The sequence below is a fragment of the Pezoporus flaviventris genome, unplaced genomic scaffold (assembly GCF_033815535.1).
Source record: "Pezoporus flaviventris isolate CSIRO_AGI_PZ_B2104156 unplaced genomic scaffold, CSIRO_AGI_Pfla_v1 ptg000131l, whole genome shotgun sequence".
In the NCBI taxonomy this organism is placed as follows: domain Eukaryota; kingdom Metazoa; phylum Chordata; class Aves; order Psittaciformes; family Psittacidae; genus Pezoporus; species Pezoporus flaviventris.
This window is the reverse complement of record NW_026892679.1, coordinates 1460547-1521494: the sequence shown is the minus strand read 5'-3', so window position 1 is coordinate 1521494 and position 60948 is coordinate 1460547. Positions and strand designations below refer to the sequence as shown.

At 44.3% G+C, this 60948-nt stretch overlaps 2 protein-coding genes across 4 annotated transcripts; one reads left to right on the top strand and one right to left on the bottom strand.

Annotated features, from left to right (window-relative positions):
- Positions 1–4744: 4744 nt before the first annotated feature.
- Positions 4745–6267, bottom strand: RPS23 (ribosomal protein S23; the record flags this gene model as incomplete). The annotated part of the gene is made up of 3 exons (XM_061478752.1): positions 4745–4940; positions 5286–5406; positions 6071–6267. Coding segments are annotated over 3 exons (465 nt in total), but the record flags the coding sequence as incomplete, so codon positions are not given.
- A 504-nt stretch (positions 6268–6771) lies between these two features.
- On the top strand, positions 6772–25348 carry LOC133282636 (V-type proton ATPase subunit S1-like protein). Of its 3 annotated transcripts, none has more exons than XM_061478743.1 (7): positions 6772–6841; positions 18902–18942; positions 19753–19814; positions 21515–21744; positions 23157–23207; positions 23562–23805; positions 25001–25348. In XM_061478743.1, exons 3-7 carry the CDS (start codon positions 19800–19802, stop codon positions 25301–25303), a joined length of 843 nt encoding a protein of 280 aa, XP_061334727.1. In that variant the 5' UTR covers positions 6772–6841; positions 18902–18942; positions 19753–19799; the 3' UTR covers positions 25304–25348. The 3 variants fall into 3 exon arrangements, with proteins under 3 accessions (XP_061334727.1, XP_061334728.1, XP_061334726.1); XM_061478744.1 differs by lacking the exon at positions 6772–6841 and adding an exon at positions 6897–7091; XM_061478742.1 differs by lacking the exon at positions 6772–6841 and adding an exon at positions 12747–13059.
- The last annotated feature ends 35600 nt before the right edge of the window (positions 25349–60948 follow it).

Sequence of the window (60948 nt, the reverse complement as noted above, 5' to 3'; positions counted from 1 at the left end):
GGTTGTACCACACATAGTTCCAATGCTTCTTAATTAGGCTTAAAACCCCTCTAACCAGTGACTTGGCGATGAGGTTTGTCTTGGCTCATCTTCCTTTATTTCCTCCTACCATGTCCAGATAACACCAACTATTCTTGGGCACTGACAGAATCTAGGACATGTTTGCTGGAACAATTCTGGTGCCCAGTTGTTGACTGGATGTGCTAAATGTGCTGCTAAAAAAGAATGGTAATAAAATGCAACTCAAAAGGTGCAACCAGCTTCAATAACTTGGGGCTTAACTTGTCCTGCTCCCAGTTCTGTGTGTTTTCTTACTCCTGTGCCTTCACTTTGATAGTCTCACTTCTGCTACATTGCAAGCAGTTAAAAACAAAACAAAAAACCCCAAAACCACAAACAAAACCCCTCCCCCAAAACAAAAAGCCCCAAGCCCCTAATTCAACCAAGTTAGACATGCTTGATGGAGATATAAGCACCTGTGTACTTCCATGTTTTTGATCTAACAGTATTTCAGGTGAATTTACTCCATAAAGCTCTTATCCTTATATGTCCTTCTGTTTAGGTTCACAAAGGCAGCAAGGCAGTAGGTGCCCCATTTTCTTAACAGAAACTCATTGAATCAGTTAAAAGCTGAATTTCCCTTTTCGAATATTTCCTTTGTTAAGTCCACGCGAGCAACTTTTCGCTTTCATGTTTCAGCTTTTCTTCTCGTTGTACTGATAGCAACATCTAGTGGCAAGATTTCCTCATTACAATGCCCTAGTTTTTTATCTGGTTCAGCTCCATTTACCTCCCTGTAAGTCTTCCATCTCAGAATCACAGATTCATTTGGTTTGGAAGGGATCTTAAAGCTCATCCAGTCCCAACCGCCTGCCACGGGCAGGGACACCTTCCAATAGACCAGGTTGCTCCAAGCAAAATCAAATCTTTACTACCAGGCTGACTTTGGAATTTGAAAAGAATTGAACCGCAAGTACTTTGATACTTCTTTTAAAAAAAAAAAAAAAAAAAAATTACTGGCAGCGCTACTAATATATTTCACTACACAAGAAAAGCAAATTAAAATAACAATACCAAACAGACTCAGTTTGCTGAAATAACAAAACCGAATCTGCTAGTTTTCTTAGTTGAAGGAAGCATCTCCTGTAGAAAGCAAGCTGGAATCCTAGCACCAGCAGTTGTGTAAGACAACATTTGCATATGTGAGACCATTTCTAGATTAAACTGGCTGACTGGGAACTTTCTCCTCTCCTAGGAACTGGTGTCAGATCTGCAAGCTGTGAGTCACAGTTCAGTGCTTGGATTTGCTCTTCCAGTAGCTTCTAGTCTTAGAATCACAGAATCACAGCCTAGTTTGGGTTTTAAAGCTCATCCAGTTCAACACCCTGCCATGGGCAGGGACACTTTTCCACTAGACCAGGTTGCTTCAAGCCCCGTACAACCTGGCCTTGAGCACTGCCAGGGATGGGGCAGCCACAGCTTCTCTGGGCGACCTGTGCCAGGGCCTCACCACCCTCACAGGGAAGAACTTCTACCTAAGAGCTCATCTCAGTCTCCCCTCTGTCAGGTTAAAGCCATTCCCCTTGTCCTGTCCCTACAGGCCCTTGTCAAAAGCCCCTCTCCAGCTTTCTTGGAGCCCCTTCAGGCACTGGCAGCTGCTCTAAGGTCTCCCCTTAAGGATCCTTCTCTTCTCCAGGCTGAACCAGCCCAGCTCTCTCAGCCTGTCTCCAGAGCAGAGCTGCTCCAGCCCTAGCAGCATCTCTGTGGCCTCCTCTGGACTCACTCCAACAGCTCCACGTCCCTCTTGTGTTGTTGCCCCAGAGCTGGACACAGGACTGCAGGGGGAGGGGTCTCAAGAGTAAACTGTAATCTCTCTCTTGCTATAATCAAGAATCTCCCACCAAAAATAGTCATGTTCTTGCTGTTTTGCATGTGATTATCTGATTTATCTTGCACATTTACCTGCCGTTGGTTTGATACTTATTATTAGTAAATAACAGCTGTACCGGTGGCAGCCAATGCTTTCAAACCTGGCTGTCTGCTTAACATTTTTCTGCTCCTAAGTGAAGGCTGGATTTCAGGAGATTTCATTGTAGCATATGCATGTATCTCTACTGCGTGCTGCCTCTGGTTACTGCATTATCTATTCCAAGTTTCACAGAAACATTAGGCAGAGCCACAGTGGACATGGCAATGACATACCTGGGATTTCTGGGCATACCATAAACATGGTTGAAGTGATTGTGCATAAACAGTAGGTTTGATTCAGTGAAGGTGTTAAGAAATATTGCGCAGATGCAGAAGATCCTTCAAAACCCATCCACGTAACATTTTGGGGTGAAGAGAATATATCCAGAACACACACATGGTTGCATGAGAGAAAAAAATTACCAGCAGTTAACCCTGCACTTACCAAGAAAACAGAAGGGGTGTGAAACAAAAAGCATAGTAAAAACAGAAATGACAGGGGGTACCCCTAGCTGATGGCATGATCTCCCCAACCTCTTCACTTATCCTTTCATGAGCTAGTTGGTTGTTACACTGTGTCCAACAACAGCTGAGGAGTTAAGGCCTCACTATGAAAATCTTGAAGGGTATTCAGGTTCTTAATTCTGGAAGCAACTTTTCTAGAGTTACCCCATCACTGCATTGACATGGGTAAGGGAAATCAAAGTTCAACATTGCTACTGTGCCTGAACAAGGATTTGAATCCAAATCTTGCACATTAGTAAATGACTAAGTTACAAAATACCCCAGTAGTAGTGATTCTCAGTCTTCTTTTACACCATTTTCATACAAATTAAGAAATACTAATTGAAACAGAGCCTTTTGGATCAACACACAGATGAATTGTGATTATAATGGAATTGTTTACACCCTAACTTCAGCCAAATAAATATTTTGAGGTTTTCTTGCATAAGCCAGCTCTAACATGAAGCAAAGCAACACTGCTATAAGCTTTGTGCAAACTATACTTTAAAGGGAACAAATTCAAGGTAAAATATGTAAGTGCAAGTGGTGTTAACCGAGTGAGAGATCTGGCAATGATTTAAAGGCTGACAGAGGGACATGTTGGCTTCTTGGCTGATGTTCTTCTCTGTAATGCTGTATCAGTTCTGACCACATTTTAAACGCATGTTGAAAAAGTGGACAGTACGGAGAAAATGACAGAAGATACAAATTTATGAAACACAACTTGATTATGGTACAGACATCTTCAAAAAGTTAAATCCACCTATTCAGAAATATTTTTAATCTAGCATAGAAAGCCAAAAAACCATACTCAAAAACATGTTCAAGTCAGTACATAGCCATTAAATGGTAACAGCTGGAACACACTAAGTCTTCAAATCAGGCAGGCTTGCTGAAGTCCAACTTGTAGGAATTTGAATTGCAAGTAACATGAAGGCACCTGGGTCAAGTTTTGTGGACCAAGCAGGACACATTAGATAAATGGTTTAATAATCCCTTCAGGACCTAAACCCCATCAATTGTGTGTCAGGTGCCATTGCTTATCTTCACACCAGAAACCAGAACTGCTGTTGTTTCAGTAAACACAATTTTCAGCATTTGCAGCTATTTTAGATACAAGGAAGGCCGACTTATTTTGATTCCTGATAAATAGTCCCAAAGAAACATTAGGGCTTCTGACAGACCTAGCAGTGAGAAATTTCATTTTAGTTTCCATGGGAAGAGTCTTGAGACTGAAGGTAAAATTCCAGCTACCTTAGACAGCAGTCTGTGTCTTCTAAAGATGGGGAGTCTGTAATTCAGGTCTGGACTGTATTTATTACAGTTAACACAGACATCTCACAAGCAGTATCTGTACTAAGCCACTGAACAGATGCTAATGATACACTGATCTTTAATGATGCATAGATTGTTATGGCTGTTAGAACACTTTCATTTTTGGTGCACATAGCACATGCCATGCTTGGACCCAACCTTCAAAATTTCTATAGCTCTGCACACTGACAGCATTAACAGTTCAGATTTTTTTTTCATGGGGCCCCTCTTCACAACAGCTTTAGGGAAGAAGGGTTTATGTTTTCAGAACAGGTTTAGGGCAGAGACTTCAGAGGGATTCATACAATGGTTTGTGTTGTGGAAGGGACCTTAAAGCTCATCCAGTTCCAACCCTGTCCATGGGCAGGGACACCTTCCACTAGACCAGGTTGCTCCAAGCCCTGTCCAGCCTGGCCTTGAGCACTGCCAGGGATGGGGCAGCCACAGCTTCTCTGGCCAGCCTGTGCCAGGGCCTCGCCATCCTCACAGGGAAGAACTTCTGCCTAAGAGCTCATCTCAATCTCCCCTCTGTCAGGTTAAAGCCATTCCCCCTTGTCCTGTTCCTACAGGCCCTTGTCCAAAGCCCCTCTCCACATTTCTTTTAGGCATCTTGTCATCAAGACAGTTTTGACTCCAGTTACTAAGCTGAAGAAGCCTTCATGAAGGCACTGGTATTCAGAGACAGTCCACAAGCCACTACACCACCTCTTCATTCTAAGAGGTAACTCTCTTTGTAGAAGCAGCTCCCCTGCACACAGCGTTGGCTCCACACAACACAAAGCTAAATTTGGAAACACAAGGCTCACCTGCTGGTTGAAAAGATTCACTCAGCAGCAAAGCATTCCTTACATAAGGAAAAGCCAGCCAGCAACAAAAAAGACAGTACATGCTAATGCTTGAGGTATGCCACTTGCAGATAAACATTAAAAAATACTGTAACTCTTAAATAAGCTACAAGTTTTTCCAATCAAAAGCTTTATTGACCTTCTTGGCAAATTAACTGCAATTTATGATCTTGGTCTCTCCTTCTTGCCCTTGTATAAGGCCAAGAGAGAAACATTGGCTACTTTGACAACCTTGAAGCGAACTCCAGGAATGTCACCAACAGCATGACCCTTCCGGCCGAAACCAGCAACCAGAACTTCATCGTTCTCCTGCAATCAAAAACGCATCGTTACAGAGCCATGAACATCAAACCAGTGCCTCCTTCTAAAATTGGTAACATTGAACTTGAGTGACTTTCTAAGAAAAGGGTGGAAATACTGAAGGCTGTCAACAGATTTACATAAATTAAGGACGATTATCCCCTTCAGTGTTTTGGAAACACAAGCCAAGACAACTTCTCTGGTGTTTTCATCTGTCTCTGCAGTTACAGCTTTTAAGATGCACAAATGCAGCATGGCACTACCCACCCACTATATCTTGTCAATTACGCGTTTTTACTGTGTGTTCACTGTGACATGCGCCTTCTTATAGAAGACTTCTGGAAAATAACTCACCTCAATGAAGTTCAGGCACCCATCGTTAGGAACAAAAGCAGTTATTTTTTTGCCGTTCTTGATCAGCTGGACTCTAACACACTTCCTGATGGCAGAGTTGGGCTGTTTAGCTTCTACACCACTAAAATGGAAGCACATGGAAATATATTAACAAAGCATCCATATGACAAACCAGCAAACATTCATTACAGAAGCTACTGCATTAATCTGTACTAAATGCAAGTTGCATATGTACTTAAAAAAATATTATTTAGATTTGTAAGTATGTATTAAATACATTTATATACTCTATAAACCCCAATTCCTAAGCTAAGTAAAAATTTAAAATTAATCACCTACAGACACACACTAATTCAGTAATTAAAAATCTGGAGGGGGAAACAGAAAAAGACAAGCATCGTCGAGCCCTGGCAATGTCGCAGTGAAGCTTATAAATTCTGAAAAAAAAAAAAAAAAGCCAGAAGACAAGTGGATGGGATCTTTGAGATCAGGAGCACACACACAAAATTCCCCCCCTCCCCCCCAATCCTAAACTGAGGCAAAATAAGGGGTTGGAACTGGATGAGCTTTACGCTCCTTTCCAACCCAAACTAGTGGGTGATTCTACAGTAAAAAATAAACACAGCCACGTGGAACAAATAAACCACGTTACAATCTAGGGCACAAGCTAATAGAAACGTGTCACTACACAGGAAACGTTAAAGTTTAGCGGCCGTTCTCGAAGATCCTCCCCAAAAGGCCTCGCTATCCGGGCACATCGGGAGATGCTGCATCGCTCTACTTACACTTTCTCCAGGACAATGCCCTTGGCGTGGGAGGCGCCGCCGAAGGGGTTGGCCTTAAGCGCCGTGCCCAAGTGCGCCTTCTTGTACTGCTTGTCGTGCCACTTCTGGTCGCGGCGGTGGCTGCGGAGCTTCCGGGCGGTGCGGAGACCTCGGCACTTTCCTGCAGAACAACAACGGATAGGGCTGAGTAGCGCGCACCTCGCTTAACCCTAGCCAGGGCCGGCCACCCAGCGTTGCCTATGTGGGGACAGCCCTCCACTAGGCCCTGCCGCGCTGTGCAGAGTAATGGCGGCGGCGGCGCGGCGGCACAGCCTCGCGTTAGAGGGCGCGGGGCCCGGAGCCAGCAGCAGCTCGAGGGGCAGGGAGGCAGAGCGCTGCGAGGCCCTCCGCGGTGCCGCCACCGCGGACCCCTCGCCCGACCGGTCCCATCCCTGCCTGGCCTGGGCCAGGGCGGCTGCCTCACTTACCCATCCTTCCCCCTTGGCTGCCGAGCGCGAAAGAGACTTCGGCTCCCACGCGGCGGTGACTAGTGCGGCCGCGAGGCCCCAACGCGGACTGCCCGTGCTGCGCCTGACGAAAATTCCCGCAGGCAGCGGGAGGGGCGACCCGGCCCGAACCAGCATTACCACGGAGCGATGGCGTGCTCGATTTTGGCGGCGGCTGCGGGTGAGGCTCGTCCCGGTTTTACCGCGGCTGCTCTGGGCGTTACCGACCTTGCTGTGGAGCGGGGCCGGAGCGAAGCAGCGCCGCAGCGCCCTGAGGAACCGCGAGGTCCGGAGGATGCTGAGCTTGCGGTTGGCTTCACCAAACAGTTGCCTAACCAACCCAGTGGCCTCCTGTGATGGAGTTACTGTGTCAGTGGACAAAGTAAGGACGATAGATGTCTGTCTGGACTGGTGTAAAGCCTTTGACAGAGCCCCTACCCAGCATACTTCTGTCTGATCTGAATAGATACGGATTTGGTGGATGGACTGTTCGGTGGATGAGGAATTGGCTGGATGGTCGCATCCAGAGGGTAGTGGTCAGTGTCTGGATGGACCAGTGATAAGTGAAGTCCTTCAGGTGTTGTTACTGAGACTAACACTGTTTAATATCTTCACCAGTGACACAGATAGTAGGATTGAGTGCATCATCAGCATGTTTGCAGGTGACACGCAAGACCAAGTGGGTCCATTTGCAGTGAAAGAGATTAGTGACATGACCAGGAACCAGCCCTCCAGAGGGCTATAGGCTGGTGCATGGGAACAGGTTGTTTCATTTCGTTACATCAGTGCTTCCAAAATTAAACATTTTGGTTTGCCAAGCAGATAAATCCACCCAAATCCCACAATTTATTTTAAAACTCCTGGTATAATCTGATCTCTGGCACTCCCTGTGGAACCTGGTTTCTCTTGTCCTGCAGAGCTGTGAAACAAAAGCTTCAACTTGGAGAGTGAGCTACAGCAACTCACACAGTGTCCCGAGCAGCTGTTGGCCACCACAATCCCTATGCAGCCCTGTCTGCTGGTGTGTGAGGTGCCTTTAGTGTTCCCTTGTGGGACGCTGGCAGCAGGGAGAACAACAAAGAGTAGTTTGCATTCAAAACAGAGAACTAGGGCTTTGACTGTCTTGTCTGGTACCTCAGAACCTGTGGCTTTCTCTCACTTGAAAGGCAAGTGCTGTGTAAAACACCGAACCCCTGGCTGCCACATTCTCCAGGGGAATGAACACACACCAGTGTTGGGACCTCCTCCACAGTGGTAGATCTACTGTGTAATGGAGGCTGCGGGTTTTGTTTGGTTTGTTTTGTTTTGGTGGGGTTTTTTGTCCCTAAAGGTAGACCAGGAATCAGAATCATAGAATCAGTTAGGGTGGAAAGGACCTTTAAATCGTTAAGTTCAGCCATTTCCCCAGGATTGCCAAGTCCACCACTAATCCATGTCCCTGAGAGCGTCTGCATGGTTTATGAGCACGTACAGGGAAAGAAACTTCATTCTTGGTCCAGTCTCCATCCAGAACATTTGAAGTAGTGCCTGGAGTCTGTATGAAGATTTCTCAGGGTAGGATGGCATCCTTTGGGCTTGTTATGAAGGGTGCAAGGAGTATAAGGGAATCACAGAATCTCAGACTTGTTTGGGTTGAAAGGGATCCTAAAGCTCATCCAGTTCCAACCCCCTGCCACAGACAGGGACACCTTCCACTAGACCAGGTTGCTCCAAGCCCTGTGCAACCTGGCCTTGAGCACTGCCAGGGAGGGGGCAGCCATAACTTCTCTGAGCAGACTGTGCCAGGGCCTCACCACCCTCCACAGGGAAGAACTTCTGCCAAAGAGCTCATCTCAGTCTCTCCTCTGTCAGGTTAAAGCCATTCCCCTTGTCCTGTCCCTACAGGCCCTTGTCCAAAGCCCCTCTCCAGGTTTCTTGTAGCCTCTTCAGGTGCTGGCAACTGCTCTAAGGTCTCCCCTTAAGGATCCTTCTCTTCCCCAGGCTGAACCAGCCCAGCTCTCTCAGCCTGTCTCCAGAGCAGAGCTGCTCCAGCCTTGCAGCATCTCCATGGCCTCCTCTGGACTCCCTCCAGCCGCTCCACTTCCCCCTTGTGTTGTTGCCTCAGAGATGGATCAGGACTGCAGGAGGGATTTCCCTAGAGCATAGCAGATGGGAGAATCCACCTCCACACACCCCCCCCCCCCACCCTTGACCTGCTGGAACTTCTTGGTTTGGTGCAGCCCAGCACACACATTAAAATGGCAAATATTTACTGTATTCTTATTCGAATGAATTTCCCAGGCCACTTGCCTTGTCTTAGAGGCTGTGCTCCATCTGACATGACTTGTGGATTGGCAAGTACTCTAAAATGAAGGCATGTCTAAATCCATGCATCTCCAGTCATGTATCACCAGTGGCTGAGGTCTCCTAATGCTCAAATCTCCTCTTTAGGGAATTACAAGAGCACTGGTTTGGCTGAAGGAACACCTGTATCAGAGGGGCAGCAAGGAGTCCTGGAGTATATACAAGGAGTATAACAGGTGTTCCATTACAGGGACCTATCCTGGGTTCAGCAGTAGCAGTCATTTTTCTCCTTCTTAGTAGCTGGTGCTGTGCTGTGTTTTTGACTTTCAGCCTGGGAACAGCGCTGATAACACCGATGTTTTTAGTTGTTGCTCAGTAATGTTTAGTCTGACCAAGGACTGTTCATCCTCATGGTCTGCCAGTGAGGAGGGGCACAAGAAGCTGTGAGGGAGCAGAGACAGGACACCTAACCCAAACTATCCAAGGGGTATTCCATACCACAGTACATCATGCCCAGTGTATAAACTGGGGGGCAGTTACCCGGAAGGCTCAGATCACTGCTCAGGTCTGGCTGGGTATTGGTCAGCGGGTGGTAAGCGGTTGTATTCTTTTCCCTTGTTATTTCCCTTATCATTATCATTATTGGTGGCAGCAGCAGTGGTTTTGCGTTATACCTTAGTTACTGGACTGTTCTTATCTCAACCCATGGGAGTTACATTCTTCCAATTCTCTTTCCCATCCCTCTGGGAGCAGGGGAAGGGAGAAGGGAGGAAGTGAGTGAGAGGCTGTGTAGTTCTGAGTTACTGGCTGGGCTTGAACCATGACAGTTCTTTGTGACACAGAACGTGGGGCACGAAGGGTTGAGATAATGACAGATCTGACCAGAGTGTGTCTAGTCGTATCTGTGATAAGCAGATCTGAATATCCTTTGAATGCTCTTGAAAGCACCCTGCTCCTTTTGCTGGAAACCAGCTTGTTGCTGAATATGATCTCTGTATTTTGCTTGCAGTGCGACCACCCTTAGAAAGCCTGATCTTGTCGGATCTGGAAAGTTAAGCAGGGTCCGACTGAGGTCTTGTCTAGGGTTAAACAACTGTTTAAGAATACTACCAAGAGATCTTCCCTGAGGCTGGACAGTCATGAGGGTGTGTGGGGCAGTATGGGCAAAGACTTAAGCCAGTTTGGAATTTCACTTCTGAACAAATGTGTAATCCGGAAAAATTAGCACACTTAGATGAGGTATGCTGTCATCCTGGCAATACCAGAGAGGGGCAACTCACTGCAATGTGCTGGGGCTTGTCCTACACCTATAGGGCCCTGTTCTGTAAGGAGCAGGAAAAAGATGTCCCTCGATCTGCTGGCAAAGCATCAGACAACGCAGCTACTCAAACCCAAAGCACAGCAGCTACATCAGCCCCAGTGACAAGCACAGCAGCTGGTCAAACCCGACCATAACAGACAACGCAGCTACTCCAATTCTTAGCACAGCAGCTACACCAGCCCCAGTGACAAGCACAGCAACAGCTCAAACCCTGACCACAACAGACAATGCAGCACTCCAACTCCAAGCACAGCAGCTACACCAAACCTGACAACAGGCACTGCAGCCACTCCACCTGCGGGGAGTTAGCTGGAAGGCCCAGACTGCTACTCAGGTCGAACTGGGTATCAGTGGGCTTGGAGTCAGTCGGCGGGTGGTGAGCGGTTGTATTCTCTTCCCTTGTTATTTCCCTTATCATTATTATTATTGGTGGTAGCAGTAGTGGTTTGTGTCATACCTTAGTTACTGGACTGTTCTCCTCCCCATCCCTCTGGGAGCAAGGGGATCACGGGGGAGTGAGCAAGCAGCTGCGTGGTTCTGAGTTACCGTCTGGGTAACCATGACAGGATCCTTCACCAAACCATCCTGCTGGATTGGAGAGCAATGTGACTGACTTGTTCAGGTAAAGACACCAGCAGCATAAGCAGGACCCCTCAGCAGGTCTTCCCACTTTATCTGAATGTGTTATCCACTGCCAGCCGCTGCTGGTGTCCATGAAGGACTGACACTGACAGTTTATGGAATAACACTTTTTATTAATATCAAATTAATGTTTTTTTTAATCAATTTATTAATAATTTTATTTGTCAATATAAATTTATTTAATAACCTATATATTTTATTATATATTATATATAGATAATTTCTATTATTTATTAATAATAAAAACTAATTTTTATTTTTTAATATAAAATTGTAAGAAAATAAGGTTTGTGATTGCCAGTGATAGGGACTGTCTGCAAAAACAAGCTTGAAGTGATTTACAATATGATCTGGCATGAGTTACTAGATAGTGCGCATAAGATGAAATTCTTACCCAATAGGCCTCCCTATGGGGGAGAAGACAGGTTCAGACCATCGAGTGATCCCAGAAGTTAGGATGGAGTCTTCTCTATCTGCCCTTCTCTCTCATTCACTTTTATACTTTTCTAAGCTCTCAGGTGGAGCTTGGGTGACTCCAGTCATACATTCTTTTATTATTGATTGGTGTAAAAATCTCTCGCTTCTCATTTAAAGGTACAGCCAATAAAAAATACAAAGCGCATGCTCAGCCAGGGATGGTCGTACCTTGGAGGCGGTAACTCTGGGTTGGAGGTGTGAGTTAGTATTGTAACGAGATTATAATGAGCAAGGCTCCCCCAAGAGAAGTGATTTAGCCACAGTTGTTGGCTCAGCAATGGACATCTTCTCCTGTATTTCTCATTTGACAGCTGCTATGTGGCTTGTCACCTGCACGGTACCATCAGGTTCCCAGTCCTGCAGGGAGTACAACAGAGCCTGGCCGCGGTGTCTCCACTCCGCTCCACCCTCCATTGCTCCGCTGGGATAGCAGGTTGCATGGCCCGGGGAACCGTGGTGGAGCAGATTCCATGCATTCCAGCTGTCCTGAAAGTGGCAACCTTATTTTACCTGAAAAAGGTTTCTCTAATACTGCAACCTCTGTTAGACCCCAGCTTTCTCTAATTCCGCCCCCACAAGAGTGATTTTCCCACACTTGGTTGTCTCTACATTTCCTTATCTCATTTTTCAAGCTGGAATTCTCATGTAAGTATCTGGATTCCTCCTTAAATTGGATAGGATCAGTACTACTAAGGACAAGCTGTTTGGAGATTATTGAGATTAGTGAATACTCTCTGTATCACTGAAGGAGAAATGAATTAAGATTGTAAATCCCTTTTAATAGTTATGATGCTAAAGCCCCTGTCTTTATCTTATGTCTGGAATGCAACACACAGGAGCTCTAAGTCAGTGAAGCAGGGCTTACTGTGTGATCACATCATCAGAGACCTGACGTTAGCTGCTGAGCAGGAAAGCCATGGGAGCAGGAAAGGCGTGAGAGTATTTGTGTACATAGATAGGTATATACATATATGAGCACACCTGAATACTGGTGCCTGTGACCCACCTCTCTTGAGAATGACCCATCCCACACAAAACCTGCCATATTCACAGTGGTGTGAATGCACCTCGGTGTCTTGTTCTGACAGTCCGAACCAGGGCACTGTAATTCTGTGGGCTTTTCACAACTGTGGTCTGCTTAGAGTTATCTGTAGGTATAAAACATTAGAGCTTGAAAGCAGGTCACATGCAAACTGAGTTAGTGATGAAGAAAGGAATGCTTCCAAATCTTTGACTTCTGTAAAATGAAGGTAATACTGTTACTCTGAAAGCATTACAAGACTTCAAAATGCATGTAATTCTTTGTCTGGTTATATATGGAAGGAGAAATTTCAGAGTGGTTTGGAAGCCTTCACCTTTTGTTAAGGTTAGGTTTGAGTACAGATAAGAAGTGCTCTTCAGTGTGATTTTATAACCTGGAGAGACCATCTGATTTTATTTCTTTTTCCCTTAGCAAGCAGCTCAGAACATGTAAAGTGGAATTCACAAGGAAGCTGGAAGGAGCCGTCAGTAGGTGTCTGCATCAGGACAAATACGAGCACATGAACGATTTCTCTGGTGGGTACCGGTGCAGTGATGGAGTGATGAATCGCTCCCTGGATTGGCTGTATCTGCTGCCCGTCATGCTGCCAGACAGAGCGTGGGTGCTGGACCAGAAGAGCAGATGTGCTGGGTCTGGTGGTTCTGGGTCTCTTCTCCATGGAAAGAAACGCTGCCCTTAGGATCCTCCTGCTTGTTTTGTACATGGGATTTGCGGTGTCTGAGGATGAAATGAATGGCAGGTCAGTAATTGAGTCTGTATCAAACTGTTGGTGGAGTGGAACACATGATTTAAATGTTGTAATTTGTGCTGTGTGTGAGCAGATTTGATCACAGTTTAGGATGTCAGGACATGGTTTTAACTTTATTTTCAGGTTTGAAAACACCTGGGGCTAATACAGAAATTAATTATTTTGAAGCATACAGTACATTGGAAGTGTAACTATAAAATAATTTTATAAAAAATACTATAAATGGTTTGAAAATTAGTGTTTTATGGGCGTCTGTCTTATATATAATTTCATTTTAATGACTCTCACACTGACTTGCAGTGGACTGTGTAAAAAAGGAGTTATAAATAGAATAATAACAAGGGTGTGAAAACTTTCCAAGAAAGATAGGTGCTAAAATCTTATTCTTGTGTAGAATGAATACTTGAGGCATGAGTTCAATATTTCACAAAAGTATTTAACTTATAAAATTACTAGAGATTTGGATTTAACATTGTTTATAATGCTATTTCATTCTGTAATGATACATAGATAGGAAGGCCAAATTACAGCAGGGGAAAGAGGATTTTCTAGAGCCTAGCATTACAAAAGTGAAAACAGCCTAAACTGTATTAGTTGAATTGTGCCCCAGAGTCTCTAATAACACACAGATTAAATATGCCGATGAAAATCACAGCTGGCAGTAAAATCTGTGCATTTAAGGCAAGATGGATATGTGGTGATTTGCTTAAGCTTGTATTAAGAGATCTGGTAGTCAGTTACTGATAAATACTACAATATGTTTTCATTTAAATAGCTTACTTGCTGTTCTCCTCTGCTAGTTTTCAGATTTGTTAGTGTCTTGGTATAATCGCACTTTTTTGCAATCAGATCAGAATCCAAGAGAGTGCAAGCGGTAGAGCATTCATCACCTTTCATCAGAACTTTGTTTATAGTGCCTTTGAAGATTCGCATGTTATTTTCCAATTAAATGGTTCATAAATCAAGTGAAACTAGTTCAGCAGCCAGTGAGGTAGTCTGCAGCTGGACAATGACAGTATTAAAGTGATAATTCTGTAGTAAGTGAAATACTGCAGTAGAGTACACTCTGCCATCTGATGTAGTGTGTCAGGGCAGCAATATAAAGAGTAAAAGACAGTGTGAATGTGGCATGTGAATGTGATAGTGAATATGGCTTCGTTTAACCTGCTGGCATGGAAACTCTTTGTGGCCTCTGCACCCAGCATTGATCTAGTGCACTTGATCACTATTTAGTGCCAGGATTATTCATGCTACTCATCTGAGTGGACTAAAGACTGCTCACGTGCAAGTCTTCAAGGGCTGGAGCCCACATGAACTTTTACAGGCAAACAAGGCAGACTTGTTTGTGTTATGTAGATGGATAATGTCATCTGATAAGAGGGAATTTGCACTTATTTATACTTATAATCTTATTTAATTGGGGTTTATGTAGTGATTAGTCATCCAACTGCTTTGTATTAGGGCTAATCCAATTTCATGGTGGGTTCCTGACATTCTTGGAAGGTTAAATTCAACATACAACATACATATCTGAGTGTATTTGGGCTGGTTATTTATGGATTGGTGTCCTGGGTTCAGCTGTAACTGTTATTTTTCTCCTTCCTAGTACCTGGTGCAGTGCTGTCTTTTGGCTTTAGTCTGAGAACAATGTGATAACACACCCGTGTTTTAGGTTTTTGCTAAGTAATGGTTACCCTGATCAAGGACTTTTCAGTCTCATGCTCTGCCAGGGAGGAGGAGAAGCCAGGGGAAGCAGAGTCAGGACACCTGACCCAGACTAGCCAAAGAGGTATTCCATACCACAGCACATCATGCCCAATATATAAACTGAGGGCAGTCATCCAGAAGGGCTAGATCACTGCTCGGGTCAGGCTGGGTATCAGTTGGCAGGTCGTGAGCGGTTGTATTCTCTTCCCTTGTTATTTCCCATATCATTATTATTATTGGTGGCAGCAGTAGTGGTTTGTGTTACACCTTAGTTACTGGACTGTTCTTATCTCAACCTGTGGGAGTTACATTTTTTCCGTTCTCCTCCCCATCCCTCCAGGAACAGGGGGAGGAAGAAGGGGGAAAGTGAGTGAGAAGCTGCATGGTTCTGAGTTACTGGCTGGGCTTAAACCACTACAGATGTGGAGGAGACACACTGCATTGTCACGAGCCTCCCACCTGCACTCGTGGGCTTTGTGGATGCCGGTTATAACCGTTCTGCTCAGGATGTAACCCCACAAGGGCATTCACAATGAGTTATACCTCACATATACATCGTATGCTCTCCTGAAGGCTTGATGTTGCCTATCAGTTAGCATTCCTCAAGGTGATTTAATTGGCATAACCATGGTATTGGCCTTATTCCAGATGGAAAACTAAGTAAAGATTTTTTTTTTTTTTTTTAATAGACAATCAGGAAAACAAACATAACCCTTCCTCTTCCCAGAGCAGTATAAAGTCTTCATGGCTTTAAACATGAAGAAGGGAGACTGAGATGAGCTCTTAGGCAGAAGTTCTTCCCTGTGAGGGTGCTGAGGCACTAGCACAGGTTGCCCAGAGAAGCTGTGGCTGCCTCATCCCTGGCAGTGTTCACGGCCAGGTTGGACAGGGCTTGGAGCAACCTGGTTTAGTGGAAGGTGTCCCTGCCCATGGCAGGGGATTGGAACTGGATGAGCTTTAAGGTCCCTTCCAACCCAAACCAGTCTGTAATTCTGTGAAGTCCAGTAGGGAATGAAATGAATTACACGATTTTACACCAGCTTCCTCTCATAGAATCATAGAATAGTTAGGGTTGGAAAGGACCTTAAGATCATCTAGTTCCAAACCCCCTGCCATGGGCAGGGACACCTCACGCTAAACCATGTCACTCAAGGCTCTGTCCAGCCTGGCCTTGAACGCTGCCAGGGATGGAGCACTCACAGCTTCCCTGGGCAACCTGTTCCAGTCCCTCACCACCCTAACAGGAAAGAAGTTCTTCCTTCTATCTAATGTAAACATCCCCTGTTTAAGGTTGAACCCGTTACCCCTTGTCCTGTCACTACAGTCTCTAAGGGTCCCTCCCCAGCATCCCTATAGGCCCCGTTCAGATACTGGAAGGCTGCTATGAGGTCTCCACGCAGCCTTCTCTTCTCCAGGCTGAACAGCCCCAACTTTCTCAGCTTGTCTTCATACAGGAGGTGCTCCAGTCCCCTGATCACCCTCGTGGCCCTCCTCTGCATTTGTTCAGTTCCATGTCCTTTTTATGTTGAGGACACCAGAACTGCACACAATACTCCAGGTGAGGTCTCACGAGAGCAGAGTAGAGGGGCAGGATCACCTCCTTCGACCTGCTGATCACGCTCCTTTTGATGCAGCTGGTAAAAGACTCCCTTTTGCTGAAGGCAGTGTTAATCCCCTGTTTTCAAGGTTATGTTCCCACAGCCCGTGCCAAACAGTACTTTTCTATTTCTGTGTGTTTCACCACAGACCATTATCTATTATCACTGACGCAATGTGGCCTGCCTGAAACCCACAGCAAGGTTGTCAGCCTCAGCAGAGCCCGTTATTTCACCTGCAATCTTGTTTACACTTGAAGTTTAAAAGGGCAGCAGGTTCCAATCAGTGTCTCTCAGGTGAGATTGCCCTTCCGCAGACACTCCTTGTAGCCACAAATAGATCTCCTGTGTCCCTCGCAAACTTCTCAGACCCAGAAGGCACAACAGATGAAAGTGGAGTGGAATCTGTGCTCCGGCTTCTCACTTTGCTGCCAAACACAGGTCTGATGAGCAGCTTTGCTCCAGACCATTGGAAGGCTGCTCAGTCCCTTCAGCAGCCAGGGCAATAAAGCAGCGGACAGGCTGCAGAGAAAACATAACGCAGCACAAAAAGACAGCTAGGCTCTACAGCACCACAGCAGTGACTGTGATCTGAGCTGAAAGAACCATAAAAAGATCTTTAAAAGTTCAATGTTGGTAATACTATTTAAAAGCAGTCTGGCAGTTTTATTTACAGAGAGCAAGACCAACCTTCTCCTTAGCTGGAACTGTTAAATCCCAGTTACTTCAAGGAGGCTATGCACTTTAAGAGCGGGTCTCACTTTCTCTGACTGCCCCTTGGGCAGCAAGGTTAGTGATGGGCTGAGGTCTCCAATCCACTTGAAGGTCTCACATCAACAGGAAGGTTCTTTCCTGTGAGGGTGGTGAGGCACTGGAACAGGTTGCCCAGGGAGGTTGTGAGTGCTCCATCCCTGGCAGCATTCAAGGCCAGGCTGGACAGAGCCTTGTGTGACATGGTTTAGTGTGAGGTGTCCCTGCCCACAGCAGGGGTTTGGAACTAGATGATCTTAAGGTCCTTTCCAACCCTCACTATTCTGTGATTCTATATATATTTGCTTTGCACTAATAACTCAATGAATAGACTAGAGCATTTGATTGTTTACGTTGTGTTTGGTATCGAGTCTTTGGGGATCCTACAAATCTGGAGCACACGTTCAGTGTGATCAAACTGCAACGGCATGGCAGCAAGCAGTACAGGCTCTGAACCATCCCACATTTCTCCTTTGGTAGTGTTACATTGTTCAGACTCATATTAATCTGCCATTAAGGATGCCACATTGGAAATTAGGATGGGATAACTCCGTCAGGACATGCTAGTGGGTAACACAGATCCATGTTAGTGGGTTCACTCAGCTGTGCAAGGGCTCCGCAGCAAGGCCAAGGCTTGACTCTTCACTTCAAATACCTTATGGTACACTTTACGCATGATTGCTGAAAGCTGCTTTTATTCCTAGTTTTTATATGCTGGTGTATAACTTTTGAAGTATTTGAGCTTTATGTATGACTTTGCATGTATTTTGCTTCTGTGGTGGGTTGGAAAGGTGGTAAGAAACAAGGAAAGAAGAGGGAGGTGTGCTTCCATGTGAAGCAGCTGTGAGGCAGGTCTGGCCCCACCATTGCTTTTGACCTAGAAGGCACTGTGTGTAGCACGGTCTATAGAGTCTCTGTGGGATGATCATCAGCTGTGAGTGCTGGTGTGTTCACCTGCTAGGGAATGCTGAGGGCAGACTTGAGAAGTGGACATGTGTCATCAGATCAGTAGATAGTCCACTGTAGAGGGCTGGAAGTGTTCCTGAACTCAGGGAGTAGAGTGTGGTCCTAAGGGAGAACCTTGTTTCTTGGGATTTTGATCTTGTAGGTCTTTGGGTGATTTATATGAATCTGCTGGGCTTGATTCTCTAGTTCAGGAAAGCAGATCATAAATGAGTTGCAGACTTAGAAGTTATACCAAAGAATATCAAAGGCTGAAAATTTAATGAGCCTGCAGTTGTCACTTGAGGTGTGCATCCTTTCTGCCCCATCTTGCAGCTTCATGGGATTTGGGATTGCTATGAACCATTCAGGAGCTGTCTTGAGATGGCTGTAAATCTGGGATGAAGGCATACTAACCCAGTGCATTTGCTCTGTCCTGGAAGAATTCAATGTGTTGCTTCTGATCCTCACTGGGAGCTGAGGATGGTGCAGCACTGTCCTTGTGTTCCCCTGCTTGTGAGCTGGAACTGGTTCAGTCTTTCACCCAAAGCTGATGTCCCATGAATAGTACAAGAGGGGTAATGAAGCCTTTAGTCAATATGGTAGGGATTTGGAATGCCTGTCAGGGCTGATCCACCTTAGGGGTTTCTGAAAATGAGGCATTTTTATCCTGGGTGCACTGGCTTTTGGATTAATTTGTCCTATTCTTCTGACATTCACCAGCCAAGGATCTGAGTTATGTTTTGAATATTTTATTGAACAGGAGCTTTCCCCAGTAAACTTGCTGCATACTTTAAATACAGATGCTGTACAATTAATGTTTTTCTCCTCTCTTCCAGTTCACATGTGTTTTCAGATCAAGATTCTCCGCAAAGAAAGGGTAAGGCTTTGAGTGTGCTCAATGCCTAGATACTGGTTCTGCTAGTGTGGCTGTAAAAGATCTTCATTCCCAGATGTTGCTTCTATTGGCATTAGTGACTTTCCTGACAGATGTTTTGTTAAAGCCTATGCATTTTTAAAAAATACTCTTTAAAGTGTTGCCTGGTTAAAATAGTAAGTTACTGACTGACTCTCAGATACAGTGAGAAGAAAGTAGAAGAAAGAAGTTATTATTTTGTTTGTTTGTTTATTTTTTTAACCAAATGAAAACAGTTAAATGTTTGAAGGATGGAGCAGTGAGAGTGTCCATGAAATGAAGTGTCATCTATGAACTATCAGGTTGGGCTATCAGGTCGGGCTATCAGGTTATTTGTCAGTTTCTTGTCTCTGGCCAGTGCAGGGAAAGAAGTTCCCAGCCATAATTAACACGCTTTGGCCATGTAGTTCAATACACACCCTTTGTCAATAGTTGGCTGTGAGAAGAAAGAAGAAGCTTTTGTAAAGTGTATTTGGGATGAATAAATACATATATAGGCAGAATCCTGTCATTTCTGGGCACTGAAGTTCTTCCCAGTATGGGTGGCAATATGATCAATGAAAAGAAGAGGAATCCTATTGTACAAGTAAACTAGAAGATGCATGTGTTGAAGCACCAATCCACATATTTTCCACAACAGAATCAGGTGTTCTGAAATGCACATTTTTGTACAGGTGTAATTATTATTTGCATAGGAACCTGAAAAATTATGCTTTTACAAATGATTGGATTTTTTTTTTTTTTTGTATGGTAATAACACATTTTCTTCCACAGGTCGCCATTATGGTGGTGGTGTGAAGCCAAAACTTAATGTAAATCAAATGTCAGTTACACAGGTAATGTTTGAAGGGCTGGATCTGTAAACTTTTTTTCATAGCACATTAGTTTAATTTACATTATTGAATTAAATAATGCATTGTTTACAAGAAATAGCCAACAAAACTGTTCCAGTCATTGTGATATGGTGCTGAATCACAGCCTGGTGTACAAGACATCTGCTTTTTGGAGAAGCCATCTGAGACTTCAGTTGGTGTTGCTGGTGCTGAGTGGCAGTGGGTTTGGGCACAGGATCTTACTGAAGGAACCAAATCCTGTCATACATATTCTGTATAATGCCATTTGGTTGCTGTGGCCAGTATTTTGCTTATATCACTTGGTACTGAAAGAACAGATGAAGCAAAGCTGCAGATTGTTTGAATTTAGTGGGAGTTTTTCCTGAGTCCAGCCAGTAGGTCTTGTCAGAAACAGAGCACAAAAGGCTTCCTGACCAAAAACCCTGTAAGTGATGCAATCTCATGTAAATAATCTACTGGTCAAGTCTGTCTCATCTGTACTTCTAAGAAGACAGTTTTATCATTTATACAAATGATAGTCATAGTCAATGTTTCATCATATTTTCTGGCCGTGCATGATCTTACCTTGCTTTCAGCTTGTTGCTGTAAGTACTTCCTAATTTAATCATAAAGCAGTCTTGTGCCACACGTAAAGGGGTCATTCAGGGTCTGAGCGGGGAGACATGATTCCCTAAACTGAACACAAAAAGAAATCTCTCTTGAAATCAAGACAAAGCTTTGGGGCTTAACTACTTGCCTCTTGAAGCCTGGTAAGATGCTGTTTATTATTGAGACTGAGAGTACATCTCTTGTTTGTGCATGATTTGTACTTGCTTAATCATATGACATGCAGACATTTTATATGTTATCAGATTTGGGTAGGACATATATGTAGATGGAAAAAAGCTGGTGTCTGGAAAGCTTATTTTGAAGTATGGAAATGGTTAAATTTTGAAGTCCTTTCTAAGCCCTAACTCACTGTCTCAAAATATGTTGTCTGACAGCCAGATTGGCCTCCTTTGTCTTTGAAATGTGGCTTAGAAGAAATAGTATTTCTCTAGTGTCTACAGATAACATAGAAACTGCAATCCCCAGGTTTTAATCTTGCAAATGACTGGTTTTTTGAGTGTTGTTTTCTGCAGCAGGCATTTTCCCAATTTTACAGCCATTAGGAGCCAAACTCTGTGCAAATAGGTGTAGACTTGGATATTTTCTTTCATCTGGACAGCTGCCCAGTGTGCTTTCTGCATGCTAGGCTGTGTCCTTGGCCCAAGCTGAGACCTCTTTAGTGTGTTGAGATAATTTTTCCAGGTGTTGTAGAGAGTCCTCTGCTGAGGTAAGCACCTTATGATTCTGGCTTTGCTTCGCTTTTTATATTTGACAGCTGTAGGTGTGCTGGGTGAGATGGGAGCATGATAAGAATGTGTTTTACGCCAGTGATACTACCCTAGTAATAAATGTAACTTCTGCTGGCTCTCTGGCAGTTGTGCTGGAGCTCGAGGTCTGTAGAGTGGCATTCTTGTGGTGGGAAGAGGTTAGCCAGAGATTTCTCTGTTTTCTCAGTTTATTGCTAGTGCAGCTGAGAACTGGCTCCACAGATGCTCTCAAAGTGCTGGCCTCATTTATTTATTATATTGGTAGGATGGAGAGTAACTACTGAAATATGCATCTTCTGATACTGATCTTTTATGTGGTCAATTCAGGTTGTCAGCTACAACTTGAGCAGGAAAGGACAGTGGGAAAAAGCAGCCACCCACAGCTATTACAGCCCTCTCAACGTCACGGTTAATGGCATCCCCTGCATTCTGTTCTGGGCCAAGAGAATCATGATTAAGTTTGAAAACCACACGCAGCTGGATTTGACAGAGAAGACTTTTGGTGTCCATGCAACAGTGGATGTTGGAGAGTCAAACTGCAGTGAAGACAATGCAGTGTAAGGTGGCATTGTACTCTGCCAAGGAAACTAGTACAGATAATAAGTCTAGTAAATACATACTGAAGGTTAACAGACATTGTATTATATGGCATAGAGCCCCATGGGCAAGCTCCTTCCTACAATGTCCTGACATTGCGGGCAGCAGGGCAGCATGGGTTATATATTCTCAGACCAGTCTTTCATGGGACACGCAGACACACATAGTTGCCTTCATCTCTTACAGTCAGTTCTTTTCACAAATCATTTTTGCTGTTACTGGCTGGTTTACATAGGTGCTTAGGAGATGGAGTGACGGATCTGATGCTGAATATGGGGTCTTAGGGTCTGGCTGCACGTGACTACTTATCTCCTCACAGGATGTATGCCAGCAGTAATGTAAACCATTGGTACAAGACACAGATGTGTATTTAGAAACAGGTGGCCCCATGTATCAGTAGTGCCAAGAGCTGCTGAAGCCAAAGAGTCAATTCACTAGAGGTTTGCATGTGACCTGAAGAGTCTTCAAACCTCTGAACTCTGCAGCGTAGTCTGTTATGATTTTCTTCAGGATGAGCAGCATTTAGCAGCTTTGCTCATGCTAAGCCTGAGGGAGAGCTATGTATTAACCTAACTGGATTCAAAATTCTCCAATCCCATGGCTATAATAGAAAGTCATGTACTTATTTTTATTTCCTTTGTCATGTACCTGACAACTTCTCTCCCTCCACATAGCGTGCTGGCTGGCTTCATGTGTAATACCATGTCATTGATTGCATTCTGGTAGGTAAGACTCTAAAAATTAGAAAGTGGGTACCTCTGGGCATGTGCTGAACATGAGCGTTGGGTCTACTCCATAAACATGTTTAAATATGTAATGACACACAACAGTAAAAATAACATGACCAAACCCAGCAGTTTCCTTTAGCTCCTATACAGCATTTCGCCCCTGCATCTAAAGATGTTTCTGTAGAAAGGGCTCTAGTGATGCGCATCTGTGAAATCTGAAATCGAATGTCATCTGCATTTTTTCGTGCTCTGTTATTTAAAAAGATGAGAATAATGTGCCTCTTAACAGTTTCTAGTGATATGCAGAGGTGATGCATGATTTGAGATAAATGCCATGGCTTGAGAAAGAGAACCAGATCAAATGAACCTAATTGTTAGCCAATGCTGGAAGCAGCAGGATCGAGTTGTGTTGAAAGCTGAACATGCAGTTCTGTTCTTTCTGGATAGTCTAGGCCTCATTCACATCAAAAGGTGAACTACTGGAATTCACAGGTGGAAGATTTAATCCTTTCAGTTTTTCTCTCATTGACTTAAAAAGTATACTGAGCGAAAGGCTCCATCTGTAACTATGCTTCACCTTTTGTGCTGCTTTCAAGATCTCTGAAGTTTTTATCTAGCCTCACGATACTTGTTTTTTGACCTAGGCTTTCTCTGAACTTTGGTGACATTGGCAATCTAAAGGGACTTGTTATTCGGTAAGTTTATATGATAAAGAAAATATTAGATAATCACATGTTAATGTGCATTGTTATGCAGTTGCTCAAGGAGTTTGTTTCAGAACTTGTGTAAGCAAAATAACGTGATAGAAACTTCATATTTCTTCTCACTGTGAGGGAAAGCAGCTAAGTAACTCTTTCAGCTGCCCAAGCAAGAACCTCAAATCACTTTCCACACTCAATAGAAGGAGCTAGAGCTTTATAGTGATACATTTATACATATATATACATGAAATATATATATACACAGTCTAATAAGGTTGTTCAATTTGTGAATTTGATAGTGCAACTGTTAGTCAGACTTCTCATTTTTCTTCCTATACAATATTTCAGATTCTTATTAACAACCAGCTATTACCAGCTGTCTGTTCAGAACCTGTTCAGCTTACACAGACTGCAGCTTCTTTACAACCATTCCATACAAGCGACGTTTAATGCAACTAGAATATGCGCACCAGCAAGTTACTCCTACCACTGTGAACATGTGAGCAGCTTGCAGAGATACGATGCACTTCTCATACCCAGCTCTGCAAATGATCTTTCAAAGCTTTGGGAAGTCACTTTTATTGATTTCCAGGTAATGGAAATAAGCCAAGTGGATCCCATAGGTAGATTGGTGGGAAATTTTCTGCCAAGAAAAAATGATGACCTTCCATACAGCTTACAGGATCTCCATGGAACTTGAAATATAAATGAAGACTTCAATTATTATACCTAACCTTCCTATCAAAGGAAAAGAAGGGCTTTATAGATACTCTAGTCTTTTGCCTGGATTTCCCCTTGGTGTGGGGAGTGAATTTAACTTTTGGTGTTCTATCTCTCTGAACTGGGCTCTTAAACCCAGCATCAATAACAGCATAAGTCACCAGGTATGGGGCTCATTTCACTTAGCCTTCGATGCCTAGTGATTTTAACCTTGTGCCCTGATTATAGTCACCTCAACCTGCCTTTAAGCCTGTGGATAATTCCTCTGACTCATCTTAAGTCCTTATTTTAGGATGAGGTTAATCATCTTCTGAAAGTGCCTTTTTTTCTGTGTTTGACAGTAAGGGAGCCTGAGATGACTGGACTGGGATGTGTTGCTTTTAGATACCTAAGTAACAGGGCATGAAGAGCTGAGAAGAGGATTGAGGGGGAAAGGTGATCCCCTTTCTTCACCATGTGATATATGCCCATGGACTGATTTAGTGGAGTGGTCAATCAATTCCCTGAATGCCAATGTGGTAAACTTCATATTAGAACTGAAGCCGCAAGGCAGACTTACTGGTATTAGCCATAAGTTGAGTGCAACTTCCTGTGGTTTAGCTGGTTTGCTAACATATACCGTACACTTGGATCTGGTGAGAAAAATACAGTATTAGGATAGGCAATTGAAAATATTTTTGTTTGCCACACTGGATTTTATGCCGTTTGAAACAGAGACTCTGGAAAGTCTCAACAAATGATGCTGGATATGAACCCATTAACTTGAGAGTTACTACACTTAGAATTAAGTATTACAGGACTATTAAGAGTGATCATTGAAGACTTTGTTGAAAACACAGGTGCAAATCCTTTGGGCTGCAGAGTGATGGAGATTAGAATAGCTGGCAGTTTCTAGAAGACTTACCTGGATAAACTGAACGTTAACTCCAGCTGGCACTAATACAATTTTGCAATATGCAGGTGTTAAATTAAAAATTCTTACTGCCATCAGAAGCAAATCTATAAATTTGTTTGTAGCTAAGATGCAATTATTTTATTTAACATGAGCCCTTTTGATCTCTTTGTAGATTCAAGGTTTTAACATTCAAGAAGGACACTTTGGCTATGCAAAAGACTGTGCGTCCTTTTTCTCTCCAGCAATACTTATGGGATTGGTTATGTCGCTCATTCTGCTGCTGGTTCTTGCCTACACTCTTCATATGTTGATCCACCTGAAGTCTCTTGACAGGCACTATGAATGCAAAGCTTCTCCTGCCTATTTTCCACAGATGAAAGACAATGACATGGGAGATGAGAAAGAGCCACTGAGAAGCAATGGAAATGAGTCGTATGAACTCAGAAACCAAAAGCTCTGTAAAATCTACATTTAGCAGTGCACATTTATCTGTCACAGTGAAATAAATGATATTTTCTTCTGCTGGCACTGTTGTATGTAGTTTGTTCATATTTTTCACCAACTGATGAACGAAGTAGGTAACAGACTGTTTAGCTGGTTACTGTCTGATATTTATTGATACCCATCTCAAAGATGCCTTGGGAAACGAGAGGAAAAAAAAATCCATTGTGAATAAGAGATCTCAGGTTATAGAACTTTCTAGAACAGAACCAAAATATGTATCTTTCTGTCCATCTGTCTGAAGACAGAAGAATCTGTAATGGAGACTTTGAAATTGAATAAAGGTACAAAAAGAAAAAACAAAATAAACAAAACACCCCTCCCCCCCCTCCCCCCCCAAAAAAAATTAAAAAATCTCTTGTTTTATTCTTTCAGAAGGCAGTATTTTTTTTTTCCTGGATTTGTATTTGCTACATCCACCCTGCTCTGTGTCCTGACATAATAACACCCATTCCTTTCTCAGTATATGTTTTTCCAAATTACATCCTCTTTCTTTGTCTTCATAAACTCCTTTCCCTCATTTGGAGTCTTCAGAGCCATATAAGTAGCGTATTATTCACTACATTGATGAAATAATGATGGCTCCAATATAGCAGCATCTTGATGCTTTTCTCTGTCTAAGCTGGTGGCTTACTGTAAGGATCTAGCGGGAGAACAGTAGACATCTTGTCAAAGCCTTATCCTTAACTTCCTGGCTCAACTCTGCACTAAGAGGTGGATTATGAGCGTTATACCCTTTGATGCTAGGTTAATTTCTTTTCTATCAAATCCCATCAATCTCCTTTGGGAATTTTACCTGAATGGAGGCAGCCAGTGCTGTAACTGAAGACATATATAAACAAAACAGTGGAAGTTCCCTAGCAGTGAAAATACAATTTTCACTTTTTTTTTTCTGAGCATTTAAGATACTGTCTTCCCACTCACCGTTTCTTCTGTTAGAGTCAAAGTTCGGGAACTCCAGATCAGCCTGTAATTCAGCCCTGACTTCTAGCAAGGAAGGACACAATAATGTATTAACTAATGCTTTCAGGTCACAAGTAATACAAACCCATTGTTCTTGTCTATCAAGAGCAAGAATTTCTTAAATTTCAGATAATGGATCTAATTAGTTGTCTGTGGTCTTTGTAAACTGTTCTGCAGTGGGGTTTTGTCTGCCTGTTGTAAACAAAACACTGAAGAACATCCCCGGTCAGCCCCTGCTTGTGTGCTGACACAAGAGCTCTGGAAAGAAAACAGCATAGGCAGCTTTTAAGTATTTCATCAGGAGGTGGAGTTTGGTCTAAGCTTTACAGCCCAGCACACTGAAGTAAAAAAAAACAATAGTGAAGAAATCTGAGCGGTAACATGTTTTGAGCCTATCTTGTGGCCGCAGTGCTCATGCACCTTCCTTGTGGTTTCTCATAGCCAATAGGATTTCATTTAAGTAGTTTGTTTTCGTGTGCCAGCCTTGTGTATTTCTATCAGATTAGTGTCCATTCTTATCAAATGACTCAGTTGCTTTTAAACTGCCCAAAGGCACTCTAGGTGGGAATGTCAGTTTTATTCTGGAAAAACTGTATGAGAGCCTGGGTTTTTGTTTTATCAGATGGGCAGCTGGACTGTGTGCAGTGGGGCAGCCACTGTGGGTTGAGGATATGCACAGAAATGTGGGAAGTTCCTGCTCTGTGCAAATGGGATGAGGCTCTGCCTGGCATCCTACTACCATTTTCTAGGTCCTTTGAGTTACCAGCCAGGAGATAGGGGAGAAATGAAGTTGGGAGAGAAGAAGAGGTGACTGTGAGACTGAAGACCCCTTAATTCCCTGCAGAGGTGAAATCTGCTGCCACCCCATTTCTATCTTGCCTCATCAGTCCTAGACTTTTGCCACAGAAACTGTTTGACTGCACATAGAATCATGGAATAATTAGGGTTGGAAATGACCTTAAGATCATGTAGTTCCAAACCCCCTGCTATGGGCAGGGACACCTCCCACGAAACCATATCACCCAAGGCCTCGTCCAACCTGGCCTTGAACACTGCCAGGGATGGAGCATTCACAGCTTCCCTGGGCAACCCATTCCAGTGCCTCACCACCCTAACAAGAAAGAATTTCCTCCTTATATCCAATCTAAACTTCCCCTGCTTAAGTTTTAACCCGTTACCCCTTGTCCTCTCACTACAGTCCCTAATGAAGAGTCCCTCCCCACCATCCCTTATAGGCCCCCTTCAGATACTGGAAGGCTGCTATGAGGTCTCCATGCAGCCTTCTCTTCTCCAGGCTGAACAGCCCCAACTTCCTCAGCCTGTCTTCATATGGGAGGTGCTCCAGCTCCCTGATCATCCTCGTGGCCCTCCTCTGGACTTGTTCCAACAGTTCCATGTCCTTTTTATGTTGAGGACACCAGAACTGCACACAATACTCCAAGTGAGGTCTCACAAGAGCAGAGTAGAGGGGCAGGATTACCTCCTTCAACCTGCTGGTCACGCTCCTTTTGATGCAGCCCAGGATACAGTTGGTTTTCTGGGCTGAAAGCGCACACTGCCTGCTCATGTTAATTTTCTCATCAACCAACACCCCCAAGTCCTTCTCCTCAGGGCTGCTCTGAATCTCTTCTCTGCCCAACCTGTAGCTGTGCCTGGGATTGCTCCGACCCAGGTGTAGGACCTTGCACTTGTCATGGTTAAACTTTATGAAGTTGGCATCAGCCCACCTCACAAGCGTGTCAAGGTCCCTCTGGATGGCATTCCTTCCCTCCAGTGTATCAACCGAACCACACAGCTTGGTGTCATCGGCAAACTTGCTGAGGGTGCACTCAATCCCACTGTCCATGTCAGTGATGAAGATGTTGAACAAGACCGGTCCCAACACCGATCCCTGAGGGACACCACTCGTTACTGGTCTCCAGCTGGACATTGAGCCATTGACCACAACTCTTTGTGTGCGGCCATCCAGCCAGTTCTTTATCCATTGAGTGGTCCATCCATCAAATTGATGTCGCTCCAATTTAGAGACAAGGATATTATGTGGGACAGTGTCAAATGCTTTGCACAAGTCCAATCTGCCTTTAGGAGGAGCCCAAACAAAGCATATACTTCCTTATAGCGGCTTTACTTGACTGCGTATGACACTTCAGTCTGCTGAGTCAGATTCAGTCAGACAGAGCAACCTGGTCTATTGGAAGGTGTCCCTGCCTGTGGCAGGGGGTTGGAACTGGATGAGCTTTAAGGTCCCTTCCAACCCAAACCTGTCTGTGATTCTATCATTGTCAGCTGGCATGTATACCATTAATTTTAGATGATGTATGTGCTGCTGGGCCCCATTCATTCTTACCACTTGTGTCCACATACTGACTGAAATACCGGGAAAGCCAGTGGGGATCTCTCCAGGGATTTAGTAGGCTTTGGATTTGGCGCAAGTGGGTCAGAGCAGCTGTCCCTTACACAGCCCCCCCCCCCCCCCCCCCCATAAGCCGTGGATAGCAAGGGAGTTTGGGATTAGACAAAACCTAGGGTGACCTCTTCAGTCTGTGCCGTGCCGTGCCGTGCATCTGAGGACAGTGCTGCCTGACCTCCCATGGAGGCACAGCCTGAGCCCTCCAGCAGGAAGAGGAGCCTCTTGCTCTGTGTTTGCTGGGGAACTTAATTTTTCTCTCTGCCCATCTCACTCTCTCTGTAATTGTTCAGATTGGTTTCTTGCAATATGATCTTCCTCCTGCTTCTGGCTGTCAGTCAAGAAGATTGGCATCTGCCTTGTGCAGAACTGCTCCCTTAATTAGCCCCAAGAGCATCCCGCTTGTGGTCTTTTTTCTGAGTCCAGGCCTGCAGATGGCTGGTGAGAGCCTTCTGTCTGTTGACTTTTGCCTATGCCCTTGTCATATGATTCCTACCTGACATTTTCCATAGCTGCTCACCAGTGATACTTGAGTAACCCAGAGCCCACATTTTGGTGGACCACTTTACAATTCAATGAGGAATTTTCTCCTGTCTGCTTCCTGCTCTCTTCCCCCTCCTTTTTTTCTCTCCAACCTTTTTTGAACTCGGAGAAGTTTTATACATTAAAGGCCGAGTGCTGACGCTGTCTGCCCTTCAGTAGCTTGATTCCTTGGGGTCTGCACTTCCCTTCTTCATTCCTTGTAGTTGTCAGATGTGCTTTCCCATGGTTCCTTACAGAGATGATGCAAAGCAGAGGAGCAATTACAAGCCTCGGGCATTCTTCCTCTTTCAGAAGAGCATCAGGTCAAGGCTGGCTGTGATGAGCACTGATGCTCATCACAGTCTGATGAAGGCAGCCTGTTTAATAAGGGGGTGCAGATACTAGGGGAGAAGGCAGCTCTTCGACAGTCCCAACTTGATACAATGAAAGACGTGGAAAATCTTTTTCCTCCTCCTGAAAACCTCTTGGCAGATAACTGCATCTCACTGGAGGAGAGATTAAAAGAGGCAGTTGTATGAGAAAAAAGGTCCATAGTACAGCAATAGAAATTACCCAGTGCCTAGGGAGGAGAAACCGCATGTGGACAACTTTAAAAAGAGCAGAACTATTTGGTATGGAAAGGCGAACAGGAGGAAGAAATCTGATAGTGTGACATATTTTATTGGAGGATATAAAGACAGCCAAAAAAGGGATATTTTCTTAAATAAACCCCTTGATCTAAAGACATGGGGTCACCTTGCAGTGTACAGAGGCAATATCTTGCAGACAAATCAGTTGAATTTCTTTTTTGTCATGCATATGTGTGTTTTGCAACAACACAAGGGAATCCAGGATTATAAAGGAATACAACTTCTCTGCCAGGCCTTGCATGCAGAAAGTGAGATTCACATAGATGGCTCTGGTTTTGTGTGTTCTTATGGATGGTTCCATGCTGAGCACATGTGCAGCATGGTCCTGTCCTTCCTTTCCCTAGACATGAGCTGGCTATGTCTGGCACATGGGATGATGGAGCAGGGGAGGGGTTCTGCTGCTCTGCAGATGGAAATGCACCATCTGGAAGAGCCCTGTTGCTCCTCTGCCTACACCTGCATCTTCTCTATTGTGCAGTGTTCTTCTCTCGGTGCAGGAGAGTATGTGCTTGAGAAGCTGGAGTATATCATCCAACCATCATAGGTTGGAGGAGAAGGGGCAATGGTGCTCCCTGTTGATACTCCATAGCATCATATGTGTGCGCGTATGTTTGTGTGTATATAAATGTATTATAATGCTTTTAGACACAGCACAGTGGTTTATGATTTCCTTTATTCTGGAAGGTGTGTGACCACCCAGGAACTGTAGGCTGCAGTTGAGATTCAAAGCAGCAATGCCAAACAGAGAAATGTAATGTCTGAAAGAAGCCACTTGACTTTCCTAGGCTGTATGCAGATGTGGGGTATTGCTCTATAGAAGGCAGATGCTATTATTTGAAGACCAATAATTAGAAAAACCTAGAGACTGATGAATTTTGCTTAAATCATAGAATCATAGAACCATAGAATAGATAGGGTTGGAAAAGACCTTAAGATCATCAAGTTCCAACCCCCCTGCCATGGGCAGGGACACCTCACATTAAACCATATCACCCAAGGTCTCTTCCAACCTGGTCTTGAACACTGCCAGGGGTGGAGCATTCACAACCTTCCCTGGGCAACCCATTCCAGTGCTTCACCACCCTAACAGTAAGGAACTTCCTCCTTATATCCACTCTAAACTTCCCCTGTTTAAGTTTTAACCCATTACCCTTTGTCCTATCACTACAGTCCCTAATGGAAGTCCCTCCCCAGCATCCCTATGTAGGAACTTTCTTTCCTGGGCCAGTGTCCGAGCAGATACTTACTCCATTCCTAATGTTATCAGTGTGGCTGACTGCAGCTGCAAAAGGTTAGTTCTCTGTACATGTTTTGTAACTTTCTCCACTGTACAGAGTCAATGCTTGTGCCTTGCAGTGAAAGCTGTGCACATCACTATGTTACTCATGTATGAGAGACTATCACACTCGTGCAGAGGGAAGTGTCATGTTAGAGGGACAGGGTTGATGGCACAGGTTTTATTTCCTTCCATCTGCCACTGCAGTTCCCATTCTGCTTAAAAATCTGAATGAGGTCCTGTGTCAGAATCCATGAGGCTTTCCAATGCCTCACCAAGGATCTCCATGGTGAAAGCTCTCTCTGGCAGATGGCAGCTTCCCGAATTATGATCCATACAGGCAGATGTCTGGGAAATATCTTGCCACGACGATTTTGAAGCTTGGTTCAAAACTGTCCAAAATGTCAGCTTAAGGACAGGGCTGGCAAAACCAACTGCAGTTCCAAAGCTCCTGCTTGATTTCCTTGTGTTTTAACAGATTCCTTCACATAGCTCAGTGGTTAATGTAACATGGTTACATTAACTTCTACGGGCAGTCTGGAAACCTGGGAGTGCTCAAGTCAAAGGCTCAGTGGTTGAGTGTCCGCTGCAGACTGTGTTTCATAAATTCCTAGAATGTTTTGGGTTGGAAGGGACCTTAAAGCTCACCCAGTTCAACGCCCTGCCATGGGCAGGGACACCTTCCACTAGACCAGGTTGCTCCAAGCCCCGTCCAACGTGGCCTTGAGCACTGCCAGGGGTGGGGCAGCCACAGCTTCTCTGGGCAACCTGTGCCAGGGCCTCACCACCCTCACAGGGAAGAACTTCTGCCTAAGAGCTCATCTCAGTCTCCCCTCTGTCAGGTTAAAGCCATTCCCCCTTGTCCTGTCCCCACAGGCCCTTGTCCAAAGCCCCTCTCCAGCTTTCCTGTAGCCCCTTTAGGCACTGGCAGCTGCTCTAAGGTCTCCCCTTGAGGAGCCTTCTCTTCTCCAGGCTGAACCAGCCCAGCTCTCTCAGCCTGTCTCCAGAGCAGAGCTGCTCCAGCCCTCACAGTATCTCTGTGGCCTCCTCTGGACTCACTCCAACAGCTCCACGTCCCTCTTGTGTTGGAGGTCCCACGTGTCCAGGTGTCTGGATATATTGAGCTGTGTCCTGTGCCTGCACTGCCAAACAGGACTTGTCAAGGTGTGGAAAAGCTCCATTTGTTCTTGGAGGGCTACAGCTGCCTGGGAGGGAGGTGGGATGCAAAGACCAGAGTCAGGAATGTTTGACACATTCTGTGTCTGGGATCTAAATGTTCAGAAATACCAGAGAAAATGTATGCTGGTAAGAATCATAGAATCATAGAATCATTAGGGTTGGAAAGGACCTTAAGATCATCTAGTTCCAAACCCCCTGCCATGGGCAGGGACACCTTACACTAAATCATATCACCGAAGGCCTCGTCCAACCTGGCCTTGAACACTGCCAGGGATGGAGCATTCACAACCCCCCTGGGCAGCCCATTCCAGTGCCTCACCACCCTAACAGGAAAGAATTTCCTCCTTATATCCAATCTAAACTTCCCCTGTTTAAGGTTGAACCTGTTACCCCTTGTCCTATTACTGCAGTCCCTAATGAAGAGTCCCTCTCCAGCATCCTTATAGGCCCCCTTCAGATACTGGAAGGCTGCTATGAGGTCTCCACGCAGCCTTCTCTTCTCCAGGCTGAACAGCCCCAACTTTCTCAGCCTGTCTTCATACAGGAGGTGCTCCAGTCCCCTGATCATCCACTGCCGGCCCCTGCTCATTTTCTCATCAAGCAACACCCCCAAGTCCTTCTCCTCAGGGCTGCTCTGAATCTCTTCTCTGCCCAACCTGTAGCTGTGCCTGGGATTGCTCCGACCCAGGTGTAGGACCTTGCACTTGGCATGGCAAAAGGAGTGCAGACTTGGTAACCGTATATGGCTGATCTGAGCTTTCCAGCCAGGTCTGTGAGGCTTGGCAGGAAAAAGAAATGCCTTGAGCAGCTGCATTACAGGCTGCCACCTTACATGTGCAAACCTGCAGCCCTGCACCTTTTAAATTCTGTTAATGACTGCACATCCACTTGGAAACACATGCTATCTAACTGCTGAATTGCCTGTCTGAAGGTCCGCATTCCCTGGCGTCTGTGGCTTCAGTGAGAGCTGGGAAACCTTAGGATCTTCAGAATCACTTTCCTACAGGGAGAAACATGAGAAACTCATTATTTGTTAAGAGAGTTTGATTAACAGACTGCTCTGAAAACAATCCCATATGCGATTCAATTACCAGCAGTTATATGACATATCAAAAGAAGCATCTGTAAACCCAGAAAATTATTTACAGCTTGTGACACCGATCTTCAAGTTCCAAAACTGTTAAGTAGTTCAGAAGTCCTCAGTCCTGAAATACAGGGCTGAGCTGGATTACATTGGGTGAGTTACATAGTGCTGCATGGTGGAAGGCACAGAGAGCTGTCTTACATGGTTATGGGAATTAGGTGAGGCTATAGGATGACAGAGCCTGAGAAATGTAAATCCAGGTAATATTTGCAAAGAGTGATTAGGAAGATCGGAGGAGATATTGCTGCATTTACCTTGTAGAGCAGTTTAAAGATGGCTCCCCTCCTTCACAGCTGCATCTAACACTATCCACTGAGACTGTTTTGTGGTATGTAATGTTTTCTGAACCCGTAAACTGTGGGTCTGATTTCCTGCCTGCTGACGGCAGTGGGAGACTTGCAGAATGTTTAGTGGGAGATGAATTACCCCATGCCCTAGTAGTATCATTTCCTTTTGCAGCTGCAGCCCATGCTTGCTCTTGCTGTCACAGGGATGTAAAAATTGAGACATACTATCTCAGGATGACCTGCCATGCAAGTACCATACCTTGCATGAATTTCCCTCTCTTATGTGTTCACTGTATTCCCCTGTTACTTTTGCTGGGTGTCCACAGAAGATTAATGAGAAAAGAGATGCTTAAGGTTTCCCTGACAGCCCACCTACACTTGCTACCACTCTTCCAGTTTTGCAGGATGAAGTTGATCCTGAATTTGGCAGATACCTCTCCCAGTGAGGTTACCCAGTGTGTGTGGCTTCTGTGAACGTTCACCACAGCAGCCCTTGTGAATATTTTTTTTTTTTCCATATTGTCAGACTGGTGTGTGTTGGAAGGGAGCTCAACGCTCATCCAGTTCCAGCCCCTGTCATGCGCAGTGACACCTTCCACTAGACCAGGTTGCTCCAATCCCTGTCCAGCCTGGCCTTGAGCACTGTCATGTTAAAGCCATTCCCCCTTGTGCTGTCCCTACAGGCCCTTGTCCAAACCCCTCTCCAGGTTTCTTGTAGCCCCTTCAGGCACTGGCAGCTGCTCTAAGGTCTCCCCTTAAGGAGCCTTCTCTTCTCCAGGCTGAACCAGCCCAGCTCTCTCAGCCTGTCTCCAGAGCAGAGCTGCTCCAGCCCTCACAGCATCTCCGTGGCCTCCTCTGGACTCACTCCAACAGCTCCACGTCCCTCTTGTGTTGCTGCCCCAGGGCTGGATGCAGGACTGAAGGGTGGGTCTCCCCAGAGCACAGCAGAGGGGGGGAGAACCCCTCCCCTCGACATGCTGGAACCTCTGGTTTTGGTGCAGCCCAGTACACACATTACAATGACAAATATTTACTGTGTTCTTATTAGAATGAATTTCCCAGGCCACTAGCCTTGTCCTAAGAGAAGGAGGCTGTGCTCCATCTGACATGACTTGTGGATTGGCAAGTACTCTAAAATGAAGGCATGTCTAAATCCATGCATCTCCAGTCATGTGTCACCAGTGGCTGAGGTCTCCTAATGCTCAAATCTCCTCTTTAGGGAATTACAAGAGCACTGGTTTGGCTGAAGGAACACCTGTATCAGAGGGGCAGCAAGGAGTCCTGGAGTATATACATGGAGTATAACAGGTGTTCCATTACAGGGACCCTTCCCTGAGCAGTCCTGCCTTATTGGACCGATTTCTTCAGTTAAAGACACCAACAGCATAAGCGGGACCCCTCAGCAAGTCTGCCCACTTTATCTGAATGTGTTACCTGCTGGCACCCACAAAGGACTGACACTTTTTATGGAATATATGTTTTATGGAATAACACTTTTTATTAATATAAAATAGTGGGTAATTAAGGTTTGTGCTTGCCAGTGATAGGAGCTGTCTGCAAAAACAAGCTTGAAGTGATATACAATAACATTTGGCGTGAGTTAGTTATTAATTAGTGCACAAAAGATGAAATTCTTGCCCAATAGGCATCCCTATGGGGGAGAAGACAGGTTCAGACCATCGAGTGATCCCAGGAGTTACGATGGAGTCTTCTCTATCTGCCCTTCTCTCTCATTCACTTTTATACTTTTCTAAGCTCTCAGGTGGAGCTTGGGTGACTCCAGTCATACATTCTTTTATTATTGATTGGTGTAAAAATCTCTCGCTTCTCATTTAAAGATACAGCCAATAAAAAATACAAAGCGCATGCTCAGCCAGGGATGGTCGTACCTTGGAGGCGGTAACTCTGGGTTGGAGGTGTGAGTTAGTATTGTAACGAGATTATAATGAGCAAGGCTCCCCCAAGAGAAGTGATTTAGCCACAGTTGTTGGCTCAGCAATGGACATCTTCTCCTGTATTTCTCATTTGACAGCTGCTATGTGGCTTGTCACCTGCACGGTACCATCAGGTTCCCAGTCCTGCAGGGAGTACAACAGAGCCTGGCCGCGGTGTCTCCACTCCGCTCCACCCTCCATTGCTCCGCTGGGATAGCAGGTTGCATGGCCCGGGGAACCGTGGTGGAGCAGATTCCATGCATTCCAGCTGTCCTGAAAGTGGCAACCTTATTTTACCTGAAAAAGGTTTCTCTAATACTGCAACCTCTGTTAGACCCCAGCTTTCTCTAATTCCACCACCAGCACATAATCCACCCTGTGACTGCAGTCACTCAATGTTCATACAAGGGCAGTTAGGTGTTATTGTTACATAGAGTATCAGGTGTGTATATATTGGGAATATGAAGTGCGTACAAGTTAAACAGAAATTACAAGTAGGATAATTGTTTCATCACACTCCAGAGTTTTACATATATTGTAATTACTAGGATAAAAAGAAGAAGGGTTAGAGTCAATAAAACCACAATAGGATGAAGCATTCTGTTTAGGGTTCTCATAGCCTTTGATGACCATCCAAAACGAGTGTCCCACCATCGATGTTCTCCATCATTCTTGACCTGTTTCTAAACATGGTGTATTTCCTCCACATCATGATGGACAGTTATCAAAGTTTTTTGTCCACTTCCTTGAGCTTGCTTCAGCAATTGTCTCAGGTCTTCATGTTGCAGCAGTTTTCTTATCGAGATTCATTCGAATGAGGGTAGGCAGCACGTCTTAGTTTAGCATGTACTTAGATTGTAGGAACTTATAAGACATGACAAGAGCTGAATAAGTGAAATTGCATCCCATAATCTCAATAAAATTACAAACACAAGTATTAGAATGATTACTTGTTTCTAGAGTAAGGTTAGGTACACATATAAATTCACAAGAAGTTCTCCTGCAGGCACATACTTTTCTGGTGTCTGCAAGTACAGTTTCTGGGTTTTCATTAGGATGTATTTTGAAATGGCAGACATTCTGCTTGGTGTCAAGACCAATGTCTTGAGCTCTGATGGTGTTACTTTTGCAAATGAATCCCTGTTGCTCTCACACAATGCATGCGTCAACATCAATAGTTTGCCATTTATTTTCATCCTTCCAGGCCCATACTCTATGCTCCAGGGGATAGAGTATAGTCCCATTGTAGTTTAATCCTAACACAATGATTGGACATGTGGTATATACTGAAGCATTGTGTATAGTCAAAACAAAAGCTGTGGCCATGCTGTCAATAGTGTCATAGGTAAAACTGACCAAATACCACCAGGACTGGAATTTCTTTTCAAATTCAATTGTATTATCACAGAGCACTTTTTGAGTATCACTGGGTAAGGTACCTTTTTCACCTTCTGTTATGATTGCAGCTAACATTGATTGCATCCATAATTGAGCTTGGATACAACTGAAAGCTAAAGAAACATTGTTTTGGACTACACCAAGTACATCTATGATCACCTGGTGGCCTTTTTCATTATTTTTTCCCCACTCAGGTAATATATCTGATAGAAGCTGTTGGTTAGTTCCCAGAGCCAAAAGGGAAGATCATAGAGGATTGTCGTGGTTTAAACCCAGTCAGGTAACTTGTTCACTCACTCCCAGTGAGTGGTGCCGAGCTGACAACAATCGAGGTCCGTGTCCGTCTCCCCCCCCCCCCCCCCCTCCCCCCGCACCGGGGCTCTCCCCTTCCCCGCTCCCGGAGGAACGGGGAGGAGGATCGAGAGAGTGCAACTCCTACGGGTTGAGACAAGAACAGTCCAGCAACAAATCACCACCGCTACTATCAGCTAAAACAATGATAAGAGAAAATAACAAGGGAAGAGAATACGATACCACCGGCCAAGAAAACGAGTTCCACCTGGAAGCCCCTGTCCTTCTGGGTAACTCTCAGTTACCCCCCACCCCGGGCATGACGTGCTGTGGTATGGAATACCTCCCCGGCTAGCCCGGGTCAGGCGCCCTGTCCCTGCTTCCTCACAGCTTCCCCTGTTCCCTGGCAGAGCATGAGCCTCACAGAGTCCTTGGTCAGGGTAAATATCACTTTGCAACAACCGAAAACATCGGCTTCACCAACACCGCTCTCAAGCCGGAAGCCAAAACACAGCACTGCACCAGCCAACACAAAGGAAAAACATGACTGCCACTGCTGAACCCAGGACAAGGATGTTTCAATTTGTTCAAATCACTGATTATCTTAGTTTATTTGTTCATTAATACCTCAGCGTCAGTCCTATTTAGAACTCCCAATCCTGTTCGCAGAATATCAGTCACACCTCTTTTTGCTCACTTTTTAGAAATGAGGGTTCGTTTATGCAACCGTGTTATCTGTCTTGCGTAAGAAGTTTCCAAAAATGGTGAACAAGCTGGTTGAATTGCAGAAATGTTAATTCGCATCGATAGTTCAACTTGTTTGAGGGACCATGTTGGGCTGAATAGCATTTGCTGTTGTCCGGTATTTTTGATTCAGTAGAGGACAATGTTCTAGATGTGAGGAGACAGTTCAATAGGAGGCTGAGTTGTTGGAGGCTGCGTTGTTAGATGTGGTTCTTGAACAACAATTTTGAATTGAAGACCCAAGCTTGACTGAGAGCTGGGATCTATCCAAAGGCACCTTATAAGCATTGGATGAGATATTTTAAAGGTATGCCTGCACTCGTGTTTGACAGAGCGTGTATATACATTCGTTTTCCCTTCAGCATGGTTTACAACACCTTCTCCCTTGACACAGCTTGCTATGATGTGTAAGACTCTTACGCACTCGGCATTGTTTTGAATTCAGCATCCTATTGAAATGATGTCTCCTTTAATTCCCTTTAGAGATGAAAAGTGCTGAGTCTTACTATCATTTTTGATGGTCCACTCTTGCCTATAAAAGGTAATGTTGTTGTGCAGTGCCACTGCAGACAAATTTAGGCCAGGTATAGATATATTTAGAAGTGCAGATTCTTCTACCTGTGGTCACCCTATTGTACACAAATTCCACAATTTACTTTATACAATTAGGAAATCAGTTGATGGTTATACATCCTACTTTCCCCATGGCAAAATATAAACATGGGTCATGTAAAAGTAAAATTGTACCAACAATCTGATTTGAATGCCTGCTGGTGAGATTTCTCATTGTTACTTGGGTTAGTAAGGTCATTATAATACATTCAAATGTCAGTGAGTAGACTTATTAGGTGCTCGGCACCCTATTTTTTTTTAATTTTTTTTTTTTCCCCAGGCATTGCTGGGAGCGCAAATATTTAAGAAACTTCATGATTGTCATGAATTATCTTAATTCCCGTTCCATCATTTTTTCCATTCCCATTCATTTATGAGACATAATTCATCTTCATGTACAACCACAACAGCAAGATTCAGGTTGGCCTTATTTTTGGATGGAATCCCAGCACTTCTAGAATGTTTAATATAAACTTGAAACTCTGGCCATTCTGCATCCTTGTGATTACAGATCAAGGGGAATTGTGTTGTCAAGGCAAGAAATAACAGAAATCAGTATGTCATGCTTAAAATTTAGGGCTCCAGACAACCATATACAGTAAAAACAATATTACAGATAAAATTAAAGACAATATTCCCTCTATGCATTCAAGGTCGGCATAGGCTTATTCTTCCATCCATGTGCAGTTCGTGTCCACGCGCAGCTCACTCGGGGTTCCTGTAAGACAAAACATAAGATATGCTCGGTTGAAAATGCAACCGGCAGAATTAATTAAAATGAAGGTAAAATCCAGCCAGTGCTGATTCGGTGTATTTTTACGGAGTGATCTCTAGCTTCCCAAGCATAGAGATTTTTAGGGGTGAATAGTAGCATTGGTACTATTCCAATTTGAGGCATTTGCACTGATACAGGTTGTCTAGCATATAAACCCAGTAAGGCATTCCCCGAGTTTAGTGTGGACCTTTGGGACAGTTGTATTAGCAGATGTGCAAAAACCTGTCATTTCTGGGCTCCCGTCTCCACTGCATCTGTTGTTCAGCTGGTAGATGGCGCTAGACAGTCACAGGTGCCAGCCAGGTTCAGGAGTTTGAGCAAATCTTACCAAGCCATTAGCTCGTTACACGTTGCTATTGGCCTGAGGATAATATGTGGTGTGGAATACCCACTGGATCCCTTCCTCTTTGGCCCATTCTTGTACTATGGCAACTGTAAAATGTGTCCCGTTGTCACTCTGGATTTCCTCTGGAAAGGGGAGTGTACTGAACCACTCTTTAAGTCCCCTTACTGTGTTTTCTCTGCTTGCAGATGCAAATCTAGTTGCCATAGTGGGACCAGAAATTAATTCTGCTCCCACAGGGACAAATTTCTTCCCACCTGATGGCTGCAATGGACCAATATAAGTGATTTTCCAGGTGTGCCATGGTGTTTTTCTGTCCCAAATATGCAAGAGAGGTGCTTTGCTCGGGCGGTCCCTGTCAAGTCACGGCTGACACTGTGAACAATCAGTCACTACTTGTTCACATAGTTTAACTGATATAGGGCATCCTCGGGCAATGCTTTCCCAATATGTCAGCTCAGCCCATGTGGCCTCAGGTAACATGTAACCATTTGAGCAGGCACTCCCATTCTTGGTCATCATTTATAGTATCAATCTTTTGCAGGCATGTAAGGCTGTCTACCTTTTGGTTAAATTGAGCAATGATTGAGCCTGACCAATCATGCCTTTGAACCCAGCCAGTGTGCAATGACTTCTGATCTTTCCTATTTCTAACAATTGCTTCCAGCTCTCAGTTTGCCAGACTGGGACTCTGTTCACCTGCCGGTCGTTAGCTGCCCAGTGGCTCCTTTGAAAATGACATATAAGTTGGTGTAAATATGGTTAGCTCTATGTTGTGCAGCTAGTAGAACTGCTCTGAGCTCCCCCGCTTTGCCTGTTTCACTTAACCTTTCCCTTGTGGCCACCTCCAATGCCATGGGTTTATTATGCTATTCATTGTCTTGTCTGTGAGATGATGCATCAATAAGCCATACTCCCTTGAGGTCACTATCCTCTTTCAGTGAAGGTGCCTCGTGAATCAGGGAGGGCTTACTCAGTGTTGGTTGAAACAACAGCATGCCATCTATGTCTTTTTGTATCTTATATACTTTAATGCTACCTTCAGCAATTGGCATAATTTCACTAATGCCTTTCAAATAAGCATACCATTTACAGACTATAGGTTTCTGAGCAATACCTGCAAGTGGGGTAGTGCCTTTATTAGTATCTAAAAGACAGAATGACCCTCAAACAACCACATTTTGTCCCCTACTTATTTGTTCTGCTTGCCTCACAGCTCTCCCCAGGGATAGTAAGCTTTTCTCAGGATCTGACTACCTCATTTCAGTATTGTTTAAAGAGTGAGAGCAAAATTCTAGTGGCCTTTCTGGCCCTTCTGGCCCCTTGCTGTAGGTTGCAGTGGGAGCTGTGTTCGCTGAATGTTTATGCTACATGGATAGGATCAGTCAGATGGATAGGACTAAACTGTTGAAATAGTTTCAGTTCTTTTATTAATAACTTTGCATATTGTTCAGTCCATACCCTTGACTTTACCTTTTTTAAACAAATTATATAAGGGACAAGCAACAATAGAAAAATCAGGAATATGTTTGTGCCAGTAGTCCAAAGTTCCCAAAATTTCCTGTTATTCTTTCTCTCTGGTGGGATCCTGCCTGTGCTCTATCTTTTCCATGGTATCTGGAGGGATAGAAACAGCTCCTTTAATCCATCAGACTCCAGGGAATTTAACCTCCTGTACTGGTACTTGGAACTTCCAACCCCAATTCAATTAGTGTGTCCCTCTTTTTTTCCTATTGTTTCTTTCACCCTTTCTCTATCATCTCCCCCTATCAGAATGCCATCAATATATTGATACATTGTGATACCCAGTGAAATGGGCATCTCTGCGTAGATTTTAGCCAAAGCATTTTGAGCAATAGTCATGATGTTTGTATCTTTGTGGAAGCCTGTTCTCCATCATCGTCCTCACCTCCCATCCCTGGAGCAGCAAAACTCTACACAGTCCCATCAGGCATTTCCCAACGCCGACCATACAACAGCTCAAACCCTAAAATGTTAGTATCAGCTGCCCCAACCAATACCTCGGCGCAGGTCATCCATCTTTCTCCGGGTAGCCATAAATTTATTTTAGCCACTGGGCATTCCTTAACTATTCCTTCTATTCCTGTATATTTCACTTTGCGGCATCCGGGTCGTACATTCAATGCCCTGGCTGTTTCAGTAGTGATTACTGACATTTGGGCTCCTGTGTCCATTAAAAAGTCCACGCAAATTTTCGTAGGTCCAATTGGAATACTAAGAAGAGGTTCAGGGCTTTTACCAGAGAGCCAATTTATTGGTCGTATCCACCGGGTAGGGTGGCTCACAACGCTACCCGGGGATGCACGTTTTTTGCCGGGGATTCTGCCAAATTCATTAAGTCCTGGCTTGGTGCAGAAGGTATGCACCCTTTCTGAGGCGCAGAATTTGCCTGGGAGTGTTTTTCCTCAGTTTTAATGTTTCCCTTTACTGCAGTTAAAGGTTTGACTAATTTATGGAAGTCATCCTTTAACAAGACCTGGGGGACTTGCAGGTCCTGAGCCTGATGCCTTAGGTCATTCCACTCCTTATCAAATTTGGGTCTTTCTTTAAACCTTTCATCAGATTTAGACTGTGGAGTGTTGAGCTGGTGGAGTTGCCGTGTACGGTCTGGCAGCTTTTGCATGGATGACTTTATGGTCCAGCCCATGCGACGTCCATAATCAACTACATCTTGCACAAACTCTTCCCAAGTAAGGTTGGGGTCACGCTGGCCCCATCTGCGACTGTGACTACTGTATCTGTTATTTTGCAGACGGATCTGAATGCCAACAACATACATCTTAAGACTTTCAGGAAGACCACGAATGAGAGGGTTTAACCGTGCTGGATCAATGAAGGATTGCATTGGAGATTTCTTTGTAGGATCTCTCTCATACATTGCCTGTAAGCACGCTGCCTTCTGCACTGACATAATTAACTCAGAGAGACTGTTAGTTTCAATTATCAGCGGGTCTCCTCTCACCTGAGGATCTATACCACCCGCCCAGTATGCAGCCCGTGCGGTTAAAGAGTAATTATGGTCTCCTGGTGCAACAGTTAAAAACACTCCAGGACCCCAAAAACCTCTTGCTTCCTCCTCACTCAACAACACCTGATCTCCTCCTGTAAGAGAAACACGCCACACATACTGAACATCTGATTCACCTGACTGCCTTGAATATTTCTCTTGCAATTTTAATAGCTCAGCAGGCGTCCGGGGGACTGCACTCGCTGTGGCATGAATTTTGTTGTCACTATCAACATCAGTCTCCTTCCTAACCAATGGTCTCAAGGGAACTGGACGAGGAATAAAGTGGGGGTTACCCACAATTTCATCATCACTCTCACACCAAACTTCCCCTTCCCAGGTTCTGTGGCCCCAGTAATTCACTGGCTCACGAATCCGCCTGATCAAAACAGAGGATTGCCCCCCCAACAACCTCCGCTCTCGCCTCTTTAGATCAAAGATAGCTCTGAGACAGTCCACTTCGTTTTTAAGGTGGTCCAGCCTGGTTTTAAGGTAGTTGTTTTCAGTTTTAAGGTGATTATTTTCAGTCAACAGTTTCTTTCCTGCCTCCTTCTCGAAGACTAATGATGACTTTAACGACTCATTCTCTGATTTCAAAGCAGCATATTCTGCATCAGAAATCCGTTTGGAAGCAGGGGCATCTCTAGCTTCTTTCTGTGCACAAGTTAAACAGGCTCCTAACACTGCACAAATGACACCTTTACCTTTCCCCCCTTTAACTTTCTGCTCAGCCTGACATTGTTTAATACGTTCAACCACTTTCTCTTCATCTTTCCAATACTGTTGTGCCCACTCCTTCCCAGCCTGGGAAGGGGCACATTTATGTTTTTGCAGCAGTTTATCCATGGCAATCCTGCCGACTATGCCAATTTAATGTCACAGGGATGGGGGGAAGATTTTCCCGACCCCTAGTATTTGATCTATCAGTGCCCCAGGAAAGCCGAGACCCCTGTGCCAGACCAGTCTGTCAGCGTCCTGTTATAAGGATCCTTCCCTGAGCAGTCCTGCTTTATTGGAGGGCGATTCAACTGACTTCTTCAGTTAAAGACACCAACAGCATAAGCAAGACACCTCAGCAGGTCTGCCCCCTTTATCTGAACATGTTACCTGCTGGAGCAACTGCTGGCACCCACAAAGGACTGGCACTGACAGTTTATGGAATAACACCGTTAATATCAAATTGTGAGTAATTAAGGTTTGTGCTTGCCAGTGATAGGAACTGTCTGCAAAAACAAGCTTGAAGTGATATACAATAACATCTGGCGTGAGTTAGTTATTAATTAGTGCACAAAAGATGAAATTCTTACCCAATAGGCCTCCCTATGGGGGAGAAGACAGGTTCAGACCATCGAGTGATCCCAGGAGTTACGATGGAGTCTTCTCTATCTGCCCTTCTCTCTCATTCACTTTTATACTTTTCTAAGCTCTCAGGTGGAGCTTGGGTGACTCCAGTCATACATTCTTTTATTATTGATTGGTGTAAAAATCTCTCGCTTCTCATTTAAAGGTACAGCCAATAAAAAATACAAAGCGCATGCTCAGCCAGGGATGGTCGTACCTTGGAGGCGGTAACGCTGGGTTGGAGGTGTGAGTTAGTATTGTAACGAGATTATAATGAGCAAGGCTCCCCCAAGAGAAGTGATTTAGCCACAGTTGTTGGCTCAGCAATGGACATCTTCTCCTGTATTTCTCATTTGACAGCTGCTATGTGGCTTGTCACCTGCACGGTACCATCAGGTTCCCAGTCCTGCAGGGAGTACAACAGAGCCTGGCCGCGGTGTCTCCACTCCGCTCCACCCTCCATTGCTCCGCTGGGATAGCAGGTTGCATGGCCCGGGGAACCGTGGTGGAGCAGATTCCATGCATTCCAGCTGTCCTGAAAGTGGCAACCTTATTTTACCTGAAAAAGGTTTCTCTAATACTGCAACCTCTGTTAGACCCCAGCTTTCTCTAATTCCACTCCCTCAGCAGTGAATTTCACACATAAAGATTTTTTTCTAAGATTCATGGTGAAAGGATGAATGAATAGGGAACACACGTAACATAGAAGAAATTCCAGCAGGCTATAAAATAAAGAGTTGTTTCTTAGTGGGGGTCATTAAGCATCGGCAAAGGTTCCCTGAAAGTCTGTGGAGTCTTCATCCCTGAAGCATACTTCAAATTTAGCTGGACAAGGCCCTGAGAAACTTGATCCCACTTTGAAGCAGGCCTTTTTTGAGCAGGAGGTCAGACTAGATAACCTCCGTAGGTCGCTTGCAACCTAAATTATTCTATGATCCTGTGATGCTACAAAGTGGTTTTATTTTTACTTTCATTTTTTTTTTCAGTTTTCTAGAACTTCTTCAGCTCTTTTGCACATATCACTCAGCACTGTTCTACTCCATTTACAGACTATTTCTTACAGTCAGACTTGCTTGTGAAATGCATCATTTGAATGCTGCATCAGCTGTGCTACCCATCAGGTTATTCCCTTATTTCAAGGGAAGCTCTCAGTTCAGGGGAAGCTGTGACACCGTTAATTCATCTCTGCTGCAGTCTGCTCTGATGTCCGCAGATGAACGCTACGGAGCAGGGATGTAACTGTCTCCTTTTGAGGTTATGACTCTAGTGTAATGTTTGAGGAAAGAAGAAATGTTCGTTCAATTCCTTCCTAATTGCAGTAGCCCATTCTCCCCCATATCAAACGTTATCTGGGGTAACTTACTTCTTACATTGGTGTTCTCATAAAACATAAGGCCAACTGAAATAGAGGTACGGTAAGTCTAGGCTTGATACATTTTTCTATTTACCATTTAGAGCATAATTATCGCCACTAAAATTAACTAAATCTATTTCACCAGGGATGTACAGGGCAATTGGAAAGACACAATCCACATGGGTTGGTGGGGTTTTAGAGGCCAGAAAACTGACCTAGCAGATTTTCTAGTTGCTTCATATCCTTTTTCTGAATCTAAATTAACCAGTGCTTGGTCTCCAGTATGCATGGAGGTACGTTTCATGTCTCCGTTTTGTTTGCATGGCCTTTGTAAAACCAAAGTAACTGAAGTAACTTTCTGCAGTCCTCTGTTTTGCTTCAAGGACACATTTAATTTTGAATTATTTGAATTCTTACTTAGCTAACTTAGAGTTGGCCTGAATAAATCTGTTTCAAGTAATAATAGTCAGGGTCTGTAGAGCAACAATCTTTGTTTAAACATGGCAGCAGGGACATGAACAGACTAGGCTGCAGATGTAGTGATGTGAGTTCAGACCTTGTGCTCAAGTACATTTTCAGTTAGTCTAACTTTCTCTGTGCAGCAAACTCCAGCAGCTTTTGTATTTTTACTGTGGGAGCATAGTGGCTAGCAAGATTCAGGTAAATCTTTGCCCTTTGAGACAGCTGCTGGGTCTGGACCAAGTCAAACAGAAGGGTGGTATAGACTTTATTTTTTTTTCACTAATTCCAACACTTCAGAAGCTGAATGTTCTTCAATTGGAGAAAAATCCCAACAGCTTCACAATCAGATAATCTTACATTTCAAATACTCAGATAATCCATATTATTCCCCCCTGCCCCCTCCCCCCCCAAAAAACAACAAACTCACCCAAACCCAAACCCCTACATGAAAAAGGCATTTATCAGTTTGAAGTCATGAGGGATGCAAGCTTATTTCAATATTGATATATGGGAAGCAGATGCTCTTTTCAGCATGACAGGACTGTCCATGTATCCCACGCAGTGCAATCTGACCAAGATTCACTGCAGGGATGTGTAGCACCTGGATTCATGGGACTTTTAATTAGAAGCTATAGAACATGCAACTTCAGTAAATTAAGGGTCTTGTTTAAAATATGTTCCAGCTGTTGCATGATTAAACCCCTACAACTAAGATTGTAAGATTGTCCTTTGTTTCTAGTTTTACAAATGCAATTATTACTAGAGTGCAGGCAAGACATGCGATGTGCTTAAAGCAAGCACCATGAATGTGATTTCCCGCTTAAATCCCCATATTTGTGCAAAATAGCAGTGGAAGCCTCTACCAGAGTATCCACATTATTTTTTCCTTTTCAAAACCATCTTCCTTTTCAGAATACAGACTTTTCACATGGTTGATGCTGAAAAGCCAGATCAATAGTCCCTACACTATAGACAGTTATTTAGTGTTGGGCTTTGAATCATCTATTGGAAGTCCAAAGAAAGCTGCTTTGTCACCTGGCACTGTCCTCACCCTCTTACACAGAGACTGGTCTTTGTTGTAGAGAGCTTTGAAGGGTGGAAGTAGCTGTTGGTGGAAAGAGGAGACCAACATTACCTTGTGTGTTACAATCTACAAAAAGATGTAATCAGTGGGGAAAAAAAAATTTGGTTTTCTGAACGTAAAGGCAGGTTTTATAATGTGTTCACACCTCTGCATACAGGTTAATGGTATATGTATATGAGAGAGGGAGTAAAGCCAGGGCCATTTATGCAAGGGGAGACACATGATGGGGGGGGGGGCAAGAAGGAAGTAGTCTATAGACAAAGTTGTCTGCTTAATTTTGAAAAGAATAAATAAGAAACCCATTAAATAAGGTTTACTTCTATGAATTCTGTACCATAACTGTAAATTAAAGTTTTCCAAGGGCTGTCATAAAGATATTTTTGGTGTTAGGGCCAGCTCTCAAAATAGGCAAATTAAAAACTGCCTTCAGAAACAGACTGCTAGCTTGGTAAAAGACACCAAAAATGGTTGTAACTCTGTAAGGTCTCCTTTGCCCATATCAGAACTTACTGTCTGCATGTCTGGGAGAGTGGGGACCCTCTAGCAGTGGAACACGGGCTTCAGGTGGGGGTGGTGGTGATATGCATGACCTGGGAAGGAAGGGGTAATAAACAGAAACCTTATTCTTAAGAAGAAAGCCTATATTTAGGAAATGTGCCATGGGGTGATGGAAGAGACTGTGTATTTGGCATATCAAGTTAAATATCATACGGGCTGGAAAGGTGGGACAGCTTCCAGACTGAGTAGATTACACAATTAACTCTGTCCTGAAATAGAGCATGTCTTTAACAACAGCCTTCATTTCTGAATTTATAAATCACCAGTGATGGAAAATGGCTTACAATGTGGAATAAATTGTTCAGTCTTTTTCTTGTTTGAACTGTTTTGTTTCTACTCCCACCTCCTGGTTGCTTGTTGCAGCTATGCCTGCTCAGCTAGGAACCACTGATAAATATCTGTGGAGATGGGTAGGCTAAAGAGATGAATATTCCCAAGCCTTTCTCTCTCCTTTAATCATAATTTTCTTATTCAGTCATTGTTAAGGCTCTGTACAGTTATGCCAATATTTTCTACACTACCAATACCATTACTTACATGCTAATACTAGAAACAGACACAATATTGTTGTGGTGGCTGCCCTGGTACTAAATGCAGAAGCACTTAGCATCCCTATCCCTATTCAGTGTTCCCTGAGTACACACCCAAAATTCCCACAGTACTTTGGCAGATCATTATTCAGTTATTATCCATCTTTGAATCCTTTAAAATTGTTGCTTCCCATGACAGAAATGCAATATCCTGTATGTATATTGTATATTATTTATCTTACACATACAGTTTTATATCTGTCTGCTTAGACTAATGTGTACCATTGATATATGCCAAGGTTAATACAGGCTGTTCTCACTCAGTGTCCTCTTCTCTTTTCTGTGTTCTATTGTTTCTCAGTCTTGTCACCATCTGTGAAGTTCAATACTAACAGTTGTATGTATTTTCCCTGCATCATTCACAAAATTTTATATAGTATGGGGTCAATAATAATTTCTGTGATTGCAGTAAAAGCACATCTACTTGGTTTTGGTTGTCTTACAAATACCCTTGGAAAACTGCTATTTTAATGTGTTCCATGTGTGAGTTATATTACTGTTTTAATTATTTTCTTTTTTTTTTTTTCCTAGATTTATTTGTAAGGTAAAAAAGATAGAGGGTATGATGGACTACTTCATCAAGCTCAGATCATTATCATGGTCTAGTCAACCATATTGTGGTTCATTTATCAAATACCAATTTAAAACTTTCTGATTTCTCCCCTTCATTGCCTGTGTAGGAGGGAGTCTTGCTGCTCTGGTTTGTAAGTGATTGGATTTGAAGTCCAATAGTATACATAGATAGTTTATACACTTTTGTTACTCCACCAATACTGTCATTTAGCTCTGTAGCTGTGCTTCCTCCCTGAGGTTTACCCACTGATTTATTTTTAGAGATCAATCATACTCCCTCTTGATGCTGACTTTGATATGCTAAGCAAGCCTTTCATCCTCTGTAATGATGGCTGCCCCCTCCCCTCACTGTCCCAGCAATCCAGCCCTGTTTCCAGTTTCATCTCGTCTTTGGACACAGATGGCTCAACTGTATAGGCTTTTCCAGATGAGGTTTCATCTCTGTTTAATAAAATAGCATTAATGGCTTACCTGTCTCCTGGATACCTTGTCTGATATGCCAGAGGACTGCATTTGTGTTTTTCACTTAAGTGTGATGATGAAGTGGGTCTGATGCACTGATCAACGCAACAGCCATACATACTTGAGCAAGTACCTCTGATCCTCGTTTGTGTTTGTTTTGTTCCATTCAGGCATCATCACTCAGATTTTGTGGTTTTATTAAAACCCTTGGTGTGGAATGTGCAATTCTATGTGGTGGTTCTTCTGGTATTCTGGAATGGAGCTATTTGGTCTCTCCTAAACAGAACAAATTCTGTACACACACTTTTGTCTCTGCTGGTTGCTGATGGCAGAAGTGTGGTAGAAGCCATGCCATCAGAATAACTGGTAGCATCTGGGGTATTAAATAAACACTGAAGAGATCTATGAGCTGAAAGTGCCATATTAGAGGAGGATTACTTGTATCTAACCAGGATAAGCAGATCACATGAGGAGCTGACAAAGAAAATCCCTGGAACTTTAAACCAAAGGTACTGGCCTGTACAGAGCTCCCATCCCTAGCACAAATAAGTGCTTGCAAGAAAAGTGTTCAGATCTGCTCGGATGAATCATCTCTTCAAAAAGACATGAAGGGGAATCAGAGGTTAAAAATGAATTGAAAAGGATCAGCAATAATTTGAAATCAAAATTCAGAGATCATGCCAGTATTGAAAAAAGCAGAGGGGTGTTAGATTTGGTAGCAGTAAGGCCACTATACTTTAGCTATTGAAACCAAAATAGAGAACAAAATGTGCGGGACCAGTATAACGTCAGAATTTTATGTGATCAGTTTAAGGATTAAATAGTTGTAGCCCCAGTTGAAACAATTTTATCTCAGAGCACAAGGAAGATAATAAAGCACAGCACACTAGCAAAGGCAGAAGGGGGCAGATAAGTATCAGGGTGTGAGGGTGGAGGTTACCATGTCTGAATAAGTGCAGTCTGTGCTGAAAGCAGAAAACCAAAAGGAATTCATCTTCAGACTGGAAAGACTGCTGTTCTTACCTTATTTTTACCTTTACCCTTACTCCTTTTGCCCCTAATGAGCAAAATATACAGAAATCTCACTACAGAAGGGGGAATTGTTGTGCCCAGCCTGTGTCTATGATGAAATGCCTACAGATGTCAAGAGCAGGACAGTTCTAAGCAGTCTGAAAGTCTCACCCTGTAAGTAGGCAAACATAAGGTTATTATTATTCATTTTTCTCGAAAGTGAAGGTTCGTTGCTGAGTAGAAGAGATTGCTTCTACATTTATTCACTTCGTGATCTCTGGGACACACATCAGTTACTCTGCTACCATGATTATATTTGCAGCATCAATATCTGACTTTGTGGTCAGCCAGAATTATGTATTATGCTGGTAATACAAAATTTCATACTGTGGTAAATGCCTTTACTTATGTTTATGTTCCTTTTACTCATTCTAACTAAAACTGGACTAAATAAATCCCACCACTGCGTTATTGCAGAATACACTTCCCTCTCCTTGAGTCATAATTTTGATTGTCAAAAATTTATGATGCATTATGGTCACAGGAAATGGCAGTTCTACAAAAACTTCTTCCCTGTGAGAGTGGGGTGACCCTGGCACAGAATGCCCAGAGAAGCTGTTGCTGCCCCATAGAATCATAGCATCATAGAATAGTTAGGGTTGTAAAGGACCTTAAGATCATCTCATTTCAAACCCCCTGCCATGGGCAGGGACCCTTTCTACTAGACCAGGTTGCTCCAAGCCCTGTCCAACCTTGCCTTGAATACTTCCAGGGGTGGAGCATTCACAACTTCCCATGGCAAACCATTCCAGTGCCTCACCACTCTCACAGTAAAGAACCTTCTTCCTCATGTCTAACCTAAACTTCCTCTGTTCAAGTCTGAAACCGTTATCCCTTGTCCTGTCACTACAGTCCCTAATGAAGAGTCCCTCCCCACCATCCCTATAGGCCCCCTTCAGATACTGGAAGGCTGCTATGAGGTCTCCATGCAGCCTTCTCTTCTCCAGGCTGAACAGCCTCAACTTTCTCAGCCTGTCTTCATACAGGAGGTGCTCCAGTCCCCTGACCATCCTCATGGCCCTCCTCTGGACTTGTTCCAACAGTTCCATGTCCTTTTTATGTTGAGGACACCAGAACTGCACACAATACTCCAAGTGAGGTCTCACGAGAGCAGAGTAGAGGGGCAGGATCATCTCCTTCGACCTTCTGGTCACGCTCCTCTTGATGCAGCCCAGGGTATGGTTGGCTTTCTGGGCTGTGAGCACACACTGAAGCTGGCTCATGTTCAGTTTCTCATTGACCAACATCCCCAAGTCCTTTTCCACATGGCTGCTCTGAATCTCTTCTCTGCCCAACCTGTAGCTGTGCCTGGGATTGCTCCAACCCAGGTGTAGGACCTTGCACTTGGCATGGTTGAACTCCTTGAGGTTGCATTGGCCACCTCTCAAGCATGTCAAGGTCCCTCTGGATGGCATTCCTTCCCTCCAGGGTATCAACCGAACCACACAGCTTGGTGTCATTGGCAAACTTGCTGAGGGCGCACTCAATCCCACTGTCCGTGTCACCAACAAAGATGTTGAACAAGACCGGTCCCTACACTGATCCCTGAGGGACACCACTCGTTACTGGTCTCCAGCCAGACATTGAGCCATTGACCACAACTCTTTGTGGGTGGCCATCCAGCCAGTTCTTTATCCACCGAGTGGTCCATCCATCAAATTGATGTCGCTCCAATTTAGAGGCAAGGATGTCGTGTAGAACAGTGTCAAACACTTTGCAGAAGTCCAGGTAGGTGACATAAACTGCTCTACCCCTGTCCATCAGTTCTGTAGCCCCATCATAGAAGGCCACCAAATTGGTCACGCAGGATTTCCCCTTAGTGAAGCCATGCTGGCTGTCACCAAGCACCTTGTTGATTTTCATGTGCCTTAGCATGCCTTCCAGGAGAATCTGCTCCAAGATTTTGCCAGGCACAGAGGTGAGACTGACTGGTCTGAGGTTCCCTGGGTCATCCATTTTCCCCTTCTTGAAAATGGGGGTTATATTTCCCTTTTTCCAGTCATCGGGAACTTCACCTGACTGCCATGATTTCTCAAATATGATGGCCAGTGGCTTAGCAACTTCATTCACCAGCTCCTTCAGGACCCATGGATGGATTTCATAAGGTCCCATTGACTTGTGCACATTCAGGTTCTTAAGATGATCTCTACTCAATCCTTTCCTACAGTGGGCATTCTCACAGTCCCTCCATCTGCTTTCCAGGACGTGGGTGGTGTGCTCAGAGCATTTGCCACTGAAGACTGAGGCAAAGAAGTCATTGAGAACCTCAACCTTCTCCAAATCCAGGGTAGCCAGTTCTGTTTCCTTCCAGAGAGGGCCTATGTTGTCCCTAGTCTGTCTTGTTTGATACATAGCTGTACAGAAGCCTTTGCTGTTATCTCTCACATCTCTTGCCAGACTCAGTTCTAACTGGTCCTTAGTTTTCCTGACCTGGTTCCTATCTTCCCAGACATGTCCCTGTATTCTCCAAAGGCTGTCTGTCCTTGCTTCCACCTTCTGTAAACTTTTTTTTCCAAGATTTCTCAAGAGCTCCTTATCCATAGAGGTCTCCCGGCCTTTCTGCCCCGTTTGCTTCCTGTCAGAATACAAACCTCCTGAGCTTGGAGCAGGTGATCTTTGACTATCAACCAGCATTCTTGGGCCCCTCTGCCCCCTAGGCTATATCCCATGGAACCTTATTAATCAGGTTCCTGAAGAGGCCAAAGTCTGCTCTCTTGAAGTCCAGGGCAGTGAACTTGCTGCACACTCTTCTCACTGTCCTGAGGATCTCGAATTCAACCATCTCATGTAACCAAGGCTGCCCTGGAGCATCACATTCCAAACAGCCCTTCCCTGTTGGTGAGCACGAGGTCAAGCATGGCACAGGTCAAGCATGGTACCCCTCCTTGTCGTCTCCTCTATTACTTGCAGAAGGAAGTTGTCTCCCACACAATCAAGAAACCTCCTGGATTGCTTGTGCCGGGCCATACCGTCCCTCCAACAGGTATCAGGGTGGTTGAAGTCACCCATGAGAACAAGGGCCTGCGAGCGTGAGGCTGTTTCTATCTCTCTATAAAGTGCTTTATCCACACAGTCCTCTTGATCAGGTGGTCTGTAACAGATCCCCACAGTAATGTCCCCCATTGCAGTTGTCCCTTTAACGCTGACCCACAAACTCTCTGTTGACTGATCACCTGTCCCCAGACAGAGTTCCATACTCTCCAGCCTATCACTGACATAAAAAGTAACTTCCTCTCCCTGTCTGCCTGGCCTGTTTTTCCTAAAGAGCCTATAACCTTCCATTCCAACGCTCCAGTCATAGGAGCCATCCCACCGTGTTTCTGTGATGCCAATGATATCATATCCTTGTAGATATGTACCCATCTCTAATTCCTCTTGTTTATTCCCCATACTATGGGCTGGCTTTTTGGCTGGAGTGGCTGAAATATCTGCATTGCTCCAAGCATTTATTACTGGTGATGGCAACTGACTAGGAGTTTTGGGATAGATCAATGCCCCCATGTTAGTGCTCAGGACCAGGTTGGCTGGGACTTGGAGCAACCTGGTCTAGTAGAAGGTACCCCTGCCCATGGCAGCGGGCTGGAACTGGGTGAGCTTTAAGGTCCCTTCCAACCCAAACCATTCAATGATTCTATTATACAGCCTCTCAGTTATATCTCAGAATAAGAAAGCAATGCAGGGTTTGCACCAGGTTCCTGTTTGTGTGACTCCATTTTTCCAGAAAGACAAATGGGTCCAGCTGCCTTTGGTGTATCTTCATCAGGCAAATGAACCTCTTTGGTTGAGGTCCTCAACCAAGTACTTTGTTACAGGCTGAGTCCTCTGCAGCTTCGTGCATCTTCACTTCCTTCAGGCCAGTGGGTGTATAGCAACTCATCTCCTCTTCCAACACAAAGTGCCCTTGCAGTGGTGCCGTCTGACTGCTAAGGCGACTGCTAAGGCTCCCACTAGACTAATTCCACCTTGGTGCCAGCTGGGCTTGCACCATTTGAGTGGCAATGAGCAGGGGCTGCTCCATGTCAAATCCCATCTATAACCCTGCGGGTAGTTTTCCTCTTCCTTCTTTGTATTCATGGCTTAGCAAACAGCAACTTCACTGTGTTCACCATCAAAAAGTAGTCATTAAAAGCCAAAAAGTGAATTTGCAAAGAACTGTCAGGTCTTCTAATGAGATGACATCTGTAGACTTCAGACAGCTGTCAGCGATCCTATTCCTGTGGAGCTGTCCCTAGTGACTGATTTTAAACACCATCTATTTTAATTATCCACCTTGCAATTGGAAAAGAAAGATTATTTCTCAGTGCAAAGGAGTGGGCATGGATTCATATCACATCATGTAGAATAGCAGGGGGTGTAAACTGACTTCCTAATTGTCTCTGGTAACTTATTTATGTGCCCAAAGTCAGATATTTCAAAGGGGCTGATGCCATTTCATACAAACATAAGGTCAAAGCTTAAATCTTTCTAAACCACCACTAATTTCAAAAGAAAAGCAGACTAAAGGAAAATTCAAAATACTTTCTTGTAAGAACACACATTACATTGTTCTATTCCACTGTAGCAATAAGATCTGTAGAGACCAAAGTGCATATATGGCTCTCCTGCTGAGGTTTTTTGTATACAGCAGATTCATGGGAGTTAAAACTGAGTACATTGCTAGTGGTGAATGTCTCTGGAAATCTTTGAATGACAGTATGCAATTTTAGAGCCTTGGAAATTACAATTACAATACCGATCAGATGCAATACTGTTAGCCACATATAAAGATAATACTTAATGTTAATTCCACTCTACATTTTGATACAATTGATATTTTCAAATACGATTTCCTAACTTTGAAATAGCAGCTTGATTTTATTGAATTAGTATTTTTCTCAAACTCTGGACCATATTTATTGGAGAAAAAAAAGTTTCTAGGTAAATCCCACTAACTGTCCTTATGAAAACCACTTATATGAAGGATAGTGTCTGAGAAGTGAACCAGGTCAAACAGCATGCATTATCTGTTCAGTTCTTCTGAGTCATGATTTTAATTTAATACTAGCTCTCTTTAATGCCCACTGGTTGAATTTTTGATTAGGAATGTCTGATGGCTGGTGGAAACGTAGACATTTACTTTGCAAAAAAAAAAAAAAAAAAAGCACAGATAGCTAAAAGCCCCCTTAACTTGATCATAATGACAGTAGATGCACACCAGTTTTGGCATATGTCATTACAGACCTCTAATTTTAATGTTTGGCTTAGGTGAAAAAAAGAAAAGAGTGGGCAAATTATTATCATTTGTGAAAAGATCTGATTCAGGAGCTATTAGGCAGTTGCAGATTCCCTCTTCTTTCACTGGGAATTACATGAAGTAGAAATGATGGGGAGGGGGGCAGCAGTAGGGAAATGATTTGGGGGTTTAGTTGTGCACATAGTTAAGCTCCTGTAAATTGAAAGGTAGGTGTGTGCTTTAAATGCCTACTTTACTGGGTTTACACCCAAGTGAAAGCAACTAATTCTCATAAACCAGTTATGTATGTCCATTGTGTTAATACCAGCCTTATCTCCAGTCTAAATAATTTTGGCCTTCTTAAAAATCACTGTGGGTGTTTGATGTGAAATTCAAAGGAAATGAGTATAGGTCATTGGCTCACAATCAATTACATTACTCCCTCACTTCTGTAGTCCCTCTCTGTCTGTAAAAACAAATGAAAAAGATTATTATCAGTAAGCTGTAAACTATGCTTGCTGGCTTAATTTTGGCATAGGATTGCTCAAGAATTTATAGTTTTACAATGAAATTTCCATCTCAGACTGCTTACAAAATGAGGGAGGGAGAGGTGTGGAAGTTATCGTTCAAGAGTTCACCTGCATTCCTCTTGAACTGTGACCCCAGCGCTGGCTGCATCTGGATCACAATTAGACATTCTTGGTCTGGACCTAGCTAATGATTAAAACCAGACCCAACCTTCTTTTTTGAGAGAGAATTGGGTTATCTTTTATTTACTTTCAGTTATTAATTTCACAAGTTACAAAGGAATCACTGAAGTGGAACTCTGTTTTCAGATTTCAAGCTGTAAATGCTTTCCAAGACCAAATATGCAGGGGGCAGTGGGGTAAATGTAGCTGTTTTTTTGCTGAGCATTTAAGTTCCAGTCTTCAAATAGAAATAACTACAGCCATTTAGCTCTTGCCATACAAAACTTTTATCTCCAGCCACTTAAGCCCAGCACTACTTTGGGTATTCGCTTGCTGCCAATGGCGTCCACATGCATCCTCAGGGATGCACTTCGGCCACCACACTGAAAGCGTCTTTATGGCTGCGTTACAGCCATCTCTTCTTCTCCTTCCCCCAAAAATATGTTTCAGGTTGGCCCTGAGATACAAGTCTACCAAAGAGCTTAGGTCCTTGACTGAAATTCATGAAACACTGGAATATCTTTTTCTGGGACTTAATTTAGAAGTCTATGGATAGGGTTATCCTCATCCTTCTGATACTGTTTATAAAGAAACTTCAGGTAAAGTTTATTGTACCCTATTGGATTTGTAGGTTGTGAATCCTTGGTCCAATCAGGAGCTGACATACTATGAGACCAAAGCTAGAGGATTTCCAAGGGGATATTCCCCTATAGTCAGTGAATATGGAGTATGTAGTTACAAAGAAAAATCAAACCAAACCCTGGAGAGAACAGCCATTCAAAAAGTCTTTTTCATCTAATTAGTTGCCCAGCTTTTTACACATACCAGAAACATCAGTGAATCTGAAGGATTTAAATTTTCTAATCAAGTAAGCATGACAGCAGTTGCTTTCTTTTGGAAATAAGAAGAGATATGAAATCTAAAAGAGAAAGAAATCTAAAATGACTATTTAGTTTTTTACTACCCATGAGGGCTTCTGCATGGAAAATGACCATTGAGACACTGCTTTGGGATAGCTTTTGTGCCAGGGGGCAGAATCTAATTTGTGTCTGGTGTTAGGATGTCTCAAGTTCAGCTAGTGGGAGATTGCAGCCATGTGCTTGCTGCTTCTAATAGGGGTACAGAGGCACACATGGGCCATATTCATATCAGCATAGGAGGCTGTGTTTGATGTCCCCCCACCAAATACTTGTCTGCGACCTCTATATTAGCTGGTATAGGCAGCCAGTGGTGTCAGAATTAATGGGCTTTAGTAACCAGATATTGTTCAAGTACCTTTAACAAGTGGCTTTGGTGCCTGTTTTCTAAGAGTTGGTTGAAAATCACAGCCTAAATTGCAGAGGTGATAGCTTCAGTGACTACTTCCAATGAAACTTTTAAACTGTGGGGTTTTTTTTTTTTGTTTGTTTGTTTGTTTTTCTTGCAATTATTCTTTTTTAAGCATGTGAATAAATGGATAATGTTAATAACTTGCATACAAGATTTTCATTCTTACATATGAAGAATGATGATGTTGCCCAGTAACAGCTCATGCTAATGGAAAAAGCTCAAAAGAGTTTTCCATCACTGTTGTTTAACCTGGGAAACTTGTATGACAGAGCAAGTGTCAGCACCTGCTTGAAGCCTCATTCTTCAGGGTTATTCTTGGTGATGAGAAAAGGGTGCTTGACTGAAATGCCTGTCACCTTTAATCTGGAAAACAGCTCCATGAGCACAGGGAAGGAGATAACCTACCAGTCACAAAGTGCAACAGGATTATGTTTGTTCCTAGCACATGGAAAGGGGATGTTGGTTACTCCAGTTTCAGGGTTCCATGAAAAGGAGCAAAGGAAACCAACTTCCTCAACATTTTATATATTATCTTAGGGGCTTTTTTTACTGTGACCTTCACTTTCACTCAGGATGTCTCAGTTACATTTTCTTTGTGGTCATGGTTTCAATGTGCCAAATTGTCACTTGCTCTCTTCATGGGTCTCTGAGTTTTGGGAGCTTTCATTTTGCATGTTGGGAAAAGCAACACCATGACTCTGTCTAGAATGCAAGACTGAAGAAAGCTTGCATGGCTGACCCTCTGTCCTGGGTTCAGCAGTAGCAGTCATTTTTCTCCTTCTTAGTAGCTGGTGCTGTGCTGTGTTTTTGACTTTCAGCCTGGGAACAGCGCTGATAACACCGATGTTTTTAGTTGTTGCTCAGTAATGTTTAGTCTGACCAAGGACTGTTCATCCTCATGGTCTGCCAGTGAGGAGGGGCACAAGAAGCTGTGAGGGAGCAGAGACAGGACACCTAATCCAAACTATCCAAGGGTTATTCCATACCACAGCACATCATGCCCAGTGTATAAACTGGGGGGCAGTTACCCGGAAGGCTCAGATCACTGCTCGAGTCTGGCTGGGTATTGGTCAGCGGGTGGTAAGCGGTTGTATTCTTTTCCCTTGTCATTTCCCTTATCATTATCATTATTGGTGGCAGCAGCAGTGGTTTTGCGTTATACCTTAGTTACTGGACTGTTCTTATCTCAACCCATGGGAGTTACATTCTTCCAATTCTCTTTCCCATCCCTCCGGGAGCAGGGAGAGGAAGAAAAGGTGGGGGAGTGAGCAAGCAGCTGTGTGGTTCTGAGTTGCCAGCTGGGCTTTCACCATGACAGCCTCCCTCATGGCTGTGTTTCTACTCTATGTGTGCTGTGGGTGCCTCCCTCCCTGCCTTCATTCCTGTGGGAGGGGAACTTGTCCCCTCATCTAGGACCTGAATTCCTGAAGAAATTTAAGTACCCAACCTCAACAAGTTCAACAAGGCAAGTGCGAGGTCCTGTCCCTGGATCAGGGCAATCCCCAACACAAACTCAGATTGGGGCAGACTGGATAAAGAAGCCCTGAGGATAAGGACTTGGGGGTATTGGGTGATGAGAAGTTCCTCATGACCCGGCTTCAGTGTGCGCTTGAGCCCAGAACCACCCCTTGTGTGCTGGGCTGCATCACCAGCAGAATAAGCAGCAGGTCAAGGGAGGGGATTCTCACTCTGGGGAGACCCCCCTGCAGTCCTGCACCTGGCGCTGGGGCAGCAACACAAGAGGGACGTGGAACTGTTGGAGGGAGTTCAGAGGAGGCCACGGAGATGCTGTGAGGGCTGGAGCAGCTCTGCTCTGGAGACAGGCTGAGAGAGCTGGGCTGGTTCAGCCTGGAGAAGAGAAGGATCCTTAAGGGGAGACCTTAGAGCAGCTGCCAGTGCCTGAAGGGGCTACAAGAAACCTGGAGAGGGGTTTGGACAATGGCCCACAGGGACAGGACAAGGGGGAATGGCTTTAACCTGGGAGAGGGGAGACTGAGATGAGCTCTTAGGCAGAAGTTCTTCCCTGTGAGGGTGGTGAGGCCCTGGCACAGGTTGCTCAGAGAAGCTGTGGCTGCCCCATTCCTTGCAGGGCTCAGGCTGGACAGGCCTTAGAGCAACCTTGAGTCTGGGGCTCAAGTGATCTTCTCCTCACTCCTTCCATCTTCCACTGATGATGTGGGAAGGAATGGGAAGATTCAGTTCATGAACAATTGGCTTCGAGACTGGTGCTACAGGCAGGGCTTTGGATTCTTTGATAACAGCTGGTTTTATAGGGCACCAGTCTGGACAATGACAAGTGAGAAAGGTTTGTCCCACAGAGGCAAAAGGATGCTGGGGCATGAATTAGCAGGGCTCATTTGGAGAGCTTTAAACTAGATTCGAAGGGGGATGGGGTTGTAGCTGGGCTTGCCCCAGTGGGGCAGTGCTCCAGAATTAATGAAGACTGGGAGGCCTCCTATAATCCTAGGATGAAATCGGTGTGCTCAGCTCGCTCCCTGGAATGTCTGTACACCAATGCACGCAGCATGGGAAATAAGCAGGAGGAGTTGGAAACCTGTGTTAAGTCAGGAGGCTATGATCTGGTGGCAATTACAGAGACGTGGTGGGACAGCTCACATGACTGGAATATAGTCATGGAGGGCTATGTCCTTTTCAGGAAAGACAGGCCAGCCAGGCGGGGTGGTGGGGTTGCTCTTTATGTGCGGGAGCAGCTACAATGCACCGAGTTCTGTCCAGGGGCAGATGACGAGCGAGTTGAGAGTCTGTGGGTGAGAATTAAGGGGCAGGCTGGCAGGGGGGATACTGTTGTGGGTGTCTGTTACAGGCCACCACGTCAGGGTGAGGAAGTTGACGAGGCCTTCTGCAGGCAGCTGAGAGCGGCCTCACAGTCACAGGCTGTGGTCGTCGTGGGGGATTTTAACTTCCCTGATGTTTGCTGGAAGGACCACTCAGCAACCCAGCCACAGTCCAGGAGGTTCCTCCAGTGTGTGGATGGTAACTTCCTCCTGCAAATGGTGGATGAGCCGACCAGGAGAGGAGCGCTGCTGGATCTCATCCTCACTAACAAGGAGGATCTGGTTGAAGCAGTAAGGGTTGAGGGCTGCCTTGGTTGCAGCGACCATGAGATGGTGGAGTTCAGGATCTTGTGTGGTAGGACTAGTAGAATAGCAAGTAGAATTGCAACCCTGGACTTTAGCGGGGCAAACTTTGGCCTTTTCAAGCAATTGCTAGGGGAAATCCCATGGGCAAGGCTGCTTGAAGGTAAAGGGGCCCAAGATAGTTGGTTGACATTCAAGGATTGCTTTTTCCGAGCTCAAGATCGGAGCATCCCAACACGTAGG

What these genes read in the sequence shown, in the direction of transcription:
- LOC133282636 (XM_061478742.1), top strand. Translation starts at nt 12,977, where the DNA reads ATGGAAAGAAACGCTGCCCTTAGGATCCTCCTGCTTGTTTTGTACATG. An exon ending in AGATTCTCCGCAAAGAAAGG is followed by an intron (nt 18,943 to 19,752) that starts GTAAGGCTTTGA and finishes TTTCTTCCACAG; the next exon opens with GTCGCCATTATGGTGGTGGT. An exon ending in ATCAAATGTCAGTTACACAG is followed by an intron (nt 19,815 to 21,514) that starts GTAATGTTTGAA and finishes TGGTCAATTCAG; the next exon opens with GTTGTCAGCTACAACTTGAG.